This window comes from Erpetoichthys calabaricus, chromosome 17, assembly GCF_900747795.2.
Source record: "Erpetoichthys calabaricus chromosome 17, fErpCal1.3, whole genome shotgun sequence".
In the NCBI taxonomy this organism is placed as follows: domain Eukaryota; kingdom Metazoa; phylum Chordata; class Cladistia; order Polypteriformes; family Polypteridae; genus Erpetoichthys; species Erpetoichthys calabaricus.
In genome coordinates this window covers 77,210,056-77,271,003 of record NC_041410.2, presented here as the reverse complement: position 1 = coordinate 77,271,003, position 60,948 = coordinate 77,210,056, and the positions used below count along the sequence as shown (strand labels likewise).

General features: G+C 37.4%; 2 protein-coding genes across 2 annotated transcripts; both read left to right on the top strand.

Moving 5' to 3' along the window:
• Positions 1 to 5,088: 5,088 nt before the first annotated feature.
• tm2d3 (TM2 domain containing 3) lies at positions 5,089 to 21,934 on the top strand. The gene is made up of 7 exons (XM_028823419.2): positions 5,089 to 5,239; positions 8,563 to 8,661; positions 13,132 to 13,274; positions 15,451 to 15,625; positions 16,316 to 16,391; positions 19,875 to 20,364; positions 21,460 to 21,934. Exons 1-6 carry the CDS (start codon positions 5,131 to 5,133, stop codon positions 20,038 to 20,040), a joined length of 768 nt encoding a protein of 255 aa, XP_028679252.1. The 5' UTR covers positions 5,089 to 5,130; the 3' UTR covers positions 20,041 to 20,364; positions 21,460 to 21,934.
• An 8,859-nt stretch (positions 21,935 to 30,793) lies between these two features.
• adal (adenosine deaminase-like) lies at positions 30,794 to 59,959 on the top strand. Its single transcript, XM_028823297.2, has 11 exons — positions 30,794 to 30,944; positions 36,777 to 36,849; positions 38,149 to 38,279; positions 42,902 to 42,962; positions 44,681 to 44,768; positions 45,511 to 45,592; positions 47,488 to 47,614; positions 50,758 to 50,838; positions 52,134 to 52,272; positions 58,044 to 58,144; positions 59,738 to 59,959. Exons 1-11 carry the CDS (start codon positions 30,814 to 30,816, stop codon positions 59,939 to 59,941), a joined length of 1,218 nt encoding a protein of 405 aa, XP_028679130.1. The 5' UTR covers positions 30,794 to 30,813; the 3' UTR covers positions 59,942 to 59,959.
• Positions 59,960 to 60,948: the final 989 nt, after the last annotated feature.

The following is a 60,948-nucleotide window of genomic DNA, read 5'->3' as shown; positions in this document are numbered from 1 at the left end:
GAATATTGTTCCGATTTTAAGGTTAAGATTGTGTTGTGGTAATCCGGCTGGGTTAATAGTGTTCAAATATTCTAAGGGTAAATTAAGATGGTCATTGTCGTCATCAGAGTCAACATTGTCAGAGCTTAGAAAGAGCTGTGCCTCTCCAGGAAGTAATGCAATGACTTGGTTATTTATGTGAGCAACATTAATATTTTTTGGACATAATATAGTCCATTGTGTTAAAAGGGGTATTTGGTGTAATGAAATTGCTGTTCCAAATATCTCCGTAACTAAATTGTCGCAGATAAAGGCTTGAGAAATTGTAATAATATCTGGGTGAAGTCCATCTGTATTGGTGAGTGTCCCATCTCCCAGTTGTGATAACCAATTGTTATATTCTGGATGTGGACATCGCATGTTTTGTACCAAGTGTATCTTTTGAAAGCAATGCCAATTGTCCGCGTATTTTAAGGTGGACTGAACAATAGCTGAGCGCACAGCATGTGGAACAATAGGTAAGCACTGTCTAAAATCTCCTCCTAATAGAAGTACCTTTCCTCCAAAGGGAATATTATTATTCATCAACGTTTGTAGAAGTTTATCAATGGTGTTGAGTAAGTGACTGGATGCCATTGTACATGCATCTATAATTAACAGTTTTGCAAGACGGATGTCACGTACATTGTTACTGTTCATTTTCATAGTGGATAGCGAAGTTTCTGTGATTGGGACCGGTATTTTGAATAAGGAGTGACATGTGCGACCATTTATTAACAAATTAGCTGCCACTCCGGTTGTAGCTGATGCGATAATTAACTGTTGTTTTGGAGCCTTGCCTGCTTGTTTTCCGGCATTTCAGACGCGCGTTGTAGACGTCTGCGTTCGTTTATTTTGTCCCGTCGCTCCCGTTTTTGTATCTCTGTGACTTGAGCTCTTTCCTTTTGAACCCGTGCCTGCTTCGCTTCAGCACTTTGAGACACGCGCTGCATGCGTCTACATTCATTGTGTGTGTCATGGGTTCATGTTTGTGGTCCCGTTACTCGAGCCGTATCGTTTTGTACCCGTGATCGTGAAGTCATGACTTGTTTGTTCTTTATCGCTAGTAATATGGATAAGTAATAAGGAGGATCGCACTCACTGTTAATATGGAGCCTTTTCTGTGCCCGTTTTTGTATCTCGGTCAGTCGAGCTTTCTCTTTTTGGAGCCTTGCCTGCATGTTTTCTGGCATTTCAGACGCGCGTTGTAGACATCTGCGTTTATTTATTTTGTCTCTTCGCTCACGTTTTTGTATCTCTGTGACTCGAGCTCTTTCCTTTTGAACCCGTGCCTGCTTCGCTTCAACACTTTGAGACGCGCGCTGCATGCGTCTACGTTCATTGTGTCTGTCCATCTGGGCTCGTTTCTGTAACTGTGTTAGTTGAGCCTTGCGTTTTTGGATCCGAGACATTTTTTGTTCATCGGTTTTAGAAGCGCGTTGTAGGCGCCGACGTTTATTGTTTTTTTTCATGCGGGTACGTGTTTGTGGTCCCGTTACTCGAGACGTATCGTTTTGTAGCCGTGATCGTGAAATCATGACTTGTTTGTTCTTTACCGTTAGTAATATGGATAAGTAATAAGGAGGATCGCACTCACTGTTAATATGGAGCCTTTTCTGTGGTTGTACGGTTAATAGTGCATCATTGTAATGAGAATCACCTATGGTGTGTAGTTTGAACATGTTCAGATGACGTATGTTTAATAGGGACATTTCGTTTCTTCGTATTATTACCCATCAGGTGTCGTGCCTGTATATGTATTGTAGTCCGGTCTCTTGTTGTCTATGTATGACGTCGTTTGTTGTCGTGCGTTTTTTTTGGGGGGCGCGTTGCCTCATTTTTTATTTCTGTTAGTGGAGGGGGGCTTTGTGTGTCGTGGGTGTGAATCCTCATTTTTGTGTGCGTACCGTTTCGTGTGCTATGTGGCGCTTGCGTATGACTCCTTTGTTTTTGGTGTGCTAGGGGCGCGTCGCCTCATTTCTTATTTCTGTTAGTGGAGGGGTGCTTTGTGTGTCATGGGTCTGAATCCTCTTTTTTGTGTGTGTCCTGTTTCGTGTGGTATGGGCTTCGTGTGGCGCTTTGTTGCATGGGTCTGTTGCTATGGGCGCGGCGCATCATTTCTCAGTTTCCGGTGCTTGGAGGGGGGCTTTGTGTGGCGCCTGCGCACTACGTCTTTTGCGTCTACGGCCCATGTCCCTGCGTCCATCCGGTTTACCATTCTCGTTTAGTAATCTCGTTTAGTAATATGGATTCTCGTTTAGTAATATGGAATATGGATGGATATGGCCATTGTCTATCAGCTATTTGACAGCTTACTGATACATGTTTTGAGTTCAGCTACTCTTTTTATTTAAGTAAGTGGTATTTACCAAGCAGCACTTTGTTTACAGTTACTAATATTTTTGATTTCCTACCCACACTATTGACTATTGATTTTTGTCTTCGTTTTTTGTGGTAGTGATTGACTGGGGCTTATTGTTTTTTTGTTATTTGTTGTGAATCCTCACATTTGTACAAAGCAGTTAATAGCACTCACCACTCCTTCTTGGTACAAGTTCTCCACGACCACTGGCACTCAGTGGGTTAGCAGTGATAAAGACATGAACAGTCTAAACAGCCAGCCTGGTGACAGAAGTGTGATTTGATGTGACAGTAACACACAAGACACTTATTCATAGTTGCATTTTACCTGGTGGTATAGATAAATGGATTTTGGCTCACAATATATAAACTGACAACCTGCAATGCATTGCCATCAAAATGTGTCTTATTTTCATCAGTTGCTAACTAACAGGAGTCATGGATGGAGGTTATAAACTATGGAATGTAGATCAGAGTTCTGGACATCTTTAAATACATTCCGTACCTGTATACAACTTTAAGCTGTGTTGAAAAAATGATAAAAGTGGGAAATAAAATTTGTTTCCACAAATACCTCGTCAGAAGTTAAGCCATGAACTGCTTTTAACCACACATTTACAAACCTTATAGAACTGTGCTTCTAAGGTTCAGTCCTGGGAGACCCCAGTGGCTGCGAGATTTTTTTTTTTTCCATTCAGTTTCACATTCGGTGAGTCATTTTGCTTCCAGTTGATCTCTTTGTTTAACTAGATGGTCTTTTCTTCTTATTCTCTTATTCTGCATTCTCAAAATTCACATAAGTGTCAGATTTAAATTTATATGAAATTTAGAAACATTTCTATTTTCGCCTTCACTTTAAATAGTTAACTTGCTTTTGTTGTTTTCCTAATAAATTATCTTTTTGCTAGGGACTCTGCTACCTTAATTTTATTGAAATATAATGACAATTTAACAAGACACAGAAGAAAATATCACTGAATGCTGGAAGGCTGCAGTTGCTAACACGATCATTAGTATATAACAGCTTAAATAACCAAAACACTGTAAAAAGTTGAATAAAATGATGATGCTGGTGTAATATCTTTAGATCCAAGATAAAAACACTAAAATCCATCCCTCCTCTTAAACTGTTTATTTAGGGCAGGGTCGCAGGACAGCTGGAGTCTATCCCAGCAATCATCAGGCACAAAGCAGGAACAACACCTGGGCAGGGTGCCAGTCCATCACAAGGCAAACAAACATACGTCAGGTCGATGAAGCAATGCCAATTCAGCTAAGCTGTGTGTCTTTGGATTGTAGGTGGAAACCAGAGAACTCAGAGGAAACCTGAATGAACACAGTGAGAACATGGAAACTCCATGCAGGAAGCACCTGGGGGCACAAAATCTAGTCTCCTTTTTGAGAGGCAGCAACACTACCACTGTGCAACCATGCTGCACTAAAATATGCTAATGTTTGCTAAGTACTGATTCAAATTTACCAAGCATGGTTTTGTAATTTTTTGTTTTGTCATTAAAAATATAAATTGGGAAACAATGGCTTGCTTAATTAAGGAAGGAGATCAGTTAATGGCAGTAGGAGCAAAAACCCGCAGCCACCAGGGGGTGGGCCTGCCTCACCAGGACTGAACTTGAGAACCATATAGTGCCATTTTCTAATCCTGCTTAATCCTGAGCAGGGTTACAAGGGGTTGGACTTGCCCAGCAAGCATAGGGCACAAGACAGGAGCAAACCCCTGGACTTGGCGCTAGTCTGTCACAGGAGATCACACACACTCACACACTCTAGGACTAATTTAACATTGCCTGTCCACTTAACCCGCATGTCTTTGGACTGTGGGAGGAAACTTGAGCACCTGGTGGAAACCCATGCGGATACAGGGAGAACATGCAAACACCACGCACAGAGGACGTGGGACATGAACCCTGTTCTTCTTACTGTGAGGCAGCAGAACTACCACTATGCAGCCACTTGATAATCATTGTTATGGAATACAATGCAATTAAAGTGTTGTTTTTATGGAAAACGTTATGTTTATCCATTCGTTTTCACCGTTTTCTACTTCTTCACTTTGCTGCAAAGATACAAAATGATCAAACACAGTACTGGCAAATCTAAATCATAATCATGTCACATTATCTGCAGGTCTGCATTGGTTTTTCTTCAGGTTCTTTGTTTGTCTTCCCACATCCTACTAACAAGTGTGTTAGGGTTTTTGGCAACACGCATTGAGCGGCTAATTAAAGTGTATGTTCTACAATGGACTGCTCCACAGTCCAGTAATAGTTACTGCATTTAACCCAATTCTGCCAAAATAAGCTCCGTCTACAGTGACCCTAAAGTGAACTGTGAAAAGTTTGACAATGCATGCATGAACTGATGGATAAAAGATGCTGATGCATCATATAATAGAGTTAAAAAAATAAAATTATTTTATATTAAACCATTCGTAGAATACACAATCATGATTCAATTGAACTGCAACCTAGAATATCTTTAAAAAGTACACAGGTGTTTTAGTAATAATTATTTTGCCCTTTTCAATTTGCTTATCCGTCTGAGTGCCTTGAAGTGAGTATATACTTAAGCAGGATTCAGCCTGAATTGATTTGATAATGGCTGGAAGAGAAAGTCTTTTTCTTTCGTGGTTTATTAGGGAACAGGACCCTTTAAGAAACGAATCTTCCCAAAAGAAGGCGAGGCTAAACGAATTGAAGCAGGCGGAAGCGGAAGTTGCTGCCAGTCCTGAATATGGCTACCAAATTGGGGTTAGCGACAGCTGTGAATAGATGGAGCGTAGTTAAAGCACACAGTATGATTATTTTGTTATTGTTGCACTGCTGTGTGTTTCCGCTGTATGGTAAGAATTGACGTTCAAATTACTGAATTGAAATTTTCTTTTATCTGCGTGTTGTTATGCTTAATCAAAGCAAATGTACAGGCATGCGAGTAATGTAACTTAAGTCTGCTTTCTCTCCTGTAACTGCAGGGGTTTGATTTCACTTTCGAAAATGTTTTTACCGTTGTTTTATGAGTTCGAACACTAAGCGACTAGTAGACTGTCGCTGTTATATCCTGTAATGATCACAGTTACTATTAGGGTTCATTCACATTTTGACTGACTGACTAAGTACATTATTTACTGCTGCCAATCAAAATTTAGATGGAATACACAAGTTTCCGGTTCTTGTGTTTGTAAATGTTTTCTGTCAAAAGAATTATAGTTTGGCAATTCGCGTTTTTGACTCTTAAAGACTTGACATTTTAGAATTGTCCGCTGTACTATGCGTGGAGGGAGAAAACCTGGGAAGAGTCTATTAAAGAAATTAGGTCTACGTTTTTTAACCTATTATTAACCACATTTTACTGTGTTCATGTCTTGTCTTATTGTTAATTGGCTAATACTCTTACCGAAAATGCCCTGATAATTTATTATAATACTGCTCAAAGGTGTTAAATGTACTTCATTACTTTTCCTTTTCGGTAATATTCGCCTAAAAACACAGATAACCGCATAGTTTTGGGTCATGTATGGTCTCTGCAACTGTATTTTGATAAACTAATTCACCGGATAATAGGTAGGTTATAGTTGCAGTGCCTCAAATTTAGAAAATGAGAGTGAAACGTAAGGTGTAATCCCCATGTTTCCACCTTATAAAGATAATGTAGAGTTATATGAATGGACAGACTGTTGTATCAGGAATTATGACATGCTGTATTTCCAAAAGCATCTTGGAAGTTGGTAGAAAGGTAAAAATTAACATGTATGTAAGGATCCAGAAATCCAGTCTGCACATACTCCAATTAATTTCTTTTATTGCTTATAAAAAGATGTTATATTTTTAGACTTCATCTGTAGCCGATCTTTGGATCTGTATAAATCTCATTCATGTGAATAATTTAGGCAATTATACTGATGTGGGGAAAAAAGTGTTTTTTTGCATGCCTCTCCCCAGGTTCTGTTCATCCATGTTTATTTAAACCAATTTAATTAAGTTTAGGGCTGGAGTCTCCCAGCCTCACTGGCACAGGATGCAAGCACAAACCAGCTCTGGACAGGTACCAGGCTATTGCAGCACACACTTGAACACATACCTACAACAAGTCGTACAGGATCAGTTCAAAGTTGCCAATTAACCCATCACAGATTCTTTGGTACATGGAAAGAAAATGGGACAACCAGGAGAAAAAAAAACAAAAAAACTTTACAGACATGAACAGGACCTGTAAGCCCAGTTCAGTTGGTTCTTGGACCTGAGATTCAAACCTAGAAAGTAGAAGCATTAAGCACTGCACCATCATGTAATTTAATTGTTCTATAAATTTATCATTATTAAAATTTGTATACATACTATTTAAAATGTCAAGCAAGGTTTTATTAGATGGTCTCATTTCCATTTAACATTACTTTGGAGAATGTGCATCAATAAAATTCATGTCCTACCTAGGAAATGTCTTCTACCTTTTTCATTGTATTCCAAGTTATAAGTAAATAAATTAAAAAGCAATTGAAATGAAGCTTTGTGGAATAGAAAAAAGCCTTGGTTGAAAGAATAGTTTCTATAGAGACATAAAACAGAGGAAGGCATGGCTCTGCCTAATCATAAGGTTATTACTGAGTAATGAATGTTCATATTTTGAGACTTAGGAATGAATTGTAAAGCACTGAACCTATAGCTTTTTGGGTAGCAGGTTTTATAATAATGAATCGCTAAATAAGTATAGATAGTAAATGGAAGTCATCCCTTGATTGAATACATTTTTTTTCCATCAGTGTACCACTTGGTATAATTCAGATCTATAATTGTACATTGCATACATACAAGATGTGTCTTCTTAGACTGTGAAAAGTGTACCCAGATTTAGAGCCTGTTTGTAACTGTTTTTGTCAAGCATGTGTCCCACTTGGTCACACGCTTTAGCTGTGTTTCCAGCTTAAATCTTTATGTACTACATTTTTCACCAACTTATCAGACACCCCGATTGTGGATCACCATATATTAGGTAAATAGGGATTAATTAACTTTGTTGGGCCGAATGGCCTTTTCTTGTCATGGTCTCTTTTTGATTTTTTATGTAACTTGTACTACTTTGGGATATCCTAGAAAAAAAAAACAGACTTCTCTAAGGTGAAAATCCCATGTAGTTCTTAGGGAAATGTTGTACAGTCGCACTGAATATGCCTTGATGTAATATATAGTATGTTTCAATTTATAACAATTTACGTGCTTGATCAAATCTTTATCACCACCTACTTTTGTTCTGTTAAAATGTCTAATTTATAAATAGCTAATTTAACTGACTTGTCTGTGGACAGAATTGGTGATGGTGCATTTTCCCCCATTCAGATTCCATCCATCTATCCATTTTCCAACCCGCTGAATCCGAACACAGGGTCACGGGGGTCTGCTGGAGCCAATCCCAGCCAACACAGGGCACAAGGCAGGAAACAATCCTGGGCAGAGTGCCAACCCACCGCAGCCATTCAGATTCTTTTTTTTAAATTTTTTTTTAATAAATTGTTGCGGATTTGTGAGGCTGAGTAGTTTTATAAAGTTTGCACGTATACCTTTTTATGTGAACAATTAGCATTTCATTATCTACAGTTTTTAGAGTGAAGATTGTAGCATGTTGATGAGAAATGCATTACATAGATAGAACTTGATTTGACCCCAGGGAAATTTGGCTTTTCACAGAATCTCTTTAAATAAATAAAAACCTAAATAGGTAGGTAAATATATACACACATATAATTGAACACACACCAGAATGAACAAAAAAAAGCAAGAAAACTTCTCACTTGTGAGGTATTTTGCAGGCGTATTATTGTTGGTATAAAGGAGACCCAGTAGCATTTCTTGGCACACTTGTACTGAATGATGTGCTGGCTGAAAGTACCGTGTTATTTGTTACCTGTACTTTTCAATTGTTTTGAAAAATGTAGTAAGACGTGTCTCTGCACTGTGATGTATGCGTACATAACATTAATTTTTTAATTAAACGTCACCTGATGTTATTCAAAATTAGGCTACTCCTTAGTCTCTTCACCTTCTTGTGACTATGCATTTGAATAAAACTTGCATAGAAAAGGACCTAGGTGGGTTATGAATGAATTTGGGGAAACAGTAAGATATTTGTAATACTTCTTTGGGCACATTGTAATTGTCACACTTGTGTTTGCAGGGTACCTGAACTCTGAACAAACTAATCACTATTCTACATACACCAGGGAAGCTCAGCCACCACAGTCTCCTGCATCTCCTACTGTTACAACATCAGCAGGTGAGAATTTTTTAAAGCAAATTACAGCTAAACCTGGAGACATTTTTTTAATAGAATAATGTAAATAGCAAGTAGTAGCACAACAGGAGGCTTATCAAATTTAATGTTAGTATATTAACTGCAGTCAGATAATGAATAAGGAGAAAGCCATACTTGACAAGTGGTGTTTCCTTTCCAGAAGTTAGTTAAAAATAACTCGCTAAGTTAATTTATTTTCTAACATTTAAAGTGCAACTAATGTGCACACTTTTTTGTTGTTTAATTCAAATTGTAAGTGTTTCCATTTTAGATAATATGTCATAGTTTTCATGTGGCTGTTTGGTCAGGCTCTGTCTTTTCCCTGTAACCCTAAATTCCCAAACACCACTTATTTTGTTTGAGAAAGGGTAGTTGGGTGGCTTCAGTGAAAAGGGCTGTTTTAATATCTGGTATAAGGAAGAGCAAGCCATACATCCTAACTTGTCTTGTGTTGTTTTAAAGTAAATGGAGGATGGGATTAACCCAGCAGAGGCCATTCCAAACAACTTTACATTTTTAATTTTTTTCCATTGTGTGTGTTTTTTTTTTTTTTTGAACTTTTTTTGATAACTTGTAGAAATTACTCATAATATTCAGATTAAATGTACGTAAATGTCAAGAGTGCAAGTTTGCCATTTTTAATTAGTTTTTTTAGGTTTTCAGTTTTATTTTCATAGTATTTGTCAGAGGTGGGTAGTAACGAGTTACATTTACTCTGTTACATTTACTTGAGTAACTTTTTTAAAAAATTGTACTTCTAAGAGTAGTTTTATTGCACCATACTTTTTACTTTTACTTGAGTATGTTTGTGAAGAAGAAACGCTACTCTTACTCCGCTACATTGGGCAACACTCGAATCGTTACTTTTTTTCCATTAGATATGCTATATTTTTGCCAGAGAGAAGCCGCCAGTGGATCTACTGCATGACTGTTTCACCAATCAGATGTAGCAATAATAGTCACAAGACTCCGTTTCACCAATCAGACGTAGAAACAATAATCACATGGCTCCGTTTCACAAATGCAGTCACATGACCACACACACACTCCTCACAGACAGCGGACAGGAAAAGAAAGAATACAAGTGAAACCTCAGTTTGCGAGCATAATTCGTTCCGGAAACGTGCTCGCAATCCAAAGCACTCGTATATCAAAGCGAATTTCCCCATAAGAAATAATGGAAACTCGGATGATTCATTCCACAACCCAAAACTATTCATATAAAAATGATTAATACAAAATATAAATACATAAAACAAATTAACCTGCACTTTACCTTTGAAAAGAATCATGGCTGGTGTGAGCGAGTTTCTAAACTCTTGTGGGATTCCACCCAACGGGACGACATGCGGAAAAGCGTCCCAAAGCAATCGCAGTCTCCCAGCGCTGTAGCAGTTCGCTGTAAAAGCGAATCCGAAAAGATCGCGGACATGCTATGAGCATCTGCTGTTGATGGGTGATGCAAGGAACAATATAAATGCACAGGGCACAGTATTACTTGGCCACTAACCTGGGCATGACCCTGCCTGACTGCTGTGTCTGTGTATAGGAGAGTGGTAGATCCCGCTACAATAAATAACCGCGTTGTTCCTGTTTCAAGCTTAATAAAGATGGTGTCGCTAAAGTATTGAGACTCAGCTTCATGTTTTGGGGTGCAAGACAGGAACTCACAAGTCATAACACACACGTGGTCACAATGCTGTAGTAAACAGTATATGCTCGTACGGATGTTGACTATATGAGTGAGGTATGCCGACTGATGATTGCCCACAACCCCACAGTGAGAGAGAGAGAGAGAGAGAGAGAGAGAAGAAGAACCATCAGCTCAGTTGTGATCACATGATGCTCGGCAGACAAAACGTATATGGATTAGAAGACCTCGCTCGTTTATCAAGTCATAATTTATTAAAAATTTTAGCTCGTCTTGCAAAACACTCACAAACCAAGGTTCCACTGTACATGAAAAATGAGAGCCGACTCCTGCTGAAGCTTAACCATCACTTCACAGAGTGAAGAACAAGCACGTTTTAACCAAACCTGCACAGACATAGACAGTCATGATAAAGTGATACTTCTTGGTATGTGCACAAGCTGCCTTGTTCTAATGTTATTTTCTATCAGCTGTGCTATTTGGAGGGCAAGTGAATATGCAGTATTATACTGTCAGTGTACAGTATATCCTGTCACTGTAAGTAGTTTGCACTGTTCAAACATACATGTTACCTGCTGTAGGTATTGGCTTCAAAAGCTTTGTTGTGAAAAACTGAGATTTGGAACTTTGTGTTATTTGTGTATCTTTATTTTGTAAAGATGTTATTTATTTTTACTCATTTTTTATTTTATTTGGAAATAGCAGAATTTGCACATCTATATAAATAAAATTCTTTTCGTGTTTGAAACAGAAATGACGTATGACCACGGGTAACGGAAATTACTTATGACCACAGAACATATTATAATATAGGAACTTATTATTTGTTTGAGAGTTATTTTACTGATATTGAAAAGAAGAAAAAAGACTGTTTAAATAAGGAGCTGGGAAGGTGAATGTAAAGAAAAAGCCAGCGGTAATACAAGTGATACTCCATAATAAGGACGGTTGTGTGAACGGAGGAGGAGTGCCGGCTAACCTAGAAGGACCTTCGGAGCGCATGGTGCGGGCGTCGGCCATGGACGGACGCTAACGGTGAGACGGACTTCTTCCTTCAACAAAGGAATTGTTGCCAGGCCGGTGAGATCGCTTCTTTTTCATTTAAATTAAGTATACGAGTCAGCGGAACGGATCTGACTTGATCACTGGATTCATTGCAGATTTCCCAGGCCGTGTGAATTTAGACTTTAAAACGAGAACGTGCTGTTTGTAAATAGGGTAATTTTCCGTTTCTTTTCCTTGCTTGCTTGCTTTCTTTCTTTGCTGTTTCGCCGTTTTGTGGGGAGTATATTATAGAGTGTTTAAGGGGGTGGCATATTAATTAGGGTTTGTGTAGTTATTATAGATTTGACAAGGATTTAATGGGTGTTTGTTTTGTTTGATTTATAATCTATTCTTTTTTGATTGTTTGTTTAAAGAATTGTTGGGGTGATTATTTCCTTTGTATAAATTCATAAAAGACACCTCCAGATGAGGATATCAAATTGAGGCTAAGGTTCAGTTGGGTTCTGTACTTAGTAGAATTAATTTTCCTAAGAGTAAGAGATTTTTGTGTGTGCTGGGCTCCTCATTCAACTGAAGAGGAACACGCTACACCTCGATAGTAAAAGAGATGAAGAAAACAGCTTTGCGTGTTTCTACTTTTTAACTGTGCCGAGCTGTAAATAATGTGAAGACGAGACTGCCTTCAGCGGCGAGGGGTCGTAAGAACAAAGTGGATGCTGGGAGGCGCGGAATGTCGGGCTTTTCCTCCAGGTCAACAGCTTTGCAGTTTCGGGCAGCGTCCTGGCTTCTCGCACTGTTTGTCACACTTCAAGTGCCCTGTTGGCTCCTGGGACAGTGGAAATCTTTGTGAATAAGTGTAATCAGCGCTATTGAAGCGGGACTCTCTTGGTAAATTGCGGTGCACGGCTACTTACTGTCCCTTAAGATGAATTTGGGTCAATAAAACCCCGCAAAATTCAAGGTTGCTTTTGTGATGAATTCTTTTAAGAAAATGGAGGATCTAGAAAGATCTACCGACCTCTTCATGTTAAGTATTAGACTTGGGAATTGTTTGGACCTTCTGCCCATTAAGCACGGAAAGGCAGCGTCCACATTTCTCAGAATAATTTCTCGCTTAAATCACAGGCACATAGTGCATGGTTGTTAAGCAGGTAGTTTGCCCGAAACCACTGCAGTAGCGCTCAATGTATCTTTACTTCATAAATGTTAATGTTTGACTGTTTAATAATTTATACGCTTCTTATATCTTCAAATTCTTTCATCAAAATGTTTTACTACTTAATAATTAATATTTATATAATTTCTATTTATTGTAAATACTCTGTTCAAAAATAACATTGGTAATTAACAAACTTATTTTATAAATACAACATTTTAGTTTTTTTCCCTTGCACTCAGTGAGCGAAGCCACTGGGTAATCAGTAAGTTAGTTTATATTTTTGTCTGTCTTATTACAACATTTCTAAAAAATAAACCATTTATTATGATCAAACAGTTACTCAGTACTTGAGTAGTCTTTTCACCAAATACTTTTTTTACCCTACTTGAGTAATATTATTTTGAAGTAACGCTACTCTTACTTGAGCACAATTTTTGGCTACTCTACCCACCTCTGGTATTTGTGTTAGTGTGTTTTTTTTCTGTAAGGTTCCTTAAAAGGCCATCAGTTTTTTTTTTTTTTTTATGCTATTAACTGTGTTGTCCAGGGGTGGTGTTTATTTATGTGAGTATTGTTTCTAGTGATCTAAACCACAGAGTGGTTGTTTCTAGTGATCTAGTAATGTTTTTATTTTCAGCACTTACCATAGATGGGTGTCCAAGCTCAGGATTGTGTACAAAACTACCTGCTTCCTGCATCACTTGCAAAACAAATTATTCCTGTGTGTATGGCAAGCCAGTTACATTTGAATGCAAAATCAAGCCTTCTGTTCATTGTGTGGTAAGCAGCTGAACTTTTAGTTCTTTCATTAAATTTAAAGGGTATTACTGATGCTTCTATGCATAATTTCAGTTGCAATGAGACAAAGAGTGCTAGTTATTACTAAAACATTGTAACTAGTTAAAAACATTTAGGTGATGTGCATCTATATTATTGGATATCAAGGAAGTATTTATCTGAATCAAATCAACATAGTTTTCCACTTACTTCCGTATACTGCCTTCAGTAGCCAAGTGCCGCTATGTAGTTACATTCAAGTAAATCCACAACTCAAATGTTTGAAGTTGTTTGACATTCTAAAAGCAAATTTGCAGTCTGTTTTAGGACATTTGTACATCTGTGTGTATTTTCTCTTGAAGTGATCTCCTGAAATTACTTAAGTTACATGTATAGTTACCATAAAGCATATCTACATATGTATTTGTTTACTCCTGTATACTCAACACAAGGTGTTTTAATTAGAATAGAATGTACACTAATTTCCAGTGAACTCTCTAGCAAACAGTACTGCATTGTAGATCAGTTTAAAGACATGGCGAAAACATCACAAGAAAATGTAAAGCTTAAACAAGACATACATAGGTGGTCTACCCTCTATTTCACTTTAGCAGGGAGAATCACTGATAAGATGAATATCCTTCCTAAGCTGCTTTTTTCTATATCAAAGCATCCCCATATACATTAACACATAATCTTTTTTTAAGAAATTAGATTCAATCATAACCACATTTATTTGGAATTTGAAACATTCACGCATCCAAAGGGCGACCCCACAGCAACCTAAAGCAGAAGGTGGCATGGCACTACCTAACTTTCAATTTTATTACTGGGCGGGAAATATACAAGCTATAAAAACTTGGAAATTGATACAAATTGATGAACACACACAAGCTTGGTCCGCAATAGAATTAAATCCTGCAGTGCTACTTTATATTCCTTGCTTTGTACCTCAGTATATACAATGTATCTTCAATATACTAATGACCCAATTGTCCTTAATTCACTCCGAATATGGAACCAATGTAGGAAGCACTTTATCTGTTGCACCTCTACACGATAACCACTTTTATCCACCCTCTCAAACTTGCACAGTTTTTAATGTTTGGAAAATGTACCAGATTAAATCATTTAGATAATTTGTATATAGGTAATGTCTTTGCATCCTTTGAACAATTATACTTCAAATTTAACTTCCCCTCAACAGTTTTCCCACTTCTTTAAAATCAGAAACTTTGCTAAATAGAATCTACCCAATTTTCCTCACCTCCTAACTATTTATATTCCTGAAGAAATATTAATCAGTCTTGAACACTCAGACTGCATTTTTATAACATATAAAAACATATTAAAGCCCCTTCCTTTCAAAGGCCACAGAGTACAGTGGGAAAAGGATCTCTTGCTCAACATCTCAGAAAAAGAGTGGACGGCAGACATGCACAGAATCCACTCTAGCTCCATATATACAAAACAAACAATTATTTTGGACAATTTTTAAATTAGATGGATGTGCGCAACAAAAGATTTTAATTTAAATGTTTCCAGGGCAAGATCCAACCTGCAAACATTGCAATCAAGCTCCAGCCTCACTGGGCCACATGTTTTGGGTGTGTACAAAATTAACATAATTCTGGACCAAAATCTTTAAATACCTATCAGACAGCCTTGATGGTGCAATCACTGCTAATCCATTAACAGCTGTGTTTGGTGTTCTCCCAGATGGGCTTAAAGTGGAGTAGGACAAATTATAATTGCCTTTACCTTGCTACAGTACTTACAGTATCTTGTTCAACTGGAAGAATCATAGCTCACCTCTTTTAAGTCAGTGGGTAACTGATGTTATATACTATTTGAAATTGGAAAAAAATCAAATTCTCACTCAGAGGATCTGTTCCAAACTTCTTTAAAACCTGGCATGTTTTTGTAACATTTTACAACAAGCATTTACATTAGAGAAAAGGATTCTCTTCCCTCTTTTCTACTTTTAATGTTTTACTCTGGCTGTTGGCTTTCCTGTCTTTATTTTGGGTGGGGGTTGAATTTAGCTTTGTTAAGCTTGACTTGATTGTATGGAATGTTACTTGCTTAAAATAAAATTGATTAAAAAATAGAGTAGAATATTTCTTTTCTGATTGGAATCCGATCACTCCAATTTAACGGTATTTTTTTTTTCTTGTAGGATAACCTAGGCAATGGACAGACATCTTTCTTTTTGACAATGACTTGTCAGTTTTGCTGGCAGTTACCACCCTCAGATTATAAGTGTGCCAGCTCCACTAACTGCATGACAGTGTCCTGCCCTCGAAAGCGATATAGCACCAACTGTACTGTGTATGATCACGTTCACTGCCTTGGTAAGAGGTTTATATGTATCATCTTTTTTGTAATTTCTTATTTTCTATAGGTGGATTTCTTTACTTTTGTCAATTTTTATTAAAGCTAATTTCTGTTGGTTTACCAAGAATATAGTCTGTTCAATTTCCACATTCAAAGGGACAGTTGGCAGTTATCAGGCACAAGGTTTATTCTTTAACTGGAATGTTTCTTCTGTTATATCTGAGTTTATTCTACTATGATCATAGTTGCAAATGAATTCTGGTTTACACATCATTATTTCATATAAATTGTAAATGGGTCAAAACACTGTAAATTATTTTAGCCTGAATTTCAAGAAGGTCATCAGTTTGAGGAACTGTTATTTGTCTAAATATCACACCCCCTTTAGCTATTTAAAGTAAAGCTCACAGTTAATGATACAGGAAATAAGTGGAGGCAATCCTGATGAAAGCCTTACTGTTACAGTTTGTAGGCCACAGTTTCTTTAAATACCTTTTATGTATATAAAAATTATACCAACTTTTAAAATGTCGACATTATGCTAAGGTTTAAATTCATAATTTCTTTGCATGGCCAAAATGTAGTAGTTTTATTGGCAGGCCAGGGCTAATTGTTTTAACTTATTATGTATGTATGTTTTTTTTATAAATTACATGTTACTATCTTTATCATTTTAATCAATTAAAATCACTATCAATTCTCTACAGGGAACCGTACATTCCCAAAGATGATGTTCTGCAATTGGACTGGTGGTTATAAGTGGTCAACAGCTTTAGCATTAAGGTAAATATTTTAGTAAAGTCTATTGAGAAACAGATTTAAAATGTGGAACTAATTGGTAGTATTTCTTAGTTATGTATGGAGTGGATGTTTATTTTATGTGTAACTGACTTTTTATTCTGACTCTGAGGTTTCATTTATTGATTTAGGAGATATGAAAGCACATACCAAACAATTGCGTTTGCACCTAACAGTTGCAAACAATTAACGTGTTGTTTTTTTTTTTTTTTTTTTTTTTTTTCTGCCAGTTTATTTTAATAATGAGTATTTATTGCGTATACCTCAGTTGTTTTTTTTTTTTTTTTTTTTTTTTAAACATTTTTTCTAAATATTTTAACAGCCCTTGGCCATTCAGCATTCTAGTCCTAAAAAAACATTTTTGACAGCTTTGATTTTTAGCTGTTATTATTTGTAAAGATACATCAATTCTTTGGCATCATTTTATTTATATACAGATATAGATACATATAGATAGATATTTATGGACCTAACTGTATCTATATATAGATATTTGGACAGAGACAACTTTTTTCTAATTTTGGTTCTGTACATTACCACAATGAATTTTAAATGAAACAACTCGGATGCAGTTGAAGTGCAGACTTTCAGCTTTAGTTCAGTGGGGTGAACAAAACAATTGCATAAAAATGTGAGGCAACTAAAGCATTTTTTTTAACACAAACCCTTCATTTCAGGGGCTCAAAAGTAATTGGACAAATTAAATAACTGGAAATAAAATGTTGGTTGAAAACCCTTTGCTGGCAATGACAACCTGAAGTCTTGAACTCATGGACATCACCAGATGCTGGGTTTCCTCCTTTTTAATGCTCTGCCAGGCCTTTCCAGCAGCGGCTTTCAGTTGCTGTTTGTTTGTGGGCCTTTCTGTCTGAAGTTTAGTCTTCAACAAGTGAAATGCCTGCTCGATTGGGTTAAGATCAGGTGACTGACTTGGCCATTCAAGAATTTTCCACATCTTTGCTTTAATAAACTCCTGAGTTGCTTTGGCTGTATGTTTTGGGTCATTGGGCGGCATTTCATGATACAGATTGACAATCAATTTGACTTCATTTAGCTGGATTTGAGCAGTCTGTCTCTGAACACCTCAGAATTCATTCGGCTGCTTCTGTCCTGTGTCACATCATCAATAAACACTAGTGTCCCAGTGCCACTGGCAGTCATGCACACCTAAGCCATCACACTACCTCCACCGTGTTTTACAGATGATGTGGTATGCTTTGAATAATGAGCTGTTCCACGCCTTCTCCATACTTTTTTCTTGCCATCATTCTGGTAGAGGTTGATCTTGGTTTCATCTGTCCAAAGAATGTTTTTCCAGAACTGTGCTGGCTTTTATTAGATGTTCTTTAGCAAAGTCTAATCTAGCCTGTCTATTCTTGAGGCTTATGAGTGGCTTGCACCTTGCAGTGCACCCTCTGTATTTACTTTCATGCAGTCTTCTCTTTATGATAGACTTGGATATCGATATGCCTACCCCCTGGAGAGTGTTGTTCACTTGGTTGGCTGTTTTGAAGGGCTTTCTCTTCACCATGGAAATGATTCTGCGATCATCCACCACTGTTGTCTTCCGTGGACGTCCAGGTCTTTTTGCATTGCTGAGTTCACTAGTGCTATTTTCTTTCTCAGGATGTAACAAACTGTAGATTTTGCCACTTGTAATATTGTAGCAATTTCTTGGATGGGTTTTTCTGTTTTTGCAGCTTAAGGATGGCTTCTTTCACCTGCATGGAGAGCTCCTTTGACCGCATGTTGTCTGTTCACAGCAAAATCTTCCACATGCAAGCACCACACCTCAGATCAACTCCAGGCCTTTTATCTGCTTAATTGATAATGACGTAACGATGGACTTGCCCACAGCTGCCCACGAAATAGCCTTTGAGTCAATTGTCCAATTACTTTTGAGCCCCTGAAATGAAGAGATTGTGTTTAAAAAATGCTTTAGTTGCCTCACATTTTTATGCAATCGTTTTGTTCACCCCACTGAGTTAAAGCTGAAAGTCTGCACTTCAACTGCATCTGAGTTGTTTCATTTAAAATTCATTGTGGTAATGTACAGAACCAAAATTAGAAAAAGTTGTCTGTGTCCAAATATTTATGGACCTAACTGTATATGTACTATATGTTTAAAGTGTTGAAAAGCTACTTATAGTACAACATTAGATAGAGGGTTTTCATATCTGCCCTTGGCTTACAGTTGAAGTCAGAAGTTTACATAAACTTAGAGTGAGTTCATTAAAACTCAGTTTATAACCCCTCCACAGATTTTATACTCACAAACTGATAAATCTGGCATATCATTTAAGTCATCTACTTTGTGCCAGGCAAACACTTTTTTCCATCAATGTTCACAGACAGAGTATTTCACTTTTTATTGACTTTATTACAATTCCTGTGGGTGTCAAGTTTTATCTTTAGTAGTATTAGTCTAAAAAATTGTTTTTGATGGCCTCAGAATATTTAAGCACTGTAATTATACTCATTCTTACATAGGCATGGGCATATCAGAAGTAATACTTCTATATGTATAATTTATAAATTAAAGCATTTTAAATGACAGTTAAATCAAGTATGATCATGAAAGTGATTAAGACCTTTTACTATTTGGAAAAGCCTGCAGAATTAATGAAGTTTGATTTGAAATTGACTGTCTGTACAAAAATTGTGAAGTCCCCCAACATGAATACTATGTTATAATTGTCAGTTGAGACAGAAGTTTAATAAAGGCTTGAACTCTATATGTGACTTCACTTATTTTTGTTTTACAGAGTGATAAGGAACTGTCGGAGCATGGGCGCACACAATATTGATTGATTGTTTTGATTAAAACTTATTTTTGAATAAGCCTTAATTTTCTTCACACCCCTTCTTGACTTTAATCTTTCAAGCTGGGAGACCGTGAAATGGTGCTATTAAAATTGTAACCATGACCTCTCACTGTTAACATAGGAAGGCAGACAAGCAAACATTGGAATTTTAGGTCGAACAAAAGACAGGATAACTGCCACTATATTTGTTATCACATTGGAATTCCTAATTACAACTTCTCTTGTGAGGGTATTCTGAAAGAGTCTTGTCATCTTAAAATAAGGGGTGCTTTTGCTTTCAGTATAAATTTGCCTGGATTGGCTAAACAAGTGCATTTAACTATCATTGTTCATTGAATGGAAGAAAAATGTGTTTTGTTTTTTTTTTTTTTTTGTTTTTTTTTTTTGACAATTGCCATGTTAGTCTCCTTTAGTGTAAAGTGAAAATTCTGTGTAGTTTCTGAGGGAGAAGCTATTTGCCTAAATTTCTTTTTTTTGTTTTTGTTTTTTTTTTGTACCACAGATGAAGGTGTTTTCTTGGCTAGAAATAATTCTAATAACATCTTAAATGTTTTTTCATGCTTACTACTGTATCTAGAAACCATATTTGTATGTCAGTTAATTTTTTTTTTTTTTTTTTAACATTTTTACTTTCCCCTGCTAGTATCACTCTTGGTGGATTTGGTGCTGATCGATTCTACCTTGGCCAGTGGAGAGAAGGACTGGGCAAACTTTTTAGTTTTGGAGGTCTGGGGATCTGGACACTTATTGATGTGCTACTTATCGGGGTTGGATATGTGGGACCAGCAGATGGCTCACTCTACATCTGAACTGATGGAGAAATGAACACCTGGAAAGTGAGGGCTCCCCGCCACCCCCCAAAAGGCATGCTGGATTTAAAAAATACCTGAAGGTGTACATAAGTTAAATAAAAAAAGTGAAGAGGTAGCATCAGTCTTGAAAAATGTTAGCAGTGGAATTAAAATGACAGCCTTGTTGTTCTTGTCCCGATCAATCTGATGGAAGAAGAGTAACTGAGATTTTACTAGTTTAAAAAAAAAAAAAAAAAAAAGGCGAGATTGGGGGATATTGTCAATTTTCTTACTTCTGGAAAACTGGATGCAGTCGTCTGAAATACAGGAAACACCAGGTAAGTTAGGAAGTACAGTGGAACCTCTAGATACGAGTTTAATTCGTTCCAGCACTGAGCTTGTATAGTGAATTTCTCGTATCTAGAACAAACGTCCCCATTGAAAATAATGGAAATCCAGTTAATCCGTTCCGCATCCCAAATATATTAACATAAAAATCAATTTTCCTAACAAATAACACTGATAAATTATATATACTGTAGTCTACCTTTAATAAATAACACTGGTAAATAATATAACTGATTATTTAAAGAATCAAAACAGGTGTCCAAAGTGCAGTAGAGCATTCAATAAATCTTTAAATAAATAATCCTTAAAACAGTTGTGAAGTGGAGGTTTAAAGTACATAAGAATAACAATCCTTTAACACGAGGTTAAAACGTCAACAGGAAGCAGTCTTCAAAAAACAGATGACAATCCCCGGTGCTTCTTCTCTGTTAGCGTCTCACCTGCTTCTCCCATGCGGGCTCTGCAACAGGCGAGACACTTAATGCAGCTGACCTTCTCTACACTGTCCTACTACAGCTGTTTGGCTCGCCTGTTCAGCTACACGCGAGCCTGTACTCGCTCGCTCTCTCGCACCGACTTCCTACTGCTGCGGATTCCTGCCTCCTCCTGCAACCTCCGTTCTCTCTCCTCTCCTCTCTTTTCTTTTACTTCTTCTCCCCCTTAACCGGCTCGCGCTTCTCTATATATGCGGGGAAGACATGGCAGCTGCTAGGGTTACCACTTTTAATACAAAAAAATAAGGGACGCATACGTATTGATTCAAAACGGGACGCGCAATTTCATTCTCAAATACGGGACGATTCCGTATTTTAAAGGACGGGTGGCAACCCTGCCCAGCCCATCAGCCACAGGACAAATCATGGATGTGGGCAGTTTCCCACCTGTGCACTTAGGTGAGAAACGCAGACACCGCAGATCGCCCTGCGGCTCGCTACAGCTACCACGCCCCCTCGCTAAGCCGCGAGCTATACCCACAGCCTGGCTTGTGGCTCGTTACGTGAGCCAATGCTCGTATTTAGATCTGAATTTTTCGCTCATACTTTCCTCGTATTTTGAATTTCTCGTATACAGAGGTGATCGTATCTCGAGGTTCCACTGTATTCAAAAGTCAAGTATTCAAATAACAAACCTCTCGCACAGAGTTATCTGCTGTGCTGCAAAAGCAAAATGTTGGTGGTATGAGTAGAAATGAAATGAAATCCTTGACACAAGATAATGTATTTGATCAAAGATAACGTACTTAATTTTGTATTCCATTTTTATTTAAAAAGCAAGACAGGTTTATTATTCTTGTGGTTAATGGTAAACTTTAAACTATTACGTTAATTTGGCACCTTGCACAGAAAATGAAACTTTAAATAGTATAATGTTAAAAAAAGCTGGACTTTTAAGATGGAGCAGAAATGAAAAAAAGCTTCTCTACATTGTATATCAATGTCTGTTTTTGGTGTAGCTGTTACATTAAAGTATATGCTCATGGCTCTTGTAAGAGTGAAAATAACTGCAGTGAGCGTTCAAGTGTATAGGTTTGTAAATACATGTAAATAAAATAATTTGTTTTATAAATGCACCTGAATGTTCCTTTTTTTTTTTTTTGCTCTCCTGATCCGCTTGGCTGTTGTGTAGCCCTTTTGTATAAATTCTTTTTTGAATGTTCATGTTCTTTATGTGGTGGTTTTTTCGAATCCCCTGTTTTTCTGTGGTAGTCCAAAGACAAGCTGTGTAGTCGTGCCAACTGCCCAACCAATTTGTCATCGTGTGAACAAGATGAAGTCTTGAAACTGCATGTGCCTAGTAGAAAGGAAGATGGGCTTCTGTTTTTCATCCATTTCCATGCACATTGATACTGGGACCGTACATTCTGATTTGAATAATGAACAGGTATGAAATGTTTAATTATTACAGTAACAGCATATTCTGCCTGTGATAACTGAACTGGGTAGACTGTACAAAATATTTGCTCAGTAAGTGGTAGAAAGAAAAAAAAAAATCGACTGATTTGTCATAATGTAATAAGGATAGTACCTTAAATTTTTTAGCTTATTTGTGATAACTGTTGTAAATGTCTTAGTTTATTTTGTTACTGCTACTTTTAATGTTATTACCTCTTTTAATTTTGTAAAGCTGTAAGTCCTATAAGATAAATCAATACAAGCTTTTACACAGTGTTTTAGTGATTATAATGTACTGCCAAATGGGCTCAAGTGTATTTACCACCATGTATCAGATAGACAAATGTGTAGACCTCTAAAGGTCAGCAGGTCTCCAAATAAACATTTGCCTGCTAGTTTCCTGCCAGCAAGCTACACAGAGTGCTAAGAGAAAGTTAATTTGTGATGACAAGAAAAAAAAATTTTGAACAGTTTAGACAATGCTCCATCGCTGAGACACCAAAATGGAATGCTTGGACCACCATCATTTTGTTTTGCATCAGAAGAGAGATGAATAAAACAACTGAATCTCCTACTCACTGTGAGATTAGGTAACGACTCATTGGTGTCATAGAGCTGTTTTGTTTCTACTGACTCTGAGACCATTGTTTAAACCAATGGTGGTGCAATTTGGTTTTAGCTGAACTTTTCCCACATTGACTGTGACACCAAGTACACATCAAAATCAACAAAAACCACTGACCATTTTGCATCATTTTTCCAGTTGGTAATGGAAATCCTTTTTATAGGTGTTTCTCAGAACTAATGTAGCATTTTAAATTGTTTAATTTACATGCTCCTTGACCTACTTGTTAATAACTAAGTGCTTTTTAAACTGGCTTGCCAAGCATAGTGACACAGTGCTCACCAGACAGTCCATTAAATTCACGCCATGACAATTCTGTGAAAATTTTAGCGCACTAAGATTTATACTTGTGATAATCATTTTCATGATGTAATGCATTTGTAGGATTATTCAATATTTCATTTAAATAATTTTAATTTCTCTTAGTTCATATTTACAACTTGATATTTCCATAAAATTTAGAGAATCTGTTCTATGATTGCAGCGAACTTCACAAACGGAGCAGAAGCTTGCCTGTCTGTCTCGTGTCTTATGTACAACAACAAAAAACAGCCAAGATTGTGCCCGGACTTCATACAAGGAAGGTTTACTTTGACATAGTCTGGTGACTAGAAGTCCAGTAATGTGACACCAGTTTTAACTTCTTATCCCTAAAGGAGACTACCAGTGCCCTTCTAATAACTCAATGCCCAGATGAATGTGCTAGGACAGACTGTTGGGTTCCAGGGGTGGGCTTCACTTGTTTAGTTTGAAGCTCCATGAATTCTTCCTGTGAGTGAAGTCCCTATGAGACAAGTCATTAGGGAACATTCTGAAGCAATGAATCTCACAGCCTCCCAGTGGCACCAACATTCAGCATCCCACTCCAACACTTGGCACCACCTTCTACAAACAAATGCTGTTGTATTAACAGTTCTCTGTCTCATGGATCTGCTCACACACCCATACTCACTCTCTCTGCACACCTACAGTACATACGGACTCATGAATTGCCCTTTTTTTTTTTTCTTTATCCTTAATATAGTTCACAAACTAGTTATAGTTGAAGTGCTCAAGAAACATAACACAGTGTTGAAAGGCATTGTAATTTTTTATTTTTATTTTTGAGCTACTGTGTAAAACTGCCAGCAGACACAATGCCTGCATTGGTGAAAGGACAGTGAGGAACCACCTCCAGGTTGTCGTGTTGGTGGTCCTCTCCCGACATCTTCTAAACATCACACCAGATTGGCTTGGGTCAATGAGGATGGAGCAGTCTGCTCAGCAGTGGCATTAGGTTCTCTTCTTGGATGGGGCCGGCTTTTACCTGTTCCTCACAAACGGCATAAAGGTATGGAGATGCCAGTGTCCAGATAACTGATCTGTTTTGGAGTCTGTGTAATGGTGCAAGATGGCATTCACTGTTACAGCTGCAGGCAGCTCCACTTCATTGTGTTTAAGCTACATGACATGGTTAGGGATAAGATTGTGCAGCAAATCATTATTCCCTAGATTAGGCAATGCAATCTACCCTTACAGCAGGGCAATGCCACGGCACAGCTGACCAGCAAAATAAATGCTCACTCCTGCCGTAACCCAGCAGAGCATCTTTGGGATGTCTTATATCACACCGGCTTTATAAGGCCCTTCAGCAGGAATACAACATTTATTTCTATAGAACATCTTCGTACAAAGGATGCATCTCAAAGTGCTTTACAAGATAACTAAGAAAAGAAATAAAAACTAGAATGAAACCACTAACAAGCCATAGAATTAAATACCATGTTTCATTATCTGCTATAGGCCCGGCCTCTGATTGCGAAACTGGTTGGCAAGAAGTGTGTATTTATTTCCCAGCATCTTGTGTTATAATTGGTATAACTTTTTTGCAGTCCTAGTAATAGGGATAATAAAAATGAGAACTGATCTCGGTACAACAGGCTGGTGAATAGATGCGGGTGAGATAAAGTCCAAACGACCTTAGACACGATCAGATGTCTGGTCACGGGAGGTGTCGCTATTAACTCCACGGTGGTACAACTTTGTTTGTAAACTCCCCTTTCCAATATCGAGGTAAAGATTAATTGCAAGCACAATCTGAAGTCTGAAAGTACTTTAATTCCTGTGGCTGTGTTTTTTCCGCAAGGACGCACAGCATGGCTCAAGTGATAAGAGAAAAGGACAAACTATTCCCACAACGTGCAGCAAGCAAACAAAGGGACGAAAGACGTGCGAAGCATGAACTTTCACCCGGAAATATGTAGGAAAGGCGCCACAAGTGATTTTTAATATTCTGCCATTAGAGGTTCAAATTCAACCTGACAAAGGACTTTCTGACATAGCCGCCCCCAAATTTGTTAGCACAAATTTGTACTTCAAGAAGAAAGTCCTCATCACCCATCTGGTCTATATCCATCACAGTCTTCAACAGCTGGAAGCCTGACTAATTTGACTGTGGGTCGGATATACACTCGATCCTTTACCTGAATCTTCACTGTACGTATGCGACCATCAGGTCCTGGGTAGGTTTCAATGATTTTACCGTTTGGCCATGATGCTCTTGGGAGTTGCGCATCAATAATCATGACTACCTCTCCAACCTTCAACTCATCACAGTCAGTCTGCCATTTCTGACGGAGCTGGAGACCAGGTAAGTAATTCTTGACAAAATTACTCCAAAAATGATCAGCTAAAATCTGACTGTGACGCCATCGCCGTCGTCCCAGCAAATCATCTGGAGGGTAAACTACCTGTGGTAGTGAAGCATCTCGCCGCCCCATGAGCAACAGATTCGGAGTTATCGGGTCAGGATCTGCCACATCTGAGGATACATATCCCAGGGGTTTGGAGTTCAAAATACCTTCAACTTCTATAAGAACGGTAGCTAATACGGCCTCAGTCACAACATTGGTTCCAAGAACTACTCGTAAGGCACTCTTCACTGACCTGATTTCCCGTTCCCAGGTCCCTCCAAAATGTGGACTACTTGGTGGGTTGAACTGAAATTTCACTTGCTGCTTAGCGAGTTGCTCCTGCAAGGAAGGTGTCATGGCAGTAATAGCTTCCTTTAACTCAGCTTCTCCTCGGAAATTTGTACCTCTGTCAGACAGAAGTTCAGAAGGCTGGCCTCTTCTTGACACAAACCGACGGAAAGCCATGAGAAATGCATCAGTATCTAAATTTTCAATTAAATCTAAATGAACACAACGAGTAGTCATACATTTGAATATAATTCCCCAACGTTTTTCCGTCCTCCGGCCAATTTTTACCGTAAAGGGACCAAAGCAATCAACCCCTGTGGACCAAAAGGGTGGCTTAAATAGCCGTAGTCGTGCTGGAGGTAGATCCGCCATCTTTGGAGCCCGAGTGGTGGCACGCCAACGCTGGCATTCCCTACATTGGTGCTGATGTCGTCTGATAGCCTCACGACCCCTTAATATCCAATATTTTCTTCTTACCTCTGCAAACACACGCTCTGGGCCTGGGTGCAGAAGTTTTTCATCATAGTTCTGAATGAGCAGTTTAGTTATTGGGTGACATGGGTCCAGTACAATAGGATGGATGCCTTCCTCATTAAAACCCTCTATTCTTCTTAGTCGGCCACCGACTCGAATGAGACCCACAGTATGGTCAAATTCTGGTGATAATGTCCTCAAGCGACTACTTAGAGGTATTTCCACTCCTGATTGAAGATTCTTGACTTCTACAGGGAAACTGCTCTGTTGAGCTCTTCTTAGGAGTTCAACTTCCGTCTCCCTCCAGGTTTCTGCTGAGGAATAAGCACTTGAATTCCCATCAGCCGCCCCATGAAGATCCTGAATGGTAGCCTTAACTAAATCATTCCAAGACTGGAAAAGACTGGGATCTGGATATCTAGTGTGCTGCTCCATTACAAAACTTCCACAAAAGGTAGCATTCTTCATTTCAGTGGAGTCCTCAGGTGGGCCAGTAATCAAGGAACATGGCCATTCGTTAATAGGCTGTTTGAGAAAGGAAGGTCCATTCCTCCATCTGTTTAACTCACTAAGCTCCTTTAGGGTCTTTCCCCGGGTAATGTCATCAGCTGGATTATCTTTGGTTGCTATGTAATTCCAGTTGTCTAAATTGGTTAAGTTCTGTATTTCCGCTACTCTGGTGCCTACAAACACTTTATACCGACAGGATTCGGATTTCAGCCAGGTCAAGACTGTAGTGGAATCACTCCACAAGAGTACCTGCCCTATAGGCAAGCTCAGCTCTGTGGTAAGTAGATGCGCTAACTGAGCACCAGTTAAAGCAGCACAAAGCTCTAGACGAGGCATTGAGATTTGCCGTTTGGGGGCTACCCTGGACCTAGCCATCACAAAGCTAACATGTATTCCCCCCTTTTCATCTTCAGTACGTAGATAAGCAACAGACCCATATAATCGCTCGGAGGCATCACAGAATACATGCAAGTCTCTCTTAGCCCCGGGAGTATCAGCACATGGTGGGATGTAGCAGCGAGGCAAGATTACATGCTTTATACTGCCTAACTCCTCTACCCAGGTAAGCCATCGTTGCACAAGGGTGTCAGGGGTAATGTGATCATCCCAACCACTTTCAGTCTTCCAAAGGTCTTGTACCAGAACCTTGGCTCGTGCTGTAAAGGGAGTGAGAAACCCCAGTGGGTCATACTGGCTGGCAAGTACCTTATAAATGTTCCGCTTAGTTGGCTCAATGCATTCAATTGGGCAACATCTGTAACCAAGACTGTCCATGGTACAGTTCCAGCGGAGACCTAGTGTTGGCTCTAGTGGCTCTTCGCCATGCTGTGAAAGCCACAATACAGAATTCTCTGATCTGGCCTCATCTGGGAGATGTTGAATGACTGATGTGAAATTGCTGGCCCACTGCCTAATTTCAAAGCCACCTTCAGAAAGATGTTGACACAATTTATCTACTAGCTGCTTGGCACTTTCTATACACGGTAAGCTGTACAGACAGTTATCCACATAAACATCCAAGCAGCACTTGGTATTTGTACTGTTCAGTGAGATGGGGATGGCCATTTAAAAGACTGTCTAGTCCCATTTTGAAGAGAGCAAATTCACTCTCTTTGCCACTCTCAAAGCATGGCAGTTTCGGCTTAGGAATCCCACATGATGAAGCAATAAGCAAGTCCATCATATCGGGTGCGACTTGTACTGAAGGGGCATAGGCAGATGGCTTTGACAGGAAGGGTGATTCTGTAGGCATGTTAGAAATCGTAGGAGGGACATTCACCAGCTGGAAAGGCTGATGTACAAGTCGTGGACCCCCAGGCAGTTGGTGCCTGGCGTTTCCACTCTGCATATTATTTGTTACATGTTGGATTGGTGTATTGATTATAGGAAAACTAAAATCCTGGTGGTCTTGGGACATTATTGTTGCAGTAGGGACCCTGGCACTGTCATCCTTATTTCTGCCACTCAGGTCTAATGGATAGGACATGGTGAAGGGCTCTGCATTCACATTAAGCAAATCTTTAGTTGGTGCTGACAGATTTGAGAAGTGCTTTGGGATCTGGGAAACAGTAGGGGTCACAATCCCTTTGCGTTCATTTTCCATAACAAATGAAGAAATCATTTGTGCTTCTTCTAAGTCCTGCTCAGCCCTTCGGAGACGTCGCTGCTGGGACAACTGCTGGGCTATAGCCTCTCTTTCCTTCAATGCTTCTCTAGCCTGAGTGTCTAGTAGTCTACATTGCTCATCTATTTTAAGGTCTTCCTCTATTTGTTTTCTGAGTTCTTGCAGTTCCACAAGTTTCCTTTTTTCTCTAAGAAAGGCAGACTGTGAATCGCTTAATGACAAATGCGTAACATTACTATGCTGTGAACTTACAGTGCGATGTGACCGCTCGCTGTGACCTACATGGGAACCCAAAGCCGTCTGAGGAATAGTCGGTTGGGATATTGAGCAGCTTGTAACAGAGCGTGCCTTTTGTCTTGATGGGTAATATCCCACCTCATAGGCTTCTAGCTGGGGTGGAGCGCGAGTCTCCCGGTGGATGCGGAGGTGAACTGACTGCTGACTGCGTGCATCTGCGGCAGAACTTGTTTGGCAAGTTGTGCTCACTGTGCATTCGGGAGGGTAACTCGTCTCAGTACATAAAACAGAAGGACTGACCTGACCAGCTACTGAAGGGTTAACATTTCCTGCCGTATTGATCAGGTCCGCTTTATCTGAAGTGTTACTTTGAAGAGCTGGGCTCAGCTCATCAGCGTTTTGCTCCTTATCCATTTGCCTTTGAACTTTATCCTTGTAAAGAAAAATCCGGCTCGAAGGACCATAAAAATGAGAACTGATCTCGGTACAACAGGCTGGTGAATAGATGCGGGTGAGATAAAGTCCAAACGACCTTAGACACGATCAGATGTCTGGTCACGGGAGGTGTCGCTATTAACTCCACGGTGGTACAACTTTGTTTGTAAACTCCCCTTTCCAATATCGAGGTAAAGATTAATTGCAAGCACAATCTGAAGTCTGAAAGTACTTTAATTCCTGTGGCTGTGTTTTTTCCGCAAGGACGCACAGCATGGCTCAAGTGATAAGAGAAAAGGACAAACTATTCCCACAACGTGCAGCAAGCAAACAAAGGGACGAAAGACGTGCGAAGCATGAACTTTCACCCGGAAATATGTAGGAAAGGCGCCACAAGTGATTTTTAATATTCTGCCATTAGAGGTTCAAATTCAACCTGACAAAGGACTTTCTGACAGATAATATGGAATTTAAAGTTTAGGTCAGAGGCCATGACTACACCTAAATTCTTTACTTGTGTAATTAGTTTAATGCAATGGGATTGAGTTTCTAAGACTCCACTATTTCCATTTTTGCCAATAATTAAGATTTTTTTTTTCCGTTTTAAGTTTGACGAAATTACTTGTCATTAATTCAGAAATAAAAAATAGGTATTGGATCAGAGGGCATAGAGCTTCAGGCTCATCAAGCACTGCAGATAGGTAAAGCTGCTTATCTGCATAACTGTGCAAGTTCACATTCTGCGTTGAGATAACCTGGTCTAACGGCAGTACATAGATTGAAAGTAACTGCAAGCCCACAATAGATCCTTGTGGCACACCATATACAATATCATGGATCCCTAAACTATAATTATGACAACCACCAAAGAATTGTCTACCTGTTAAATAAGACTGAAACCTAAGAAACTATTAGAGAGACCTACCCATTGTCTAGGGTGACTTATAAGAGTACTGTGGTCTATGTTGTCAAATTATGTGCTCAGACCTAACAAACCAAAAACAGATTACTGTATGTGACCCATGTCAGCATTAACCTGCAAGTTATTTGCTACTAGAACCAGTGCAGTTTCTACACTATGTTCTAAAATCTGACTGAAATTAAGAATATAATGCTTGTTCAAGTAATTGTGTAATTGCTGAAAATATTTAAATAAATGTAATAATTAGTATTCCTTAGTTATGGGTACCAGTGGTATCAGACAAGTGTGGTGGGGGTCACCCCAGATACTGAAGGACTGCAAAGTCGGTCTATATAGTGTTGTAAATGAGAGTGGCTCTCGGTAAAATACATTTCCCCGTCTTCAGTGTCCTATTTTACCTTGGCCAGTGAACAAGACCTGTGTAATTCTGGGATGATTAAATACAGGACGGACTGAGATGGATCAGAACATCCCCAGAAAATGTCGCAAACACGAACGAATCGGAACCGCAACTCATGTCCTTGGCAATGTAAAGCTGTGGTTCGCCACAGATGCAAATCCTTACGATTATCTCCTGTGGATCGAAGGCAAGATATACATATAAATCTACTATTTGATTGACGCCCAGATCCTGACTTTACAGTGGGAAAGCCAAGAAGCCTTAAGCAGGTGATTTGCTTTTCGTCTGCTGTGCTAACATTGACTACTCGGCTTGAAGAGACTGGGAACTACTGTAATGTAGGAAAGAAACATCCAACTCACGGATGTCGGGGGGCGCATTTTATTGTTACATCCGAGCGGCGGCGAATGGAGGCGAACTCAATATTCTGTACACAATGAATATAGGAGCAAAACCAAACATCTTTAACGAGGAGAAGTTTCGCGGAGAAAACAAGTAAATATTTAAATGAAGCATCGTGTCCCCCCTCCATATTGTCGAAACTTGCAACGACCCTGCGGTTTCGGAATGTGTGTGTTGTTGTGTTGCTTTCTAGTGACTACCTAATGTTGTTTGGCCGTCGTATTAAAGATAAGATTTAAACAGAAATAAAACCAAGAGAAACTATCGGGCGTACACGCAGGTTGGCAAAAATTAACAAAATAAATTATGGGATTAATTTTTGGATGGACATTGTGGACAATATTTGGATAATTTACACTTGTTTTAAACCAGTGGTTCTCCTGAGGTATCTCACCAGACACTTATTCTGGGGGTGTGCCGACGTTTCAAAATATACCTGTACTTTTAATTAGCAAAAGAAATTAAATTCTAGTGCTACGTCTCATAACTGACTAGATAATAACACCGTACGGTGTTGATCTGACATAACTTTGTACAGAGGTAAAGTTAGCCTGACGTTCGACATCCGTCTGATATTTGAGGTTTCATAGCTCCGAAACGAAAATGGCAACTGTCGTTAAAACCAACTATGGAAAAATTCACATTCTCCCACAATTTGTTTACAAGTTTTCTCCTTTTCCAGAAAGATCCCAATTTTTTTGTAAAAATTAAAAATCGATCTCTAAACGCAATAAAAGCCCGAAATGGGTGCAAAAATGCACATAGAGTCGACGCCAATGTACACAATACTACTGGTGAATTCGGTGACGGCCTTTATATTTCTTGTGAACATTACAAATTATTTTAAAATATATTTTTTAAATAACGCACAACTTAAACTAATGTAAAGTCAAGTACCTAAAAGCCAAAACTGACATCAATCCAAAATTGTTTTTTAAGGACAATGGTGATATGCTGCCTTTTTATTCAACTGTAGACTCTTAAAATGACATGTAAAAGACCCCCAGATTTCTGCAGCCTAATGCTACAACCTCAATTCTAAAATAATAGTAGGTATGTACCAAAATCAAAATATCAAAAATAAATGAAAACATGACAGTATTACCAGGCATTTTAAGGGTTTCGCATTACCTTTAAGTTCAAAATTGAAAAGAAATTAAAATTTAACAAATTACACAATTTATTCATGTACTGTATACTGTACAACATTGTTCTAAGTCAGTCAGTCAAAGATATATTCATTAACTTTCATATGTCAGTTCTTAGTATTTTTTTTTGTTTGTTTTTTTTTAATTGAAAACTTTGGTGCCGTCATTTGTCCATTTTTTTCCATTTGAATCATCCAGCTGTAGTCCACCATGATACTGATATTCCAGCTTCCCTTGTACCTTATTTCCATATCTTTGATATCTTGGTGCAATCTTTCATCTTGCTGCTCCACGATTTTAAAGGAAAAATTCCAAATGCGAATCCATTAAGAAATGCAAAAAATGTTTGGGGCCCAAAAAGCTCCTCCATCAAACACTACACCTTGGCTCAAAGTAAGACAAAGGCAGGAGTGTTTAGTCTGAGCCTGAAGCTCTACCATTTGTTGTTTACTCTCTGCCTGTATACTGCTGGTTTGATTTTCACTCTATAGGCTCCCTATTGAACTAGATCTTACATCACCTTGCTTTTCATCGTTTGTTATTTTTCCACTCTAAAAATTAAGCTCCATTTCTTTAAGCACCAAAATTTTATTACCATTAGAAGCTGGCACTGTATAGATAGACACCTTGGTTCTTGCCTTCCATGGCATCCCAGATCCCTATATTCTATAATTAGGCTTTCAGAATTGGTGGGTATTACTTATACTTTCTCTTTTGGGCGAATCAGAGCATAGGAACTCCAAGTGATATTTTTGAGGATGAAAAACAGTCATAAAGGTATGTTATGTTCTTCTTCTTAGCTCCTGTCAATTGCCAATCTCCACACTATAAACTATATTGAGTAAAGCTTCGAGACAATCCCTCCCTGTTTGTTCAATGTGGTCCTATTACCTTACCCCTGCTCTGCCACTTTCTTAGAAATTATATCTTTTAAGGGTGTATTTTTGGCAACTAAAGCCCTATACATGTACAGTTTAAATTTGTTCACCATCTGTATCTCACCCCACAAAGGCTTTTGCTATTGGATTTGCTTCTGACCCTTTGTATCACGTATGTACCTTTTAACATTTATCAATTTGTCTTAAGATTGCCCCATGTTGATTCCTGCTGGTCACTAAGTCACTCTCTAAAATCCTATCCTTGAATATTCTTTTTCTATTGCATGTCTTTCTGCTCTTGGATCTTTCTGCTCTGCCTCTTAATTGTTTTTAATTTAGATTGTTCTCATTGGGCACTATTGCTCTAAAGTTGACTGTAAGTATGGGAGGCATTTTCTGCCATGAATGAAATTAAAATTAAAATTATAAAAAGAAAATGCAATCTCTTTTCCAATTTCATTTTCAATGTTCGTGCAAGAATGTTGCAGACATTAAACATGAAATGAAATAACAGCATTTGCAATTTCATATTCAGCCTGAACAGCAATGTAACTGCAAAAATTAAAGTAAAACACAAATAAGCACTGGCGCCACCTTGAATTTTCATTTTCCACTTTGCATTTTCAGTTTCAAGTTCTCAACATACAAATCGCGTGAGTCAATGGGCGAGGCTTTACACCTCAATTTCCCTCAATTCTTTGTAGCTTTGGTCACTTCAATCAATAGAATATTTCTCATTTTGACTGTGTTTAATTCACTTGATTTTTATCTTTTCACCATTGTACTGTGAGCTTCACAGCAAAACCGTCACACAAAATCTGAAGACCACTCATTATTGTAGTTCTGAAGTAATTAATGCGCTATTTCATTTCAATATGTAACATGACAACAGTTAGCCTTTATTACTTCACAATTTATATTTATTTACACTGAAGTGGAAATAGGACGCTTTGTATTTTTGTAGTATTATATAATTTACCTCTTTACAGTTTTCACCACCTCCTCCTCCATCCCATTCCCCTGTAGTTGATCGATGACTAGATCAGACTCTTTCTTGTGAAAACTTTTTAAAATAAGGTTATACCGTAGTATTTTTTTTTTTGCTTTTTTCATTATTTTCCAAAATAAGGTGATATGGTAGTGATTGTTTTATTCACTTTGAAGACCATACATAATCTGTAATTTTTGTTTAATTTATGCCTATTTTTTAATCATTTTAATAGATTTTTTTAATCCACCTCATTAAGAAGTATGTGTAACACATATGAACTGTATTATCTATCAATTAATTTCATATTTATAAACAAAAAGAAATAAATTTAAACAAAGCAGAATAAATTTTCTGACCATTCTAGAAGGTACTGAACATATCATTCCAAAAGAATAATTCCAAAATATGCTAGAATAGGTGTAAAAATATTTTTGAATTGCATTAATTTTATATCATTTCATATTATCCTTGTATTTGTGGGTAAGTATGTGATCAGATAATTGTTTCAATTAAATTACCTTCATTGTCTTGTGATTAAACTTTAAAAATGAAATTGCAAAGGAGAGATTGCATTTTCATTTTATAATTTTAATTTTAATTTCCTTTTTTGCAGAATATAACTCCCATAAAATAAGGACCATGGATCTCCTCTCCCTAACTTTTGGATACTTCTATTTCCATGATCTGTTCTTTTAGAATTTTTTTTGCATCCTGGAGACATGAGTCGTCCTGGTCTGCTATCATCAAGTGGGCATGTCTCTCTTATCTGATAGGGGATGGCATCTGTGTGGTGCAGGGACACTAACTCTTTCAGCTTTGTTTTCTTTTGTCTCCATTTAGCACTTTGTACAGTTACTCACACTAAGGGAGTTCCTGGCTTTTTTTTTCTTCCTCTTCATTTTCTTCACACTATTTGCGAGGCTGGTTAGGGCTCCATTTTTTTTTTTGTCTTACACATTTCTGTCAAAATTTTGATATGAGACATGTGTTCTTTAATACATAAAAATGTAATCATTTAAAAACATTACTATGAGGCAACCTTGGAAGCAGATGTAACAAGAACAAGCTACACTTGAATAATAAGCATTCAGTGTTGATCTAAATATTGAGTCACATGACACCTCTCTACAATTTGTAGGCAGATCCAAAGGAGTAGTCTCTGGCCAGCTGTGTCCCTGATTTAGATTATAAGAGTCTGAGAATATTATATTATGAAATTTTCCCAGAATTTAGTTGCCCAATGTTCTTCCTAGATTAGTTTTGTTTATGCTCAGAATTTGAAGGAGGCCTGCATCTAGAGATTATAATAAACACTCTGGAGAACAAGCATTAAATGCTATGTATGGCAAGGGGAGATCAAAGCCAAAATGAGACAAAAATCATGGTGAACAAGTCGGAACCAGGGAAAAAAATGTAGAAGACTTTAGGACAAGCACTCTGAAAAAGGGTTTTGTGTCCACAACTCAGATAAAGAAATAATTTTTAGATGACCATTTATCCAATTGCATCATTACCAGAAGGATGTGACCTCCGAGCACATACCCCTAGCAATATGTGAAGTGGTCCTGATGACAGAAACAAAATATAGAGGCAATCAAAAGATATACAAAATGATGGATGAAATGGACCGAAAGCTGGAATTTCCAAAAATAAACTTCATAACCGGGACACTTCAGAACCCCAAAAACATCTGTTTGATATTGAAAACCCATGTGAAAAATCATATGAAAAATAAGAACAACCAAAAAAACTAATACCAGCAATTGGATCTAAAGTTAAGTAGAACCCAGTGCATTGATTTAGGAACTGGACTTAAGTGGTCATATTTTTTAGTTCAAGTTATGACCCTGTTCAGTTTTGAATTAACGGTACTAAAGTAAGTGAACAATTAAAACAGCCTGATCATAAAACACTGCAGAAGTCAATTTAACCTGAGTGAAGTTAACACGCTAGCTTTTTAAAATTCTGCAAAATTTAAGAAGCCCTCTTAATTTTGTAATTTTTTTAAGCTAGGAAAATTGGTTTTTGAAAAGTGCAGAATGTGACAACTGAAGGCTGAGTCTTTGTCAAAGATAACATCTAAATTTTCAATGGAGACAGTTAAACTGAAATGTAAGCCTTTTTTGACTTAAGAGTTTTTTCAGTATTGCCTTACAATTCCAAGTGATCACATACTTAAAAAACTTCTGTTATTTCTGAATTCATACAGAAATAATTATTATTCATCAACTGTTTTACATAAATGAAACAGTTAATGAATGCTGTAAGTATTGTTTGGTTTAAATGAATGCAGCTTATTGTCACTAGTGTATCAATGAAAATTTAATGTTGTTTTCAAAATACATCTCCTAATGGCAACATATATACAGAGAAGACAATTGATCTCATCCTTGAACCTGAAGGACAACATGTTTAACTGCAGACAGACTTCTGCACATATTAAAAATGATCCGATAAGCATGAACTAAACCACATATGAACAGTGCCTCACAGCTGAACTAAATTCTCAAGCCTGTTTTTAAAGAAAGCTTTGATCAAAAGCATCAGTAAATTTTAAAAATATAATGATGGTGGCATTTCGGTGGAGGCTACAATATCATTTATAATTTAAATTAAAACTTTCTATACTGTGACAATGGAGAAAACCAGAATGATTTTGCTCATAAACACTCTATTTTTCTAAAATAAGGCTCAAGTTTTATTTTATACTTTTGCCCAAACCTTTACTGACATTTAACTTAAGGCAAAATGTGAGAAAAAAAAACATGCATGTAAGTACTTGTCCTATAGTTGTTTATCTATAAAATATATTTGGATTGTTTACTTGAGAAGGACAGTATATACTGTAAAATCACCATTGTTTCTTTCGTTGGTATTTAAGTTTTTTTTTTCTATTTAACTTTATCAGAGTCACCAATGACTTTAAAGCAGTGAACCATGAAGTCATCCCACCAGATCTGTACCAAAAACTTCCTAAAGTGGTGAGACGTTTAAAAATATTCTCATCTGCCTGCTTTCAATGTACAGTGTAATTACATCTTGTTTTAGATTATTAATGCATGCTTAATTGGATTGTAGCAAACCTTAATGTCTTAGTAGTTCCCTTGAATTCATAATTCCATTTTTTTTAAAAGTCTGCTGAAATCTGATTCATTGTCACACTGACCTGGTGCATATCCTGGCTGCATTAGGTGGAGGGTAGGAACCAAACTAAGACTGGGCATGGACATCACAAGAAACACTTATATGCTCGTGCTGATCCAGTTTACAGTGTTGACCTAACCACCACAGCTTTTAATGTTCTTGCTAATTTATTTGCATATGGATTTTCTTTGGGTACTCCAGTTCTATCCTACATTCAGAATATTAATGTTTTGGTTAATTGCTGTCTCAAAATTTGACTCTGAGTGAGCATGTGTGGGTATGCACATTACTGCACTCCTGTGGGTTTATTTTCTGTATTCCCAGTGCAAATAGAATATTCTCCAGTTTCATGTAACCCTGTATTGTAATGAGTTGGTTCGGAAAATGCAATTTATGCTGTGTTTGTGTATAACTTGTATTAGTACTAAGTAAATAATGCATAGAGGGCCATTAATTTAAAAACAGTAGGAAAATAGAACTGCAATAATGAAAAAAGTTTATGGAGTCTGTGAAAAGAAAAATGTCAGAGTTAGGATTCAGACTTGAAATATAGGCAAATGATATAGGTTGCCTATAAAATGTGTCGCAAAATAAAGATTGAACTCCAAATGTAATTGTTAATTTTATATGTACACAACATGGTGTCAGTATCAACAGTATGTATGAATGTATGTATGTGTGTGTGTGTGTGTGTATGTTTGTACAGTATATATATGTATACAACCAATATAATTGTTTCAAAAGTGTGATTATTGCATCATAAAAGTGTGATTTGCATCAGATTGAGTAAAACACACTAATATAAATTATTCATTAGTATTTTTTCTAGAAATATGATGTTTAACGTACAGTCACCTCACCCTTCAAATTCAATGTTTTCAAACAAATTCAGATAACAACAGTGTTGGTGTATTTTTAGGTGCAATAGTCTGATGCCATCTTTATCCTACCCTGATATATATAGAGAAAGTTATACCTGAAAATACTGTATACTGTATACATATGCAGGGATAAATGTGAGTAAAAGCCTGAAAAGTTTAGAGATTTATTTTGGAACAATTATCCTTAAAACTATTGTAAACTGTTGTAAATTTTATAAATTAAAACATAAAGCTAAATGTATCTTCTTTAAACAGGAGCTCCATGCTCACCTGAATGGCTCTGTTAGTCCTCCAACACTTGAACGTCTAATTGCTAAGAAGCCTCACCTGAATATTGAACACAGCATGACTGTCATTAGTAAGGGACAAAGCAGGACACTTGAAGAGTAAGTACTGATAGTTTTCTTTATTACTATAACAATGTTAGCTGTATATACTTTGATTTGGTGAAGTTAGTTCAAATAAATAATTAACAGGAAAATATAAGATAGTGATATCAGGCATTAAAATTTCCAACAGCCACCAAGTTGCTAATTTAAAAAAAAAAAAAAAAAAAAAAAAAAAATCAGCAAAGTAGTGTAGCAAAGTGAAACTATTAAGTTCATGCCTCTCAAAGGTTATGGAACAAAACATTTAGTCCTGGTCTTGATTGACTAAGCAATTTACTAGACTAAGGAAGAGTGAGTAGTGGCTGGACAGAGTCAGAGATCAGATAAGATGGTAAAAAAAATATAATGAATTCACCGTTGTTAATTAGGTAACCAAAAATGTTAGATCTCTCTCTGGTTTATGTCTATGGGAAAAGATATTGCTTTACCAAACATAGAACAATAAGAATATTTTGTGGAATTTTATTTCTTTTATTAACATAGAATAACTATAAAACAAAAAAACATAAGGTATTGTCTGTATTTTCCACATCAGACTTTACAGACTGAATTTCTAACTGCTATCTTAATGTTAAGCTATTAAATTATTGTGAAATCAATTTCAGTTACATATAGTACCTTGAAAATGTCTTCAACTCCAAATACTCCTTCTCACACTTTGTGTTGTTAAGGTTTTAAATATGAAATACAACCCCAATTCCAAAAAGTTGTGACACTGTCTAAAGTGTAAATAAAAACGGTGCAATGATGTGCAAATCTCATAAACCCATATTTTATTTATAATAGAACATAGAAAATGTATCGGATGTTGAAAGTGAGATATTTTACTATTTCATAAAAAATATTAGCTCATTTTGAATTTGATGGCAGCAAGACATCTCAAAACATTGGGGCAGGGGCAACGAAAGGCTGGAAGAGTAAGAAGTACTTAAAGGAAGCACATGGAGGAACATTTTGCAACTAATTAGGTTAATTGGCAACAGGTCAGTAACATGGGTATAAAAAGAGCATCTTAGAGAGGCAGGGTCACTCAGGAGTAAAGATGGGCAGAGGTTCACCAGTCTGCAAAAAAACTGCATCTTCAAATTGTGGAACAATTTTAGAATAATGTTCCTCAATGTTAAATTGGGTAGACTTTGAATATCTCATCATCTATGCTACATAATATCAGCAAAAGATTCCGAGAAATTGGAGAAATCTCTGTGCATATAGGACAAGGCTGAAAATCAATGTTGAATGCCCATGATCTGTGGGCCCTCAGCTAGCACTGCATTATAAACAGGCATGATTTTGTCATGGAAATCACTGCATGGGCTCAGGAACATGTCCAGAAATCATTTTCACAGTTTACCGTGCCATCCACAAATGCAGGTTAAAGCACTATCATGCAGAGAAGTAGCCATATGTGAACAAAATCCAGAAACGCCACAGTCTTCTTTGAGTCAGTGTTCATTTAAAATGGACCGAGACAAAGTTGAAAACTGTTCTGTAGTCGGACAAATCAAAATTTGAAATTCTTTTTGGAAAACATTGACACCATGTCCTCCAGACTAAAGAAGAGAGGGACCATCCAGCTTGTTATCAGCGCTTAGTTCAAAATCCTGCATCTCTGATGGTATGGGGGTGCAGTAGTGCCTGTGAAATTGGCAGCACGCACATCTGGAAAGGCACCATCAAGCCCGAAAAACAGGTTTTAGAGTAACGTATGCTCCCATCCAGACAACATCTTTTTCAGGGAAGGTCTTGCTTGGTTCAGCAAGACAATGCTAAACCACATTCTGCATCTGTTACAGCAGCATGGCTTCGTAGTAGAAGAGTCCAGGTGCTGAACTGGCCTGTCTGCAGTCCAGACTTTTCACCAATTGAAAACATTTGGTGCATCATGAAATGAAGAATGCGACAAAGATTGTTGAGCAGCTAGAATCCTATATCGGATAAGAATGGGGCAACATTCCTCTCCCAAAAGTCCAGCAAGTGGTCTCCTCAGTTCCCAGACATTTACGGACTGTTGTTAAAAGAAGAGAGAATGCTATACAGTGGTAAACATGGCCCTGTCCCAAACTTTTTCAGACATGTTTCTGCCTTCAAATTTGAAATGACCTCATTCTTTTCTTAAAATGGTACATTTTCTCAGTTTTAACATTTGATATGTGTTCTATTTTCTATTGTGAATAAAATATGGGTTTATGAGATTTGCAAATCATTGCATTCTGTTTTTATTTACATTTTACACAGCATCCCTACTTTTTTGGAATTGGGGTTGTAGATTAAATTATTGTGCATTGCATCAATTATCAACAACACTTTGCTCACTTTGTTAAATAGATAAGACCGTATCAAAAGTTTCAATAATTTATACAGAGAAAAGCCAAGCAAAATGACACTTTTTATTGGCTAACTAAAAAGATTACAATATGCAAGCTTTTGAGGCAACTCAGGCCCTTTCTTCAGGCAAGATGTAATCAAGAAGGGACCTGAGTTGCCTCAAAAGCTTGCATGTTGTAATCTTTTTAGTTAGCCAATAAAAGGTGTCATTTTGCTTGGCTTTTCTCTACATTCATAATGGCTAACACGGTACAACACACTAGTACTACAAATAATTTATACAAAATTAAAAGTTAAAATTATTACTTACCAGGCAAAATTTGACCGCATACAAAATACTACCTTAGCTTCTTACATAATTTGGTGATAGACTCTTACGGATTTAAATGTAGCAATAGTTATGTCTGTTTTCTGTCTGTAAGGCCCCAGAATGTGGTAGAGACATTTCAAGCAAGTTGAACATCAGATCTTAGGAAAGCACAAGTCTGGCTATGGATGCAAAACCATTTCAAAGATATTTAACATATATTGGAGCCAAGTGACATCCATTGTTAAGAAGAAAAAAAGATATACAGTTGCATTTGTGCTGCCTAGATCTGCTAATCTCTCTAAGTGCGTTTGCTGGAAAACGTGAAATTCTTAATACGATTTCATTTGTGTCTCCGAATGAATTATTGATGTCAGTGGTAGCAATTAGAAATGGTGTTCATGTATTGACAATTTCTAACATTATGATAGCAAACACATATTCTTTCCTTAAAGTGTTTGCAATGTGTCACCTGGTAAATGCTGCAGATAAAGTAGAAAGTCTTCTTAGCATGTGGTTTGTGTTTCACAAGGACAATACTCCAGAATGCTTTATCAGAGCAAAATAAAGACAAATATATCTATCCTTGACTTGCCCAGTAAGAGACTTGATCTTAATTTAATCAAAGATTTATGGGAAAACCGCACTGACTTGAAATATCTGGAGCAGTTTTATAAGAAGAAATGGGCAAATGTTGCACTGTCACAATTTGCAAATTTAACATAGTTAATAAATGTATAAAAATATATAAAAATTAAGGCGTTTCATTTTTTAATGTGTAATTTTATATACAGTATTTTTTGTGGAAAGGGACTCTTTTAAATGTGCTCTATAAATAAACATTGACATTGACAACTGACAAGAAGTTTTGATCCACAAATAAAATTCCCCAGCCTAAAGCAAAATTCCAGGCTGTAAGACTCTTAAAAGTGAAAAAAGACGAGAGCTGAAAGGATTCTCAAGGCCTTTAATAAAAGTACAGTGTAATGCAAATAATACCACCAATAAATAAATAATACAAAGTTAAAACAAATGTTACATACTTTCAAGGAAAAAATGAATCAAGAAAGTTTGAAATATGATAATTTGGAATGTACAAATAAAAATAAATTAAGTTAGCAAACCACAATACCTGTTAAAGGTCTGTAGACGTAATTTTTTCATTTGTTGGGTTTGGCATCTTGAAAATTAAAGTACATTTCAGCAGTTATTGGGTGTTGTTTGTGATCTCTTCAACAGGGTGTTGGAAACTGCTTTGTATAGAAAGGGATATGAATATCTCAAAATACAGATTATGTGAGAACAACTTCCTAGTCTCAGAAAAACATCTGATATGTGCCTGTCATGACTAGAAGCAATAGTAGAGTGGTTAAAGGACAAAAAGATAAACAAATGTGAGAGGTTCAGCCTATGGCCTGACTTAAATGTAGCTAAATTGTCATAGAATGGCTTGAAGGCTGCAGTCCACAGGTTGGCCTGTTACAATCTCATTTTACACAGTATTGTAACAAAGAATGGGCACATATGATCCAATCTAAATGTTAGTGCAGACCTGTCCAAAAATTTAATAACTATAATTGCAGAAAAGGGTCTTTCTCTAAATGCCAGCTCTGGTTTGTGTGTTTTATCCAACATACTGTATTGTTTTATTTCTTGTATTTCTGGCAATTTGAACATTAGTTTTTATTGGGGAAGACATGCTACAATTATGGAAAAACAGCTTTGATTTAATAGGTGTTAAATGTTGGGTTTTAGGCCAGAAAATTTGTTTAAACAAAATAATGTGACTGTAAATGAACACTGTATTATTTGAGGAGGTGAACACCAATTTTGCTGTTTTTATTTAAATTTTTAACATTATGAGTATTTACTTACAAAGAGAGTTCACTTACAATTTGTTAAATCTCAAAAATGGCTTTGAAAAAATTTTATATATCCTATAATTTAATTAAACAACCAACAATAATTTTTGAATTCTTCTTCCTAGGTGTTTTGAAATGTTTAAAGTAATTCACCAATTAACTAACACAGAGGAAGACATTTTTGAGGTGAAGAAATTTATCTATTTTATACTTAATAATTCTTGAAGGGAATAAAGTCACATAAATTATGCAATACTTTGTTTTTCAGATGAATTATCTGGTTAATAGTATTGGGTTTTGCTTGTACTTTCTTATGGGAACTAATGTATGTTTTAATTTTCCCACTATAAATTTATACATCTCAACAGATAAATCTTAAGGTTTTCTGATTATATTAATAATAGGATTTCCGTAGATTATACTTTTCATTGTGATGTAATCTGAACAACATATACATTTTAAATGAAATGTACAATAGTGATTATACAATATTTTAGATCTAGAGTTTTCTGTCAGGACATTGCCTACAAAAAATTTCAACCATTGGAAGTTTTCACATTTTATTATTATACAACCTTCAATCACAGTGGATTTAATTTGACTTTTTCACATTGATCAACAGAAAAACACTCTTTTAATGTCAAAGTGAAACCAGATCTTTGCAAAGAAAACAACATTAGTTGCAAACATAAAACAGAAAATAAGTGATCACATAAGTATTCACCCCAAGCATGACGGATCTGAGTCTGTGTACACAAGTCTTTATCAGCACTGCAATTTTTCATCATTCTTTTTTGCAAAACTGCTCAAACTCTGAGAGGTTGTATGGGGATTGTGAGTGAACAGCATTTTTGTAGTCCAACCTATGCAGATGCTTCTCTGCAACAGACTCTGAAAGGCTTGTAAGGGTAGGGGGTGAGGTAAGATGAATGCAGCAAAGTACAGAAAAATCCTAGAGGAAAACCTGATACAGTCTGCAAGAAATCTGTGTTGTAGGAGAAGATTTGTTTTCCAGAAAGATAGTGACCTCAAGCATAAAACTAAACCTACACAGGAAAGACTTAAAAACAACAATGTTAATGTTCCAGAGTGGCCGAGTCCAGATCTCAGTCCAGTTGAGAATTTGTGGTTAGATTTGAAAAAGGCTGTTCACTTAACAATCTTTCTTTGTGCATTTTGGGGATGTATGGTGACTCAGTAGTTAGCACTGCTGCTCCACAGATCCAGTGGCCTGGGTATCCAGTTGAATTGGTCTTTTAATCAAGGTCTTGAGAAAATAAACCAGTTCACTTGCCTGAGTTTTATTTCTACTTTCTAATGCATGAGTTCAAAGTGAAGTATTGTACGAACAGCGGAGACCCTCACGGTCTTCAAACGTCATCTGAAGACACACTTCTTTAAACAGCACTTGGGGGAGTAAAGTCCCCATACTTTTTTCTACCCTTTCTCTTTAAAAAAAAAAAAAAAAAAAAAAAAATTGTACTAAACTTACTCTTTTCTTCTAGCATGGTTTGTGTACAACTTGGTCAGCGGTAACTTGTTTAATGACAGTAGATTTAATCCTAGCCTAAAGACTGAAGAACAGTTGTAGACTACTAAGCACTGTTGTAAGTCGCTCTGGATAAGAGCGTCTGCTAAATGTTGTAAATGTAAATGTAAGTATTTTACATTTAGTCAATGAAACCAGTATTGTGCTTTTAATTTTTATTTTATTCACAATACAGGAACAGCAGATTTTTTTCATTGTCTTGTCTAATTTTGAATAATGAGGAATGAATTCTAACAACTATAGAAAATATACTAATCCTCAGCCTCCATTCTTTAAATAACTTAAAAAAAGATCAAATACTGGTAAGCAAACCATTTTGGTGAATAGTGTGATAACAATTAGCTTGTGTTTACAGGTAACTAAAGATGTTATAAAGGAATTTGCAGCAGATGGAGTTAAGTATCTGGAACTTAGAAGCACCCCTCGTGAAGAGAAAAGCACAGGTATGTTAAACATGCAGTACAATAAATCTTTTGGTGTAAAAGGGATAAAGAGAACCTTATGAACTGTCTTCTTTTGGGCTGTCTAAAATTTTGAAACTTCCATTCTTTTAATGATACTTAATTCAATTCCAGCACATTGATTGAATTTATAAATGAGAGTGTAGATTTTATTAATAGAAACAAAGCAGTCAAGCAAAAATATTTACAGTATTTTTAAGTGTAAATGTAGCTATAGCAATCATATTCTTTCATAATAAACTGGACATATATAGAATTGGTGGCCTAGTATTTTAACTTTAAATCTGTATTTTGAAGATGTATGGTGACTCAGTAGTTAGTGCTGCTGCCTCATAGATCCAGTGATCTTGGTTTGAATCCTGTGCTCAGTCACTGTCTGTGTGGAGTTGGCACATTCTTCTCATGTTTGATTGAGTTTTCCTACAGACACTGCAATTTTTCTTTTAAATTCCCATTGTTTGGGAGTATGAATGTGATGGGCTGGTGCCCTGTGCAGAGTTGGTTCCTAGCTTGTACCCAAGCTGATTTGAGTCCCCGTGACACTAAATTAGACTAAATGGGCCTGTTAATGTTTGAAGAATATTGCAATGTTATTAGTAGGTGAGTAAGAAGTATAAATGTATAATATTTTGGGGCCAAATTACTTTCTTAAAACCTTTTTATGTTCTTATTGCATAGTATATTATTGTAATACAGCTATTTACACTGAAGTTTCCTTTTAAAGGGTTGACTAAAAAAAGATATGTTGAGACAGTGATTGAAGCTATTAAGCAGAGTAAAGAAGAAAATGCTGATATTGAAGTTAGGTAAGAATATGTTTTTGAATCAAGCTTAATGCAATTATATTTTGATTTCCCTTAGGCAAATAGCACAGGGATATTAACACCTTATGTGTCTTTGCTACACTTCATTTACAGAATAGATGTGAACATTAGATATAAAGGGTAATATTATGATTAATCTCTTTATAGTCTAATACCTGCCATTAACAAAGTTCTGGCTCATAATTATATTCTGAATGTGTTTTGATTGTCATGTATATTCAAGTTCTTAGCTCACATACAGTACCTCATGTTTGCCTCTTTTTTGTTGCTGGATAAGAGCTTTTAATGTAAATACAACTGACGCTGATCAGAATCAGGTATTTGCATCTGTTGATCAGAATCATCTAATTCACTACTATTCTTAAAATAGTCTTTTTATTTCAGATTACTTCTGCGATAAAGTATATTTAAAATGGAATAAACTCTATTAAATCAAATTTATTAAATGAATAAACATGCTTGTACTAAAGTACAACATACATTTTACAAGGAGATCAATCAGTCCATCATGCTCATTTGTTAAAAGAATGATGTTAATATAAACACACAACAATTTAGTGCTTTTAGTTAATTTTGAATACAGAGGTTGAGTGGAAAACTGGGTAACCATTTGTACCATTGCACTACCAAGGAGCTAGGTAATGGAAAAAGGAAGCCTTTGTTATTGTGAGTGACCACTGCAACAGATTGGCTCTCCATCCAATGATGTTGACTGTAGTGTTTCTGGGGCTCTGGTGTAAACAGGGTTTAGGATGTCTTGTTATGCCATATTATGTATTTGTCATACAGTTAGGTCTATAAATATTTGGACAGAGACAACTTTTTTCTAATTTTGGTTCTGTACATTGCCACAATGAATTTTAAATGAAACAACTCAGATGCAGCTGAAGTGCAGACTTTCAGCTTTAATTCAGTGGGGTGAACAAAACGATTGAATAAAAATGTGAGGCAACTAAAGCATTTTTTGAACACAATCCCTTCATCTCAGGGGCTCAAAAGTAATTGGACAATTGACTCAAAGGCTATTTCATGGGCAGGTGTGGGCAAGTCCGTCGTTATATCATTATCAATTAAGCAGATAAAAGGCCTGGAGTTGATTTGAGGTGTAGTGCTTGCATGTGGAAGATTTTGCTGTGAACAGACAACATGCGGTCAAAGGAGCTCTCCATGCAGGTGAAAGAAGCCATCCTTAAGCAGACAAAACCCATCCGAGAAATTGCTACAGTATTACGAGTGGCAAAATCTACAGTTTGGTACATCCTGAGAAAGAAAGCAAGCACTGGTGAACTCAGCAACGCAAAAAGACCTGGACGTCCACGGAAGACAACAGTGGTGGATGATTGCAGAATCATTTCCATGGGAAGAGAAACCCCTTCACAACAGCCAACCAAGTAAACAACACATAAAGAGAAGACTGCATGAAAATAAATACAGAGGGTGCACTGCAAGGTTCAAGCCACTCACAAGCTTCAGGAATAGAAAGGCTAGATTGGACTTTGCTAAAGAACATCTAAAAAAGCCAGCACAGTTCTGGAAAAAACATTCTTTGGACAGATGAAACCATGATCAACCTCTACCAGAATGATGGCAAGAAAAAAGTATGGAGAAGGCGTGGAACAGCTCATTATCCAAAACATACCACATCATCTGTAAAACACGGTGGAGGCAGTGTGATGGTTTGGGTGTGCATGGCTGCCAGTGGCACTGGGACACTAGTGTTTATTGATGATGTGACACAGGACAGAAGCAGCCGAATGAATTCTGAGGTGTTCAGAGACGTACTGTCTGCTCAAATCCAGCTAAATGCAGTCAAATTGATTGGGCGGCGTTTCATGATACAGATGTATTCTTCATGATACAGATTTTCTATCTTTTAGATTTTTATTGGCTATTGATCGACGACATGGTCCTGCTGTTGCCATGGATACAGTAAAGATGGCAGAAGATTTCTCTCTTTCAAGTAATGGTATTGTAGTGGGCTTAGACCTCAGTGGGGATCCAATGGTTAGTGTACTTAGCTTCTGTGTTTTGTGTAAAAGTTATTGCAAAACTTTTTTTTTAGTGTTTGATGTGGTACTCTGAATGGTGAAAATATGAAGTGTTTATTTAAATATACCTTTGATAATTATGTATTAATAAGCATATTTCATATTCTAAGAAGAAAATACCTTTTTATAATAATACTGGTAAGAAGGTGATTAGCACCTTCCATTTATCCACTTTACAAAGTGAAGTATGAAAGTACTCTTCAGTTGTTCAATTGATTTGCATGTAAAAAAAAACCCATTTTACAGTTTGTACTTTTCTGTAATTTAAGGTAATATTAAACGTACAAGTTCAACTGAAATTTAGGATTTTAAACATAGATACATAGATAGCCAACTTCATATTTTCAGTTGACATAGGTGTGTTTACTGCCATTGTTTTGATCAATTTTGTGTGGTAAAGCATGTGACATTGTAAGATTTTAAAATAGAAACATTGCTATTCAGGCTCAGTGGGTGTGGATAAAAGCTGTGGGCAATGGGGTATCACATTTTGAAGCCATAATAGGTGTGTTAGCTGATATTATTAGCACAGGATATGTGTTATGTTTCTTTTACTCCCTGTATCCTTAATAGTTAATACAAAACTAATTATGACAATATAGCTTTCTGTTGGCACTCAGCAAACTTCATCTGATTTAGCAGCAGTTCCTTACAGCCCATCTACTGTAATTAGAAAAGAGGCCTTTGTTCAACACACTGGAAACACATACCAAAATAAGTTTTTATATCATGTAATAAGCTGCTCATTTAAACAAAGTGTTGCTTACAAGTAAGGTAATGACTACTTTTGTTTAAAAACAATAATGTACATGACAGACATCATGAGTTTAGAAAATGTAAATTCTGTCCAAAAACCTTGGTATGCTTTTTTCAACAGGCAACTATACTAACAATGCACAGGCAAATTACACAACACATTTCAATGAAATGTTCAGAAAGTATTTGGTGTAGTTTCTTTAAAACAAAAAGTTAAAGCTTTTGACATCAGGAGGTACTTACAAACCTGTATTGCACACTGACTGGTGGGCAGGAACCAAAAAGTACAGATAAGCAGAGAACGCGCCACATGGAGTCAGTGGAATGAAAGTACATATACAGTAATCCCTCCTCCATCACGGGGGTTGCGTTCCAGAGCCACCCGCGAAATAAGAAAATCCGCGAAGTAGAAACCATATGTTTATATGGTTATTTTTATATTGTCATGCTTGGGTCACAGATTTGCGCAGAAACACAGGAGGTTGTAGAGAGACAGGAACGTTATTCAAACACTGCAAACAAACATTTGTCTCTTTTTCAAAAGTTTAAACTGTGCTCCATGACAAGACAGAGATGACAGTTCTGTCTCACAATTAAAAGAATGCAAACATATCTTCCTCTTCAAAGGAGTGCGCGTCAGGAGCAGAGTCTGTCAGAAAGACAGAGGAAAGCAAACAAATCAATAGGGCTGTTTGGCTTTTAAGTATGCGAAGCACCGCCGGTATAAAGCTGTTGAAGGCGGCAGCTCACACCCCCTCCGTCAGGAGCAGGGAGAGAGAGAGAGAGCCAGAGAAAAACAGTCAAAAATCAATACGTGCCCTTCGAGCTTTTAAGTATGCGAAGCACCGTGCAGCATGTCGCTTCAGGAAGCAGCTGCACAGAAGATAGCAACGTGAAGATAATCTTTCAGCATTTTTAGACGAGCGTCCGTGTCGTCTAGGTGTGCGAACAGCCCCCCTGCTCACACCCCCTACATCAGGATCAGAGAAAGTCAGCGCAAGAGAGAGAGAAAAGTAAGTTGGGTAGCTTCTCAGCCATCTGCCAATAGCGTCCCTTATATGAAATCAACTGGGCAAACCAACTGAGGAAGCATGTACCAGAAATTAAAAGACCCATTGTCCTCAGAAATCCGCGAACCAGCAAAAAATCCGCGATATATATTTAAATATGCTTACATATAACATCCGCGATAGAGTGAAGCCGCGAAAGGCGAAGCGCGATATAGCGAGGGATCATTGTAGAGTGGTTTTGAGATCTTGGCTAGAACCCTTATTTTTTCTTTACCATATTAAATTTTGGATGAAAAAACAAGAAAATCTCTGAAAGTCATGTTTTCCTTTGGACATAACACAAAGACAAATTAATTTGGATGAAAAAAGTGAAGCCAGTTTTTAATATATTTAAACAAGCAAGTGCAGCATGAAAGCAAACTACATTAAAAAAGTGCAACGTGTTTGATATAAGGGTGTACACAAGAAATTAAAAAAGGCAAATAAAGTATTTGGCTATGTCTTTAAAATCAAGGGATGTTATCCACAGATTTTATAATGCCATGCTGTGGTCATATTAGGAATATAATGTGAACTTCTGAGTACGATAATTTAAAAAAAGACAAGCAATCAGAACAAAAAGGAATAGCCAGGTTTATCTGTGCAATAAATGGCTGCTCTGTTTTGACAGACTAAGGAATCTGAACCCCTCTAATTGTGAACAGAAAAGCCTACTCAATAACATAAAGTAGATTTTAAAAATTCTCAAAGATATTGATAAAGCTGATCCATAAGAGTTATTTCTTGTATTAGTAAGTAAAACAGTCAGGGACAGCAATGAATATTAAACACAAGTGAAATCCAGATGGGAACCAGGATATACATATTTATTAAAAGGGTTCTGGAAAGCTGGAAGAAAGTGCCAAGTCATTTACTGGAGATTATTTGACTCGTTTAAAAAATGATGTTGATGCACCACTGGAATAACCTAGTTTAATTAAAAAGACCTTGATGGACTATAAGCCCTTCTCTCATTTGTATAAATTATTGTGGTATTTATAAATTATACTGTATTTGGCATTCTATTTTCATTTAAGGAGTTACTGTATACCTATATATTTTTATAGTCTAAGTTGTAAAGCCTGAAAAGGTTTTTTTTTTTTTTTTTTTTTTTTTTTTAAATGGTTAGTTAATTTGATAGATGTGTGCAAGTAATAATTTCAGAAGCTTCTAAAACCTCTATATTTTCTAGTGGTTAGATGTACTGTTTATGTGCTTTTTTTATTGAGGTTATTGTGACTACTTATACTATCCTGCATCTGATGTGTTGCACTTTTTCTTTGTTAATTTCAAGGCAGGTCATAGCAAGGATTTTATTCCAGCTCTGCAGAGAGCAAAAAATGTAGGACTCAAACTTGCTCTGCACCTAGCTGAGGTAAGTAGTATAAATATTTAATTTACTTTTTATTTGAGTCACATACTGTTTTATCATAAAAACCTCTTACATATGTATTTTTTAGTTTTGTGCTAGTTAACAATAGTTGGTTATTATCCCAAACAGATGTTAGGAGGATGACTGAAAATGCTGTGTTTGACTGTGTATATGTGTGGATAATATAGCCTGTAATTAACTGTCATTTTGTGTGGAGCTGAGATTCTCATGCCTGCTGCTACTCAGCAGTGGTTGGTTCTCGCGCAGTACCAATTGGAGTGAACGAGGTATGGAAAATTAAAGCATAATAGTTAATATAACATAGTAAGTAAATAATTATAAATTTTAATTCATATTAGTAAGACTATGTTTTCATTTAAGGAAAATAGCACAAATTTAACCTTTTTTATCACTGCACATTTTTTTTGTTTTTAGCTGATAATTCACACTAAAATTGCAATCTCAGATCTTTCTGCACTGGTTTTGTCAATGTTCTGAGAGTGAAACATAAATTTGTGAGGCTCCAATTAGTGTTATGCACATTAAAACTGAAATCATTTATCAGTGGAAATATGATAATAACTGTCAAACATTTACAAATTTCTTAAAACACATTTTAATTTGTTCCTTTCATAGTGTTTTTTTTATGTGCAACAGTTGTAAAAAATGAAAAGTAATATTGCATAATCACAAATATTGACAATGATAACTTATGGTTGCATTTACAGAATACAACTGTTTGACAGTCTTAAATAAGTATACAAATATTTTTCACCATTACAGTATTGATAATCTTCTGTCTTGTCTTTCTTGAATTTTATGGTTATGTTCTGTGTCTTTGCCATTTGGCCAAGGTTTGCTGCATTGTTTTATGATACTTGAAATGTTGAAGCATTCTATTGCTTATTTGATGTTTATTTTGTTGAATTTGTTTATAATATTGAAATGGTGTTGAGTGTCCTTGTGTGGCTGGCTGGTCTTTTGGTCTTGCAAGTTTTTGGTCATCTATCGATCGATCGATCGATCGATCGCCAACTGGAGATTTTGTGTTCTTCTCTCCTCTGGTCATCTGACCATGGCATATGTTATCAAATCAGGCATTGATATGTACCATTTAAACCATTAGCAGTTTACAGACTAAGGATTCTTTCATTTTACCTCTTATACCTTTTATTTCTTCTTTTACAACTTGTGAAAACACTTTGCCCTACACTTATTGTATGAAAATTGTCTATATAAATGATGTTGTTGTTAAAAATAAATATCTGCATTTCTTATATTTCCTATAACTTTTTCAGGTACCAAGCCAGAAGGAGGAGACAGAGTTGTTACTAACCTTACCCCCTGACAGAATTGGACATGGCACTTTTCTACATCCAGAAGTGGGTGGATCTCAGGAACTTGTAGATTATGTTCGGAAAAACTGCATACCCCTTGGTAAGAAAAAATAAGTTTTGACTTAAGTATTTGGGGGATTAAGTTTCTGGAAAACAATGTATATGTTCATATTACATTGGTGTTTTAGAAAAATTAATCAAATGGTATGCAGCCAATTTTATGCACTTAACCTACTTATCTCTTTAATTTATATTTAACACTTCTCTTCAATGCTCCATGGGAGATGATGGCAGTAATTTGAATTTAAAAGATTGGTTATGTGGTCCTATCCAGAAAAACTTTGGGCAACCAGAATGTAGAACCTGGCAAACAGCTGAAACTGGCTGTGGCTTGGTGTACCGATTCTTTTGTTTTTCCACAGATATTTGTAAGGTGGATGTGATTTTGGCAGCCCTTCTACATGTGCTTTTGGACTTCACGTAGGATTTTTAATGATTTGCTACTGATTTCATGCAGGAGGAGCTGTGACAATACAGGGTTTCAGGGCCACAATTAAACTACATTTGGTTCAGAAGTGTTAAATAAAAGGCATATTTGTATTTTTAGCATTGCTGCTAAGGATGTGTCTTGTAAACTCTCTTATTCATACTATCAGGATGCAGCAGAATTTTGGATAGTATCTAGTTTCAGAACTACTGTATAATGTTACATCATGTGGTTATACACATCTGTTGATATATATCAGGTCGCATTGTTTAGGTTCGCAACATAGTCAGTATAAGAATTAGCACCTCTATAACTAAAGTCATGGTCCTTTCTGATTAATCATTGGTCTATTTTCTGCTGGAAAGGGAAGACCAACTCTCTGAGTATAAAGGTTTAAGTAACTTGGGGTATTGATCACAAGTGAGAGTAGATTATGTAAGTGCAGCAGAAGTGATTGCCATTGCTCCTGTCTGCAAATTTCAGAAAATCTTCTTTCCTTAATCTAGTCTGTCTTGAAGTTTAAGTGACACAGATCAACTTATTAATGCTGGAGCCATATTATGAGTGGCAGTCTGTTAAGCATTTAGTTGTGAGGTAGTTGGCCAGTGGCTATCGCATCCCCAGTCTTATTTTTTTCTTTCTCTATTTTCTGTGTCTCTTATCTGCTTTCAGGCACACTTTGCCTCTTGTATTACTCTTTCTGGTCTCCACAGGCATCAATAACTTTTGGCATTTCATGGATCTCTTTAACAGGGTAGTTTTGAGTGGAAGGGTAAGGCGAGGGTGCAGTGAGTGGTATGTGTTTGTTCTTTTTACTTCTTTCTTTGAATGTTAGTTTTCCCCTTAATACAATTTTCAGAGTTGTTGCTGTGTTGTTGGAAGCAGAATTAATTTTTGTTGCAACTGAGGTTTTTAATTTTTGGCTGCTATTGCAGGTATGATTGTATGCAAGCAGACTTTTTAAAATATTTAATTACTGTTTCATTAATGAAGTTTTACCTACAGAGAGACGCCCTAAAAAAAATTAAACGGTCCCTACCCTTTTTGCCTGCATTAACACTTATCCATCCAACCATCCATCCTCTTCCACTTATCCGAGGTCGGGTCGTGGGGGCAGCAGATTGAGCAGAGATACCCAGACTTCCCTCTCCCCGGCCCATTCTACTAGCTCTTCCGGGGGAATCCCAAGGCGTTCCCAGGCCAGCCGACAGACATAGTCCCTCCAGCGTGTCCTGGGTCTTCCCCTGGGCCTCCTCCCGGTTAGACGTGCCGGAACACCTCACCAGGGAGGCGTCCAGGAGGCATCCTGATCAGATGCCCGAGCCACCTCATCTGACTCCTCTTGATGCAGAGGAGCAGCGGCTCTACTCTGAGCCCCTCCCGGATGACTGAGCTTCTCACCCTATCTTTGAGGGAGAGCCCAGACACCCTGCGGAGAAAACTCATTTCAGCCGCTTGTATTCGCGATCTCGTTCTTTCGGTCACTACCCATAGCTCATGACCATAGGTGAGGGTAGGAACATAGATCGACTGGTAAATTGAGAGCTTTGCCTTATGGCTCAGCTCCTTTTTCACCACGACAGACCGATGCAGAGCCTGCTTCACTGCAGACGCCGCACCGATCCGTTTGTCCCGAGGGAGGTGGGGGACATTGAGTCAGAATGGGCCATGTTCCGTGCCTCCATTGTTGAGGCGGCTGACCGGAGCTGTGGCCGTAAGGTGGTCGGTGCCTGTCGTGGCGGCAGTCCCCGAACCCGTTGGTGGACACCGGTGGTGAGGGATGCTGTCAAGCTGAAGAAGGAGTCCTACCGGTCTCTCTTGTCCTGTGGGACTCTGGAGGCAGCTGATAGGTACCGGCAGGCCAAGCGGAATGCGGCTTCGGTGGTTGCTGAGGCAAAAACTCGGGCATGGTAGGAGTTTGGGGAGGCCATGGAGAACGACTTTCGGACGGCTTCGAGGAGATTCTGGTCCACCGTCCGGCGTCTCAGGAGGGGGAAGCAGTGCAGTGTCAACACTGTGTATGGTGGGGATGGTGCGCTGCTGACCTCGACTTGAGGCGTTGTGGGTCGGTGGAGGGAGAACTTCGAAGACCTCCTCAATCCCATTAACATGCTTTCCAATGAGGAAGCAGAGCCTGGGGACTTGGAGATGGGCTCCCTTATCTCTGGGACTGAGGTCACCGAGGTGGTCAAAAAACTCCTTGGTGGCAGGCCCCGGGGATGGATGAGATACGCCCGGAGTTCCTCAAGGCTCTGGATGTTGTAGGGCTGTCTTGGTTGACACGTCTCTGCAACATCGCATGGACATCAGGGACAGTGCCTCTGGATTGGCAGACCGGGGTGGTAGTCCCCCTCTTTAAGAAGGGGGACCGGAGGGTGTGTTCCAACTACAGAGGGATCACACTCCTCAGCCTCCCTGGAAAAGTCTATTCGGGGGTGCTGGAGAGTAGGATCCGTAGGATAGTTGAACCTCGGATTCGGGAGGAACAGTGTGGTTTTCGTCCTGGTCGCGGAACAGTGGACCAGCTCTACACCCTTAGCAGGGTCCTGGAGGGTGCATGGGAGTTCGCCCAACCAGTCTACATGTGTTTTGTGGACTTGGAAAAGTCGATCGACCGTGTCCCTCGGGGAATCCTGTGGGGGTAGCTCCGAGAGTATGGGGTACCAGACCCCCTGATAAGAGCTGTTCGGTCCCTGTACGATCGGTGTCTGAGCTTGGTCTGCATTGCCGGCAGTAAGTCGAACCCTTTTCCAGTGAGAGTTGGACACTGCCAGGGCTGCCCTTTGTCACCGATTCTGTTCATAACTTTTATGGACAGAATTTCTAGGCGCAGCCAGGGCGTTGAGAGGGTCCGGTTTGGTGGGCTCAGGATTGGGTCACTGCTTTTTGCAGATGATGTTGTCCTGTTTGCTTCATCAGGCCGTGATCTTCAGCTCTCTCTGGATCGGTTCGCAGCTGAGTGTGAAGCGGCCGGGATGGGAATCAGCACCTCCAAATCCGAGACCATGGTCCTCAGCCGGAAAAGGGTGGAGTGCCCTCTCAGGCAAGTGGAGGAGTTCAAGCATTAACACTTAATTTTCTTTTATTGTTGTGCATTTTTGTGATACTAATCAGATACATTGCAACGAGAGTAAAATTGAGAAAAACCCATTCAGCTTGAAAAATCAGATCTGCATGTTCTTATGAACCTATGCATATTTGCATATAAATGTGGAATTTGGTTCCAAATGTAGTCCAAAATATCTCCAAAAAATGGCATTATCCTCTTTTCTCCTTAATTTGAGCTGAATGTCTATTTTCATCTGCATGCTCATGGATTTTGTTGCTATAGGAGCTCACAATACAGTTTCTAGAGATTTGCTGTGACTTTGTATCTTGATATTTTCAGATTGAACTTGTATAGACTTGCCCAATTTTCCTCACCTCCCACCTACCTCTATTCCGGAAAAAAATATTGATCAGTCTTGAGGACAGTTATGATGTAAAATTTTGCATACAAGTTGATAAATATTTTGTATGTGTTTATTTGTAACTTAGACAAAGCAATATAATATTAGTGTTACATTATTGATAATAGCAGCAATGGTTTGATGGCTAAGAACCCCTTCCCCCCTTTTAGGAATGAGTCTTTGTAATTTTATGACAAGGTTGGGGGAAGTGCCTCAAACATGTAGGGCCAATATTTCTCTGCTGAAATCTCTCAGTCAGCCCCCTCAGGAAAGCCAGTCTGCCTAACTGCCAAGCTTTACCTTAACAAATTGTTTGGAGGGCAGATGTGAAGGTATTATGTCCCCCCATTGGTCCTGAAGTATGGCTGTTTCGAATTGGCTTGTATCAGAAACCTTTAAGTACCACAACGCTCTAGGAGTTGGACAGAAAATCTATAAATTTGCTTGCTTTACCCCCCTCTGTCTCTCTTAACAAACTGATGAAAGACCAGCTCACACCATGAACTGAAAAGAACAACACAATGAAGAGCACAGTTCGGCAGCCATATTGAGACAGGCATACGGCCTGTTCTGAAGAAAGTTGACCACAAATGATGCCTTAACAAGAGACATTTTAAGTAACTAACAAGTCTGTGTGCCGCCTGAAATTACACATCAACATTTACCAGGTTGTATGGTTGCCAATATTCAAGTGTACTTTGCATATTGTAATTATTTATGAATGTTATCAATAATACATTATTTAAATTGTAACTTAACTCCTGCTTGTCTTTTACTACACCTAATTGCCTGAGGTTATAAATGTAGAAGAGAAGGTGGGGAGAAGTTATATGGTACAATACCTTATAAACAGTGGTAAGTCTGAGATTTGAGGCATTCTGACAAAGGCTACATATTAATAATACAAAAGGGGAAAGTAGAATAACATATTACTCTACCAAGACAAAACAAGGACTCAGACATCATCTCTGTAATATATAAAAACATTTTAAAGTCCCTCCCTTTCAATGATCCTAGAGTACAGTGGAAAAAGGATCTCACACACAATATCTCAGAGAAGGAGTGGAAGGTACCAATGCATAGAGCATACAATTATTCAACTTAAAATTATATATCGAGCACATCTGTCATGTTTAAAATTGTCCAAAATGTCTCCAGTGCAAGATTCAACCAGTGAACATTGCAATCAAGCTCCAGCCTCACATATGTTTTGGACGTGCACCAAATTAACATCATTTTGGACCAAAACCTTTTAAATGCCTTTCAGACAGCCTTGGTGTCTGTCACAATCCCTCCTAATCCATTAATAGCTGTGTTTGGTGTACTTCCAGATGGTCTTAAAGTGGAGAAGGACAAACAAACTGTAATTGCCTTTACTACACTATTGGCAGGTAGACTTGTCTTGCTCAACTAGAAGAATCCTAGTCCACCTCTTTTAAGTTTTAAGGGTAACTGTTGTTATATACTATTTGAAATTGGGAAAAATCTAATTCTCCCTTGGAGGATCCGTACAAAACCTTTTCAAAACCTGGCAGGATCTAATCAATAACATTTATTCTATTTATTTTTATTAATTTATTAATTTATCTGTTTACTTATTTTTACTAGTTTAATGTTTTACTCTGTTGGCCTAACTCTCTTCATCATGGATGGGGGTTGATTTGTTTCGAACCTAGTTTTGTTGAACTTGACTTGCTTGTATAGAATGTTATTTGATTTTAATAAAATCCATAAAATGCTTAAAAAAAAAAAAAAGAACTTGAATAAACTTAGCGATTTGTAATGTAGAACCGTAAAAATGTATTCCACATGTTTTGATGGATGTTTACTTTGCATTGCAATATACAGTCATTTTTAGAATCAATATTTGAGGAGCAAATGTGATGACAATATTCTTTCCAATTTAAAATTTTCTGTGTTCTTTTCATTTTTTAGAGCTGTGCATGACATCAAATGTTAAAGGACAGACTGTAGCATCTTATGATAAACATCACTTCTTGTATTGGTACAACCTACAACACCCTTGCATTCTCTGTGTAAGTGAGCATGACAACTGAAAAAAGATTATAAAAGTTAGTCATATTTAACAAAAAAATCTGATAAGGCTGCTTGTTTTGGCTTTATCACTAATGTATTATATCCATCCATCCATCCATTATCCATTGTCCTAAGATAGCGTTTATGGACCCCCATTTGAAAATGTTGCTATAGTTTCTCAAAGGGACTAAAGTTAGGATTTTGGCCATTGTTGCTTTCTCTGTATGCATGGAATTGTTCTCCTGTTGAACTGTAAATCTTTCCTAAGCTTCAGTTTTTGGCAAACTGAGAAACTTCATTGCCATTTTTCTGATACCATGCTTCATCAATTTTTTTAAAAGTCTAATAAATTGCCCAATTCCTGCTGAAGCATCCCCACAATATGATATTGCTACCACCGTATTCTACTGTAAGGATAAGGTACTGTGGCATGGGGTTTTAGCACAAAGAGCTTTTCATTTATCCAAAAAAGCAAAATATAATTTTCATCTTCCTCAAGAATTTTCTTAAACCTTATCTTGTTCAGTATAGTACTTCCTGGCAAATTCTTAAAGCTTTAAGATTGTTCTTTTTGGATAAGAGTTTCCACCTTCCTGTATAGTCCAGTATTATGCAGAGTTTTTGATGAAGATGATTTAGTGGTGGCTCTGAGGCTAGGGATCTGCACTGGCAATCGGGAGGTTGCCGGTTCGAATCCCGTAAATGCCAATAGGAACTCTGCTCTGTTGGGCCCTTCAGCAAGGCCCTTAACCTGCAATTGCCGAGCGCTTTGAGTAGTGAGAAAAGCGCTATATAAATGCAAAGAATTAATATTATTATTATTATTTAGACATCTTTATTCCATACTCCATCATTGTACTCAGTTTTCAGAAGTGATTTCCCAAACCCAAGTTGAATTAAATGGACATCCTCCATTTTTAGACACTGTGATTTTCTTAGAATGTTCTTTTGTCTTCATTTTCTTACCATTTTCTCAGATTCTCAATGATTCTTAGACAGGATGTTTTATACAGCAAATATGACAGTGATTTAAGTGGCAAGCAAAAGGCAATGGAAGTGCAATAACATCTTTGTGAGAACAGTTACAGCATTCAGAGCACACAAATCTGAATTCTTATTAAAACTGCAGTTGGATTTGTTGACTCTGTGAAACCCATTAACAAGCAATTAATTTTAATGTAAAATAAAATTCTGTAACCCACTTAATATATTTAAGGGTATTGGACACAGGAGCTTATCCCTACCAATCCACTGCTGGTTCCACTCACGCTCTTACAGGGCTGGTTAAAATACACTGATTTAATATGAACTGCACACCTTTGAGAATGTGGGGTGAAAATGGAACAAAGTATGGGATTCGAACCACAACTGTTATCCACACAAATGATTTACGACATTTGTCTGTAAAAAGTTTCATCTTGAGCATATGCAATGAAAATAAAGACTGCAACAGAATTTGTAAGTGCCCTTTATGTATAGGTATATAAGTATTTTATAGTTATTTCCTATATCCATTTTCATTTACATTTGTGATCATGGTACTGTATTATTGTGTAGCATTGCATTTATGGATAACTTTTGTCTCTTTGTAGACGGACGATAAGGGAGTTTTTGCCACTGAACTCTCCACAGAATATGAACTTGCTGCTACAACTTTCAGCTTGAACTTGGCCGATATTTGGTCCCTGTCTACACAAGCAATCGATTATAGCTTTGCACCGAGCTCTGTCAAATGTGATCTTCGTCATCAGTGGCTGAAACTCAAAACAGAAATGACAAGTACATTAAGATTTTGAATAAATATGTTAACATTTTATGTTTGTTATGTATATATTTTTTTATTTTCTCATTTTTTGTTAGGTTAAAAAAATGTGTCTGAGCTCAGTTCAAGTTCAACCTGTTTTTGAAGTTATCAAACCTGTGAAACTCATGTCAAATATGGAATTAACATTGGCTAAATTAGGTTACTAATTTAAATACCTAGTAACACATGTTTTCATTCTAAACACTGGAATCAAATCTTTTTAAATAAGCTATCTCTTTCTTTAGTCAGGAGTATTGAAAAACTAGAGCCTGTCCTGGTAGCATTTGGTTCGAAATATGACAATGATTGAATGCAACTTAAAAAAGATTAAACAACTTCACTCAGGTGATGAGAAGTTTAGAATTCAGACTCAGGAGTTCTATACCTACAAGGTGGCAGTGCTAACAACTATAAATTGTCCTCTATGAGTGATTGGGATTGTGTTTTAGTGAACCCCCATGATAGATTGGTGCCTTACCTGCTTTGTGCCCAGTGCTATTGGAATAGGCTCTGATGCCTGCAACCTTGAAGTAGTTTACAATGGCAAGAGAAACCTTTAGAACTACTTGTTTTTCTTTATTAACTGATCAGAAAATGTGATCTGATCTTCATCTAAGTCACAAGTAGAGAAAAACGCAATGTACTTATATTATGCTAATTACAATCTTTAATCTCTTTATTAAACACACCCATCCAGCATTCACAGTATGCTATAGAAAGCAAGTTAACCCTTGGAATTAATAACTGGTCAAACCGCCTTTGGCAGCAGTAACCTGTGTTAAGCACTTCAGGTAGCTGTAGATCAGATCTTTTCAATGTTCAGTAGGAATATTGAGCCATTGTTTGTTACCGAACTGCTTTGACTCAGCCATATTTCTCATGTCTGCTGTGAACAATTCTCTTGAGGTCATTCCACAGAATCTTTATTGGGTTAAGGTCTGGCCTCTGACTGCGCCACCCCAGAAGGTGAATTTGATTTCTTTGAAACCATTCTGTAGT

Coding starts and splice junctions, on each gene's coding strand:
- tm2d3 (XM_028823419.2), top strand. CDS start 5,131: ATGGCTACCAAATTGGGGTTAGCGACAGCTGTGAATAGATGGAGCGTA. Junction 5,240..8,562: donor CTGTGTGTTTCCGCTGTATG/GTAAGAATTGAC, acceptor TTGTGTTTGCAG/GGTACCTGAACTCTGAACAA. Junction 13,275..15,450: donor AGCCTTCTGTTCATTGTGTG/GTAAGCAGCTGA, acceptor TTTTTCTTGTAG/GATAACCTAGGCAATGGACA.
- adal (XM_028823297.2), top strand. CDS start 30,814: ATGTCGGGGGGCGCATTTTATTGTTACATCCGAGCGGCGGCGAATGGA. Junction 45,593..47,487: donor AATGCTGATATTGAAGTTAG/GTAAGAATATGT, acceptor TCTATCTTTTAG/ATTTTTATTGGCTATTGATC. Junction 50,839..52,133: donor TTGCTCTGCACCTAGCTGAG/GTAAGTAGTATA, acceptor TAACTTTTTCAG/GTACCAAGCCAGAAGGAGGA.